The 72,089-nt window shown below is 42.9% G+C and overlaps 3 protein-coding genes across 3 annotated transcripts in view; 2 read left to right on the top strand and 1 right to left on the bottom strand.

Annotated features, from left to right (window-relative positions):
• The window catches only part of LOC115332269 (cytochrome P450 4V2), a 19,633-nt gene extending 5,613 nt beyond the window's left edge, over positions 1-14,020 (top strand). The window contains exons 3-8 of the mRNA XM_029994688.4: positions 2,383-2,509; positions 3,512-3,664; positions 4,421-4,594; positions 4,705-4,771; positions 5,870-6,043; positions 13,851-14,020. Coding sequence (XP_029850548.4) covers positions 2,383-2,509; positions 3,512-3,664; positions 4,421-4,594; positions 4,705-4,771; positions 5,870-6,043; positions 13,851-14,020 — 865 coding nt within the window. The remainder of the gene's footprint in view (positions 1-2,382; positions 2,510-3,511; positions 3,665-4,420; positions 4,595-4,704; positions 4,772-5,869; positions 6,044-13,850) is intronic.
• A 24,982-nt stretch (positions 14,021-39,002) lies between these two features.
• LOC115332271 (cytochrome P450 4V2-like) lies at positions 39,003-70,060 on the top strand. The gene is made up of 11 exons (XM_029994690.4): positions 39,003-39,207; positions 41,340-41,452; positions 42,255-42,340; positions 43,319-43,515; positions 43,833-43,902; positions 49,708-49,834; positions 59,792-59,944; positions 66,261-66,434; positions 68,804-68,870; positions 69,045-69,218; positions 69,891-70,060. Exons 1-11 carry the CDS (start codon positions 39,003-39,005, stop codon positions 70,058-70,060), a joined length of 1,536 nt encoding a protein of 511 aa, XP_029850550.4.
• On the bottom strand, positions 53,495-54,894 carry LOC115325615. The gene has a single exon (XM_029986328.4). The coding sequence runs from the start codon at positions 54,798-54,800 to the stop codon at positions 53,595-53,597; it is 1,206 nt and encodes a 401-aa protein (XP_029842188.2). The 5' UTR covers positions 54,801-54,894; the 3' UTR covers positions 53,495-53,594.
• Positions 70,061-72,089: the final 2,029 nt, after the last annotated feature.

Below are 72,089 nucleotides of genomic sequence, written 5' to 3'. Positions count from 1 at the left end.
ACATGCGAAAAATTCCGAGATTACATCGTGGGAACGCTCTTTGTACTGGAAACCGACCACAAACCTCTCATTGCCCTGCTCGGATCAAAGTCATTGGACGACCTAACTCCACGTCTTCAGAGACTGCGCATACGTCTAATACGCTACTCATTCAAAGTTGTCCACGTTTCGGGAAAGGAACTCCAATCAGCTGACTCGTTGTCAAGAAGCCCTCTTCCACAGCGGCAAGAAAAAAAGAATCAAGAAGAAATCGATTGCTTCATTCGACACACAGAGACGTCCCTATCCGCAACGCAAACGACTCTCCAATGGCTAGCGGAAAAACAGAAAAATGACCATGTTTGCCAAAGACTCGCCAGCTACAGCCATAAAGGTTGGCCAAATCGTCGAGATCTCAGAAGAGACCTCAAAGAGTACTACGAGTACCGCCATCACATTGCCGTGCAAAAGAGCCTTCTCATGAATAGTTCTAGATTAGTAGAACCAGTATCCTGCCGTCCACATACCCTGCAACAACTTCATGAAGGGCACATGGGAATAGAAAAATGCAAGGCACGGGCAAATGCATCGGTGTGGTGGCCGAGGATAAACGATCATATCAAGCGACTGGTCAAGAACTGCGAAAAGTGCATTAAAACCGGCCAGAACCGAAAGTTTCCCCTCATCCCGTCAGAGCTTCTTAGTCGACCGTGGGAGAGAGTGGCGATGGACCCTTCTTCATTCACGAAAAATGGTGGCTGGTGGTCGTCGACTACTACTCTCGCTACCCCGAAATCGCCCGACTGGAAAGCCTCACAGCAGCGTGCGTAATAATGCACTGCAAATCGATATTTGCGAGGCATGGCATCCCAGAAGTTGTGCTGTCTGATAATGGTCCTCAGTTTGCGGGAACCACAGGTTCAGCATTCACATAGTTCTTACAGACCTATGGATATAAGCACATCACATGAAGCCTTGCCGACGCACAAAGCGATAGCATGGCGGAAGCTGCGGTGAAGGTCATAAAGAGATCACTCAGCAAAACGAAAGATCTGTACGAGACACTCATGATCTACCGTTCAACGCCTCTGCCCAACGGATACAGCCCGACAGAAATTCTCATGGCGAGAAGGATGCATACAACCGTACCGATCACAACTCAGCTCCTTGAACCAAAGCTACCCAACCAAAAAGACCGGCGACACGGAGTGCGTCAACTAGGGGAGGCACCCACTTGATCGAATTACGTTTTAGCGAACGCCCACGTTTCATCGAACGACACTTCAGCGAATAGTCGGACGCCGCGAAGCGGCGTTTTCGGGTGGGCCAAGTGAGTTCATATTTTTGTAATGAGTTGCCGTAGACTGTCGCCGCGAAGCGGCGTAAAGCGCAGCGCGACAGATGGGTTAACGCGCGCCCCCGTTATTTGCTAAAACGGCCATTCGCTCAAATGTCGCCGTTCGCTAAAATGTCATTCGCTCTTGTGATATGGACCCCGTCAACTAGATCCACTCGACTCTGGAGAGCGAGTTTAGGTCATCGACCTAAAGCGAACCGGAGTTGTTCAGAACAAGGTCCATACGCCACGATGTTACTGGATAACGTCCGAGGGTCAAGGGATTCGAAGAAATCGTACGCATTTAATCCCTTTCCCCTATCAAGAAGATAAACGATGCATCGAAGAGTTCCCTGAAACAACCACGAGGTCCGAGGAAACGTGTGCCGACACCTCCCATAAACATACTTGGAGCGGCCGATATGTAAAAGAGTCAGGCTGTTTCGGCACTTCTTCAAAGCTCCCTCAAGAAACGTAAAACTAAACAATTTGCGGCTTGTGCAGACGTATTTACTCGAGTAATAGCCGCACTGTTTATGAAGGAAACCTAGTGGTTCGCTTTTTCGCGGAGCACGCAGAATGCCAATAACTGCGATCGACAGCATGATTCCAGCTGTTTACAGGACAGAGATAACGTCTTCGTGCAAAGATACCATCTGTGAAGTTTGCATTTGTATGGAGAATAGTGTTCTAGTCCTGGTTATTCGCTATGTTATTTATGGGCAACACAATGATTCGCTGTATATGTGTTCTGTGGGAAAGTCGAAGCAAGGGCCTTGTTCATTATTAGTAAGGTTGCTACTCGACTAAATACAATATATAAATATGTTTAACAGAAATAAATGATTCGCTGCCTTTTTTGGTCCCCTCCTTATACGATCGGCGTTGAATACCAAGAAATTTATCAACGGGATATTTACTATCCTAGCAATTTATGATAGTTACTATCATGAATTTAAAAAAAAAACTAATATTTTAGTGTGAACGTAACTCGTAATGATTATAAAATAACGACGCCTATAGATATTGTCAGAAATGACCACGTGACAAGGCGTTTCATTTTCCAGAATCTGCGACGGATTTATTTCACGGATTTGCAATGTCGTTTACTGGTGGGACATCCTCTACGAATTCAGCCGCGAGGGCAAGAACTACCACAATATATCGCAGATACTGAGAAACTATTGCCGCCAGGTAGGTATTGTATTTTCAGGAAACTCTTTCCATTCTTTTACTGCTAACGATTTAAAAAAATGCTATATCGTGCACACTTCGACAGATTGCTGATAGCTAAGACGACTGTTGTAAAATTAATTTAAAAATGGCACAATAAAAACAAACATGATTTTTTTTCCTTGGGGGCTTTGTCGAATTTTAGCGAATATCCATTCAAGCAATTTTGTATTTGAATAATCTTACGTCCACTGATAAATATATATATATATATATGTTTAAATATTTTTAGACCTTGGTAATTCAAAGAAACTGCATCCGTTCCATCACTGTAACTAACACTCTAAAAAATGCCTACACGTCTTCTTACCCACTGAACACTCAAAGAACCAAACTCTGAGATCTACGAAATAAGCTTGGCGAATGATAAGGCGGAACATTCGTTTAGACCTAAAAATGAAGTCTGCGCTGTGACATTGCGCAAAGCAAAGCGTCATGCTTGCATTGCGTAATACCACAGCGCACACTTAATTTTGAGGTCTGAGCAGATGTTTTACCGCCTATTCTGCTGAGCCGATTTCGTAGATCACAGAGATTGGTTCTTCGAGTGTTTTGCGGGTAAGTAGACGCGCAGCGATTTTTAAGAGAGCAGGATACAAATTAGGCTCGGCGGTGTCTTCTTAACAAGACCTATACTTAAATATATTCAAGTAATATCTCGTATTTCCAGGTGCAGCGTCAATATGCGCCTTTGGCGTAACTGTACCACCTGCAGCGGTGTGCATTATTTAATTTTGTTTTCAATTGAATAATCTCTAACACATATATTGCATATATGTGGACTATTTTACACCTGGTTCATAGTTCTCGCAAATGTAAATACCAATGGAAGTTGGAATGTAATTCGCCGTGTCAAATATTAAATCTGAATTGTCTTTGACGAGGTAACATTAATGAAATCCTATAAATATATAAAAAATAAGTGTTTACTTTTACTTTTTTTATTTTTGCGTTGAATCCCAGATAATTACGGCGCGCAAAGAAGAACTGATGGACAAGGGCTACGAGAGGAACTCCACGAGGTCGTTTATGGACATTCTTCTTCAAATGCACATGCAAGACGGAACACTTACTGAGGGTGACATTTTAGACGAAAGCGTCACAATAATGGGGGCTGTGAGTCATTAATTTGATATATAAACAATATCTATGCTTGGTTAGAGCGAGCGCTATTTAATTTTGTTATAGTTGTTGTCACATCCCTTGTTAACTGATTCCCACCTGATATATATATAACCTGCCTCTGTTGGGTTAAGAATTAAGAGGTGTTAAGGATAATGAAATGTCGGGTTAAGGGAAAAAAATGTTGGGTTAAAGGTAAAAAAATACATACTCGTGTACTTTGAGTTAAATAATTTGCTTCTCGGTTTACCTGTAAATTTTGACTTTCTGGGGTGAGTGTAAAGAATATGATTTTTTTTTAAGCACAGCAATTAAGATATCAAAATTAAAGTTTTCTTTAAAGAAAATACCACAGCTCGGTCATTCAGTGTTTAAAAATATTTCCAGTGGCCTATGAATGGCCATATCAGTGAGACCCTGTTCTATTCAAAGGCTGACTTCGAAACCCTGCTACAGATTTCTTTCTTGATAGGCATTATAGCTGTAATGAAAAGTTATAACCAAATAAAAAGATCAAATCAGGTGAGTTTAAAGGGAACAAAAAACACATTAGTTTTAATATCATCGCTGAAATATCGTATAACGAAAAATGTATGCATCTCTCGTAATTATTTTGCCGAAACATATTCTTTGCAAGCCGAGTCTATTGACGCATTCGCACCAGAAACTGAACATTGGTAGAACGTTTTGCTTTATACCTTCTTCAAATAGATTACTGACTACTCCACAATGTTTTGCTCATCACCGCAGGGATTCGATACAACCGCCACGGCGGCAGCGTTTTGCCTGTACCTTCTGGGAAATCACCTGGAGGTTCAAGAAAAGCTGCACGAAGAACTTGATAGGGTTTTTGCAGACGATTTTGACCGCCCAGTAACTTTGGATGACCTCAGGGACCTGCCGTACTTGGACTGCGTGATTAAGGTAATAAATAGAAAAAAAAACTTCAAACATCCCGACAAGCTATATACTTATGCACATTGGGAAGTTTTACTGCCGCCTAATTAATAACTGTTTTTGTGCATATTTTGCAGGAAACATTGCGGCTGTATCCTTCAGTCCCGCTGGTGGCACGTAACATTGAAGAGGACATGAAAATTGGCAAGTGTTAAAGGAGCTGTGCAACGATTTTAACTTTAAAAATATTTGCATCTCCTTCTTTTGACATTGTTTTTCTTGTTACGAAGGATAGAAAACATATCTCCTTCCTTAGAGATGTTGCGATTCCGCCGCGTAATCGCGAGGAAAAACTTAGAATATTTCCCGACCCGCAGCCGCGAGCGTCGGCCATGAGAACCACGCGGCACGACGTGAATGGGGGGCTTTTAGAAAGATAGGAAGTTGTGCAAATATAAAAGGTAATTTTTTTATAAATCTCGTTTTTCCAACATAAATATAAACTCGTCAAAAACTTGGTATCATCAACGATTGTTTTATTATACGGAGTTTTAGTGGCGCCATCTATCCAACGTCAACAAAACCGTCAGCTCTATCTGCTACCGCCAACAGCCGCCAGAAGTCGGAGGGGGACGGGGGCAGAGCCGGACATGGATGGCCGAACCCCGACGAGACTTTCCTCCTCTCGCCTTGTTGATTGCGCTGCGCAAGCACATGGTCTCGTGGTCGCGAGCGGGTGAGTTCTCGCGGCTCACTGATGGCTCTGGAGAGATAGCTACCCCGGAACCCCGAGCGTCCTCCATTCACGTCACAGTGCACGTCCCTCGGAAGATGGTAAATGAATTGAGAGGGGCCGAAAACCTCCATCTTTGTCAACGTTTAAAATAAAAAGTAGGGCATGCTGGAAGAAGCTTTTTTTTTTTACTCCAGAAATGTTGAGACACCAACTCCCAAATTATTTAAGCAAAGCACTGAAATTGTTGAACAGCTCTTTTAAGTGAATGTAAAGCCTACATTCACTGGAAGCTTTATATAGCCGCTTTGGGCGAGAACCAAGTGCCGTATTATAATCCCTTAACCAATAGGACTACGGCGTAAGCCGATGAGATTGTGCAAAAATAAATCACGAAGCGCAAACGTAATAAGTCACTCCCTGATAAGCTGCCAGTGACAACAGACACCAGTGGAACTAATTGTTTAGAATCTAGTACCTTCTGTCTTGGTATGTGTGATCACACATATGTGTTAGCAGGATACTTCAGAAATCAATATGCATAATATGATTTCTTCTCGTATTACCAGGCGAACAGCTAATCCCCAGAGGAACAATAGTAATCACGCTGATCTACTTCCTGCAAAGACACCGGAACTTCTACAAAGACCCGAACAACTTCGTTCCTGAAAGATTCCAGGAAAACAACGGAAGACATCATTACGCCTACATTCCTTTCTTTGGAGGGCCGAGGAATTGTATCGGTGAGTTATGGCGCCGCTATCTATCGGTATTTCCATTTTTTAACTCATAAATTTTTAGATTAAAACCAGGCGGGTTAGGACATCTATATCTGAAATCGCATTCACGCGTGTCACCTGTCATCAGATTTTCTGCTGAATGTTGTACCTAGCAGTTCCTTAATGTTGTCTTCAGGTTTGCTCACTTTTAGGTACGAGTAACTGCCAATATGCAACAACACTTAACGTAACGCCATGAAAGTTCGTTTATCTGTAAAATGAAGGGACGGCCAATCACCGCGAACAATAGAATGATCGCAGTAAATGTTGAATCTCTGAATATGATTGGAAAACGAGCATGATGATTCACTTGCTGATAGATAGTCCATGCGCACATCGTATTTTCAAAGGTAACCTTATTATGATCGTCATTTGTCATTCGTTCGATTCTTCTACCATTCCATGTGATTAGCTATAGATACGTGTGTACTATAAGGCTCAAATCTAGATAGCTTTTGTTTTATAGTAACTAAGAGACTCAGTTACTCAGTTACTGAGTAACTGAGAGTAACAGATCTGACTCGTAACTTCTAAACACAAAACGTTACTCTTCGTTAGATACTTCCCTGAATATTGTAAATGACAAAGGACACTATCCAAACGAAGCTACCCTAGATGTTGAAATCGTACGACTACACCATGCGGATAAATAAAATGATAAAACAACGAGGACGTGGATGAAAACTGAACTTCTTCCATTGAGCAACAACATAGAATGCCACAAAATAAGTATAGAAAAGAGAAATATTAAACGACACAGGTGTCCCTTTCCTCCAACACTTTTCTCCTTTCCTTCTAGACAAGTTTGAACTTTGGAGGGAGGGGGGGGGGGGGGGTCAGTTTTATTTTGTGTCGTTCTATGCTTTCGATTATTGAAAAAAGTTTTGTTTCCGCCCCCGTCCTCGATGTTTTATCCTTTCATGTATCTATACACCGTCACGCTCGTTATAAACTATTTCAAATGCAGTCTGGACATTTTCTAACGAGCGGTCCAAAGTGGGAAATCACAATAAAAATGTTTTTGGAATGGAATGTCTGAAATGAAGCGCCTCTAAGTGCTGAGCGGACCAAGGAGAGGTTAGGAGCGAGCTACCCCTCTCAGAAGATTATTTACAAAATATGCATTTAAAAGTATTTTCTCTGATATACATGTGTAGGTTTTGAGATTGAATTAAAATGATATACGGTGTATGTTTGGTGTTTTAGTCTTTAAATTATTAAAAGATGATGGTATCCCACTTTGTCTTGTGGTTTTCAATATGCTACATTGCTTGCACGTCCTATAGAATTGCGCGCGTGTTCATCTTGGTAGCGTTAGCTTTCTTGACCTTCGTTTCTCGGGATTTGGATGGTACTGCAAGTGGTTGAAATGCGACAACCGTCGTGGTCTTCCAACCACCCATCACCCAGCGTGAAAGAACGAATAGGCTTTCTCAGCTTTGTCGTTTGCTTAACTTGGGCGGAGAAATGCTAGAGAACAAGTAACTGAACAAGATGATAACCATAAAAATAAACAATTAAGGGTATCTGTAACGAATAAATATCTTTACAGTTTGACCGAAAAAAAAACACGTTCTACGCCAAGGTCAATCATTATGCCTAACACTCATAAATATTTTGCGTTTTTTAACTATAGTAATTAAATTGTTTCTTAAGCTGCATTAAGATAAAAGTACATTAGCGTCAAAAGACAAAACCGGACAGTGAAACTAATTTATTCACTGAATCTATTTACGCTGTTCTATATTTTAAAGATTTTAATGGTGTCAGTATGATTCCTTAAAGGGATACTTCAACGAAATTTGAAATATAACCGTCGTGTTCAGAAATAGGCCGAATATGATCCACAATATACATAAATAATTGTCGCACGTTTGTATTTTGAGCCTGATGGCTGCATTTTTTGTTATAAACGGCCCACCCTGGCAAGCGCTCGGAGAGCAGCCAGCGGAGAGCACGTCACATCCGGTGCAATCGTGACGTAGTCTGTCTCGGGATGAGCAAAGCTGCGGCGATGCTAACGTCGGAAGGATGCCCTAGCCGTTCCAGCCACTGAAGCGGTCGAAGCCATACATGGGTAAATTACTTTCAAAATGTAATTTAATTACAATTACAATTACTTAGCTCCAAAAGTAGTTTAACTACAATTACAATTACTACTACGCGAAAGTAGTTCATTGCAATTACAAATTACTTTTTAAAAGTAATGCAATTACTTTACAATTACTTATTTCTGAGAGTTACCCCCCACATTGGGCCATATAACTGTAAACGAGTTATATGGCCGCTGTATAAATGTCACGGATTGTGCTTTCCTTTTGTGAAATTTGTTAAATGGATTATAGAACTTAATAGTTTGGAGTAATGAACTCCTGCGTTCATATATTCTCAAAACGTAAAAAATGGCGACAAAATTCACAGGTGCGAGGTGAATCTCCTTAGAGCTTATGCAAATGGTATCCAAGTCAAACCAAGAAAAAATTAACTTAAAAATAATACAAGGAAACAAATATGCGACAGTACTGGTATCATAAAACTCACGTAAAAATGGCTAATAAGAGAAACTTGTAAACGACGCCAAACATTTAAAGGATACGACAACTTACGAAAACGTTTCAGCCTCGATGATTCGCTGCCTCTCCCTGTCTGTGGACTTGTAACATGCCGGATGTGGGTAACCGTAGCACACAAACTGTGGTCGCTTCCACAAAACTATTGTCACAATAGCAGCAACTCTATTGCCAGGGATTCTGGGTTAATTCAGTGCACGGTAACACCCAAAAAGCTCCTGAGATAAATAATAAATTTAGGATCGTCATGTAGCTAATCATTAGGATAGCAATGTTTGTATCGATGTTATGCGTCTCATAAAGAAGACCGATTTGAATTTAGCATGGCAAGAACAACCTCGAAAAATTCATGATACACTGCAAACGACTTTATTTTCGCGAATTTCGCGAAAATAATTTCGCAACCGCACCGCGTCGCGAAAATTAGAATCCGCGAATTATTCCAAAACTGCGGCCTCTTGGACGCCTCGATTTCACGATTTACTTGAGCGTGTTTCAGCTGGAAGATATAGACAAGCTATTATTATTATTTTTTTTTAACTGTAAGTATTATTCAAAGTAACAAGGAAGTTGCCTACCTGCAAGTGTTTCCGCGAATTGGAGGTCGCCTTTCGGTTTATTGAATTTGTTTTCAGATACGGTGCGCAGAGTTTGCTCCTCACGATTATAGTTTTTTACATTGGTGCTAATCTGTTTAGAGAATTTTTCGCAACAAGGCCCCGGCAGCCTTTCCTTTTCCATTGTAGATAAGACTGTTGCAGCTTCTCAATGCAAAGCAGCACTGCGCGCCTCGGGACGGTTCCACAGGCCAAGACGAGAGGACAACGCGTGGAGGGTCACGATAGAGGTGTAAAAACAAAGTGCAAGCCAAGCCCTCTATAAAAAAAGAAGCCTACAACGAACAACAAATGCAAAAACAAGCTCCCTACAGCTAAAGCCGCGGTTTGTAAGTTTTGGAATCTCGTCCAATCAGGCTGACAAACGGTTGAAAGGGTTAGGTAGAGCGAACACTAAATATTGAAGATTTATACAAAAAGGTAGACGAGGACTGGGAGAAGGAAGAGCAGTGTAGCAACAACAGTTGGAAGTAAGGCAGGGTGAGTCGTGTTAATGAGACCTGCTGCTTCTTTGCTTCTTCGCCTCGGTGTTCGAGTAGCACGACTTACTGTTAGTGGTATCAACATACGAGATAGAGGAGAAGGACGTGAAAAACTCATAAAGAAAAGAGAATAATTTCATGAAGAAAAAAGTTCAAAACTTAACTGAAATATGTAAGCGAATATGCTAGCGGCGAAGACGCGTAAGGAGAACCTCGAACCTCCCCGCCTCGACCGGATGATGTGATCGGAGCCAACCAGCTCGACTTCGACCTCCGATGCCCCCGTGTGGGAATGAGAAATAAGAAAGACCCCTAGAAACAGGAGCAACAGGAAGCAAACGAGACGAAGATTCAGATTCAACTATGACAGGAACGAAAACGGACGCGAATGTAGCCCTCATTTATCAAATTATTTTTCAAATTCTTCATTAAATCGTTTTACAGTCTACAAAATCCTTCATTCCGTTCTATCCCAGCCTCTCTTTCCCATCCCTCTTTTCCATTTTTTTAGCAGGTTGGGAGACACTCTCTCCCCTGTCGCTTTGGCTGTGCTGTCGTCTCCGTGGTCAGGGGGGAAAAGCGCCGCCGCCACAAAATCTTGCAAAAGTAATTGTAATTGTGCCTGAAATTTAGCAATTACTGACGCTAGAAAGTAATTAAATTACAATTACAATTCTTTTTAGCAAAAAGTAATTATTACAATTACAAATTACCAGGAAAAGTAATTAAATCACAGTAATTTAATTACTGTAATTGAATCACTACCCAAGTATGGTCGAAGCACGCCAGCGATCGGGCCACCGCAACTAACCAGAAAGCTGCTTTTGTGTGAATTTTGAGTGACGGGTTAATCCTCTGTAATCTTGTAGAGAATAGCGACGACTGGGACACACAAAACAGGGTCTCGTTGAGTGGGGAGTTCCTCCCTCCCCTCTTCTCTTGTGCTGGCCGTAGAGCAGTCGGGGTGACGTCAGCATCAAAGCATGTATAGCTCTAGGCGATACAGTTATCGCCACTACCTGTCAAGGTTCCTAGGCGGGTATTACAAACGAGGCTTCAGCAACATCCACCTGGTGCTATTTGCGAATCGTTTAATTTTTTTTTTTAAATTCCCTTTCGTGCCTCTTTGAACTAGATATTGGTAAGTCCGATGTAATACTGCCCCGTTGAAAACGTATAGACCAAAAGATAAACGCCTAAAATGTGTTGTAGTCTCCATTTAAAGGGCCAATTCCGGTCCATATTTTCGTATTCGGGATTATGACCGTTTTCAGCTCAGTCAGTGTCCCTGAGTTACGAGGTATATGTTTTTTTTCCTGTTTTTTAATGTGTGTTGTTTTATAAATATTGCGGTTCAACGTTTGGTTTTGGGCGTCTACGTAAAAATTCGGAACTATCTGCGTGAGAGGGACGGCAACACTGACATCAGCTGTACGGCCGCGACAGGACGTCAGGGAAGTGCTGCAATACGCATCACCCAGTGTTGATGGACTCAAGACTAACCAGCTTGATCTGCTAAAAAGCAGCTGGCCTCATGTTTAAAATCGGTTTTGGTGCAGCACGCGGCTTCACTTCGGCGTAATGTTTCGAGTATGATCATATTTCATACCACCTGCCACTTATTTTGGTTTCGTTTTCGACCGGAGTTCCCCTTAAACAGTAGGCTCCTTGCACCTTACGTCACTTCGGGTTAGACTCGAAATTGAAAACAACATTGTCGTCTGCTACCAGTGCCTCGGTGCCATGTTGGAGGCACTCGGCCTCTTTTTGAGGCAGCAGTATAGTGCCGTATAGAGTCATAAAGCCGTCTTTGTATAACCATATTTCAGAACCGTTTCTTGCGGAAGGCAGTGGCAAAGAGGTTTTTCACCTGACATGAAGTACAGTCCAGAAACCCTTAGTTGCGATACGATGCTTTTCTGTCGAGATAATAGAGTTAGTATAATACTTTAGAATGAAAAGTCCCATGCCTTTGGCCACTTCGGAACGGCAGGGCAGAGACGCGGATATCGGTGGTTCCAGTTTGCGGCTCCGATGAGGACATATCGCTAGCGACGCCTTAGTATGCACAAAAAAGCAGCATAACATTACTGGTAAAGTCTGTACCTTGTTAATTTATCTTACTTTGGCGGAAAAACACCGAAATCGCTCTTTGACAAAATTAAATAAAGTTGACAGCCGATCGGGCAACTTCAACATAGTGCAGCAAAACGAACAGGCCTAACCCTTCGTCTGCTTTCTTTTTCTGCTCTTTTGTCACGTTCTCTCTCGTGCTTTTTCTCGGGCCCAGAAATATTAGCTTCTATGATGACCTGCGTTCCGCTCCCGTCTGTTCGAGATGTGTCGGCGTCGGCGTATCCGTCGGGGCCTTTCATGACGCCGGCGAACCGATAGTTTGAGCATCGCCTTGTCCTGGTTCCCAATGATTGCCAGAATTCTAGAAGAGCCAATACTGCTGGCCGTAGCACCATTTTGTCGCCGAATGTTACGGCTGGAACAATTCATTTAAGCGCAACTGGCCAGTTTAAACCTCGAGCAGCGAACAAACTACAATATGAACGCGCCCCCAAAACATACAAAACATAGTATAACCGCGACGAATTCCTCCAACATGAATTCTGGCGGGGTCCGGTGAGATTTACGAACCGGTAGTAGCCTTGCATCATGGTCTCATGTAAGAACCCCATTCTTCGTTTACAATTCATAGTAACTGACAGTTTAAGAACCGCAGGGCGTGGCTTTCTAAGTACGCACTTTTTGTTTCGTGCAGCAAGGTGGTAAGTCGGACTCGTTAATAATCATTGGAGACGATAAAAAAACAGTGCTTCAAAAGACAGGACAAAAGGAAGGAATCACAGGGCAAACATGCGCTGACTCGAAACTAAAATATATTAAATAAGGAAAAAAGAAAACCCACGCAGCGAAGTAAAATGATACGAACATAATATGCACTGCGAAGCATTGCAAAGCAATGTACAAACCTTCCAGACCGCCAGTTAAACTGCATGTGATGTATCCTACGCTTTTCCTTTTTTTTCCTCGATTTTGATTTCAATATTTTGGTCTGTACATTTTTTACATAACTTCGCAGTGCCTTCTACGTTTATATTGCATGGTTCCTCTTCTTTCTCTTTGTTTAATATATTTCAGTTTGGGAGTCAAAGAGCCCTTTGTTTTGTTCCTTTGAGAGCCTTTTGTTTATTATCTTCTTTGTTATAAATCGTTTTTCAGTGTTCATATTGGCTCATGCCTCAATATCAGTGGTTTGTAAGCAATAATAGCATGCTTGGGTGTCACCACGCCCTTCATTTCTAAAGCAGTTAATGAAAATAGCCAGATGCTAAACAACAAGATGCTAAACAAGATCTCATATGGAACTTAATATCAAAAATTGGAAACTCAAGAGAAAGCTAAAGAGTTCGGCATTTTGTTCTTCAAAACTTTTTTTTATACGTAACAATAACAAAAAACTATTCCAGTAATTCCTACAAAACTTCAGTAAATAAGAATAGAGATTCGAGACGAACTGAAAGGTATGTCATTCCAAAAATATACACACTGTATGGAAATAAATATAGAAATCATTACGTTCCTTCTTTATTTAACGACCTTTCAGAGCTCCTTATGAATGTAACATCCACTGGGGTATTGCAAAGAAAACTAAAAAATTGGTGTCAAACATCTGAGTTGTAGATATCACAGCCTGACCGTTGTAAAAATGTCGTACTTTTGTTTCAATGTTGCACGAGTACACTTGGCTATGATTGCCTATGTTTCATGCGCTAATGTGCTCGTTTTTTTTTTTTTTCGTGCTAATTTTGTGCTTTTTTCATTGTTACGCAGTATTCTCTTTCCTTTTTTTCTTTCGTGCCGCGGATTGTTTTTTTGTTAACAACATGGTATTTCATTTGGTCGCAGGGCCCCACATACAAGCAGAATGTTGCTTTTGTGAGCCAGGTCTTTATTTTGATTGACCTGTTTGAAATAAAAATTGAATTGAATTGAATTGAATCAAAGAGCTATTTGAGTATGCATTCACAGATTTATCATTATGCTTTACAATGTTTAAATAAAGCTTGCGCACATTTGGTTTTATTTACAGGTCAGCGGTTCGCGGTGCTCAAAGCCAAGGTGCTGGTCGCTCAGGTAATGAGGCGCTTTAAGATTAAATCGAAACACCCAGAGAGCGAACTTCAGCTGGAGATGGGAATTGTTCTGAGGTCATCTCAAGATCTGGACGTGATACTCGAACGAAGGAAGCGAACTCTGTGAAGAGAAGACGGAGACCACAGCAAGGTGTTGGTCGAACGCGTGAGCTTCACAGTCTCCCAGTTCGTCAAACGAGAATATCAAGATGACAATGCTTTTTTTTTTTTGTTCTGATTTCTACAATTCGTGTTTGTAACGCAAAGAACAAAAAAAAATATATATATTTTTTTTTTTTTACGTGATAAAACTTTGCGAGCGTAAAACAACTGTAGCTGCGTCGTTCCAACAGCGAGGACTTCCTTCCGACGATTTCGACGATTTCGTCGATATGTGGGCGTGAGTTATTGAGTAAACAGCTAATCGCGATTTATGTAAATAAGAATGAAATAAATATTCCAATATACGTTGACATATTTGTAAGTTCTTCTTTTGGCACGATTGTGTCTTTATCAGCTGTGCTAAGCTGCGTCTATAGTTAATCGTTCATCTCAGTTTAAAAAATTGCGTTACTATTTTTACAGCATAAAGGTCCGTTTACACACGTGCAGCCGAGTACGACCGAGAGAGGCAAGACCAATTTTTAAGCTTCTTGCGACGGCGTAGGACCAGATACGCTGCTGTGGAGACGGTCCTAAGCCGTCGCAAAAGGCTTAAAAACCGTTCTTGACTCTCTCGGTCTTACTCGGTTGCAAGAGTGTGAACGGCGCTTAAGGTCCGTCAGCCTCTGAAATATGCCGGCACTGGTTTACGCTGAGGGTGAGATATTTAGCTGGTGCGGTACGACTGAATGCTGAATGCGTACGTCAAGCAGTAGTAACATACGACCGCACGCCGGTACGATGCTCATCCAGATCAAAACGAGCTGCATGAAGCGAGAATTGAACTTAGGATCACCGGGTTTTGCAACTCAATTTTCCGTTCCACGTGCTCCGAGATGCAGGGCATTCACACACTCGACCACCGATCACTTTGAGCGAATTGAACGGGAGATAGTGACGCGGAGGCTAAACAGGATTTGTTTGAAGATTGATTATGTTAATTTTCTAAAGGATGATTCATTGGAAAGTTTTCTCGAAAGAGTGCGAGACTCCCTACACACACAAAAAAAAAAGTTAATTCCTCCCTGCGGTGATAGGCAGAGAAAGATTTATAAGGCAGTGTAGAAGGTGCGTTCATTTTATTTTATCTTATTTTAATAAAAAAATTCATACTTTTTATGGACGGTTACGTTTAATGCGAAATTGTGCGAGGTGTCGACTTACAGTCCCCAAAAACACCGGACATATATTCCACACTCTTTTTTTAGAGCGCAGCTCTTAGGCACCCGTTTCGGGCTTGAGCGGCGTGGGCGTCGCCGTCGGCCGGTAACCGCGCGGTGCATTACAGGTAAATTTTCCCGAAGAAACCCGAGGTCCTCCCGAAGGACCTCGGGTACCTTCTGGAGGACCTCGGGTTCCTTCGAAAGGACCTCGGAGGACCTCGGGAGGACCTCGGGTTCCATCGGGAGGACCTCGGGAGAACCTCGGGAGGACCTCAGGTTCCTTCGGGAGGACCTCGGCAAGACCTCGGGTTCCTTCCTTAGGACCTCGGGAGGACCTCGGGTACCTTCGGTGACTTCGGGAGGACCTCGGGGGTAGGGGTCACATGACCCCCGAGGTCACGTGACTCCCCGAGGTTCCGCGAGGTCACGTGACCCCTACACCTAAAAAAAAAGTGCAACTTACCTTCTGTTTTGAAACTCCACGTGTGACTGAGCCGGCCGTTTCAGTGCGTCAGCCTAGGAGCGCTGCTCGACATCCACGTCATGCCGTCGACGCGCAGCTGATCATCAGTAAGAGCGCAATATCTTGTTTCTAGAAGTCTACATTTTGTGTTTCGAATAAAATATGGCTGCGTCGTTTATTGCTTCCACTGCGTAAGTAAAGGCCACATGTACTGTTTTTTCTTCTTTTGATGACAAATCTAATAATAAAATATAAAGTAATCAAAATTTAGTTTCAGCCTCTTCCGTGGGGTTTATATAGTGCCATCTTATTTTTAGAGCGCAGCACCTAGGCGCCCGTTTCCGGCTTGAGCGGCGTCGCCGTCGCCGTCGGCGTAACCGCGCGGTGCATTATGGGTAAATTTCCCCGCTAAATCTAGCCAAACAATTTCCCCGCTAAATCTAGTAGAAAAAGTTTCCCGCTAAATCTAGCGGAAAAATTTCCCCGCTAAATTAAGCAAACAAATTTCCCCGCTAAGTATAACGGAAAAATTTTCCCGCTAAGTTTAGCGGAAAAATATCCCCGCAAAATCTAGCGGAAAATGTTTCCCGGTGAATCTAGTGGAAAAAATTTCCCCGTTAAATCTAGCGGAAAAAATTTCCCCGCTAAATCTGGTGGAAAAATTTCCCCGCTAAATCTAGCGGAAAACTTTCCCCACTAAATTTAACGGAAAAAGTTTCCCGCCAAATCTGGCGGAAAAGTTTCACTGCTACATCCAGCAGAAAAATGTCTCTGGGGGTCACGTGACCTGGGGGGTCACGTGTGTCGGGTTCTCGTCCGATTCCCCGGGCCCCTGTCTCCGGATGAACGGGACGCAGCAAACACATAGCTCTCGGCAGAAGGCGTTTATGCCCCTCACATTCTGCTGGGGGATTTCGGGATCGGGATAGGTGATCGAGGAAGCCTGGAGGGGGTGCGCCGCCACTGTATGCTGCATGCCGATCGTCCGTGCGGTGCTCGTTTACACCGCATCCTGTGGACGTCGCCGTCGAGGGTCGAATCCGGGGTCTAAATCCGGACCATGTCACCGGGCCGTCGCCCGAGCCGGCGTCGCGGTCGCCACCACCGCGAACGTCCGTCGTGGCCCGTTCTCCGCCTCGCGCGCCGACGTCCGGTTGTCAGTCAGAGGGGGCTGACGAGAACCCACACGTGACACCCCCAGGTCACGTGACCCCCCCCCCCCCCCCCCCGAGGTCACGTCACCCCCACGTGATTTTGGGAGGGGTTTCCGTGACTTTGGGGGTGACGTGACCCCACCAAGGTCACGTGACCTCAGGGGGGGTCACGTGACTTTTGTGGCCTTGGCTCCTCCTCCTCAAGAGCTGCGCTCTAATTCGGCGTTACAGGGAATTGTAGATGGCTTTCATTTTTTTTCTTCCTGTATATTTGCTTTTATTTTCTTTTGTTAAAGTTGGGTGCATGTTGTTTTTCCTGTTTTTTTTTTGCTTCGTCTAATGCTGTTAGAAGCTGAATGTATGCGATTTTTTGTTTACTTTGTTAATTCACTTTTTAAAAATAAAAACCTAGATGGAACGCTTCAACAGCAAAGAAGACGCCTGATGTGACAGTGCCCCTTAACTGATCAAGTTCTGCTCAGTGGGAGTTACTAAGCAGCGTATCGATCTAAAAATTTTAATTTTATATTTATTTCAAAGTAACTATATGTAGTTATGAGACGGCATATTTAGTCCTATCCCAATATGTGACACCAAGATAAGAGAGTCTCTTTATTTAGTAGAACATTTTTAATTGAAAAAAGGCGGGGGTGGGGGGGGGGGGGGGGGGGGGCGGGGTGCTTCTCGTAGCACGTCAATGCGCTGTCAGGAACTCCGGAGTACTATACAGCAGTGTGCGTGTCTCCACTCAAGCTTGATACCGTGGACCTTTCGGAGGTCCGTCCTCGTACGAAACGTTTCGCAACGTTTGTAATATGCAGGCTGTAATCTTCTTCAGCAACAAAGTATGTGATGATCACGACTCTTTAACATCAATTTTTATGTGATCGGTATGTTTTATCTAGAAGTGTGTTAATGAGTATAAAAATTGTGCGCACGTTTTTTTAGTTTCTTTTTTACGTTAATTCAATCATGATTTCGTTATCATAATGGCTGACCGGCAACATTTTGGAGAAGTAAACATTTACGGTTAATACATTTTGTCTTATAGCATAGAAAAAATGTTTATTAAATAGCCTAATTGCGTAAAATATTTTAGTATGTTAGTCGATTTTCCCTTTCATTATACGTCAAAACTGCATGGACTGCAACATCAGAAGAAGAGCTCCAATAAAAGATATCCACTAAGTGATGCCAGTGCATCGTTGATCGGCGAAATGGAATACGTTTGAACCCGGTGGCTACAAGAGAAATGTGCATATGAAAATGTGTTACCATAAAGGTCAAATAATTTACACATTCGATATAATTGTTAACACTCGGACATACTCATGATCTTTACGGAAAAGGAAAGACGTTGAAATTCGATATGCTAAACAAGGAAAATGTTAGTTCGGTTCGCACAAAGAATGTAAGAAATCAAAATAAAGATGTTCATTCACGGATTAGGCTGTTTATGTAGGATAATTTGGCAACAGGATCTCTCTGGCCCTGAACTGATTGAGGTCTCGAAACCTGGTGGAACGAAGCCGCGGCACGTGGCCGCCAAGAGGAAAAGTGAGGAATAAACCTCGGTGCTGCGTGCAAAACATTTTTTTTCTCTAACCAATGCGTATTGACACCCGGGTGTTTCAATTAAGGTCTTTTTCAGGATGGCACCTTGAGACCCCATTTTTTAAGACTTTATGTCAGAGACACTGCGATGTAGCGCTTTCCTTGCATGACCTCCATAGCATTACGTTGTGAACTGGTGAACGGGTTCGTTGAGGTAAGATAATAAAAGCACGAAAAATAATACAAAAATAAGAAACGTCTGGTGAAGCCGAGCGGGTTGAACATGAATACCTAAAATTGAAAGAATAAAACACAAAGAAAGTGGTTGTCCTGTGCTTGTCCTCTGTGTTTTATTCTTTCTATGTTATGTAAGAAACGTCACAACCACATTTTTTTTATTTTATTTTTCCTTAGGTGTGCTTGTGTCATGCATTGACAACGCGTTTATTCCTTCTGTTACCTCGCATCACTTTCACCATTCGTACATAAAAAAACAACATGAAAGCACCCTTTGGTTACCCAACTCCGCTAGAAAATAATCAACGCGTTAAAAACTATTGAGCCCTGCCGGGCTCCTAGCCACACTGCAATAGGTGGAAATGAAGATGCTGCCCGACCCGCAAGTACCTACGTAAAGAGGGTGATCGACGTCAACAACATTTTCGATCACCAATTGCAGAACAAGTTAATAAAATGATTATACGAATTACACCGACTTGAGATAACACAAATAACAATTTAATCAGATGTTTCGTCTCTCATACGGGAGGTATTATCAGGGAAGCAGAGAGCAGCAATGCTGCCTCTTGACTTGCAGTTGTTCCTAAATTACATCGTATTTTGAGGAGGGAGGGGGCGTTTCATTGTTCTTCATTTAGTGAAAAAGGTCTCTGCTGTTTGAAGATGCTATTGAATATAGGTCACTTATAGTCGGTGACAGGTAAAAAGATCAGGGGAAGCTTCTATCATCTCTTTCCACTTATGCAGAGCGAACGCTGAAGAGGAAGTCACCTCCTCTCCAACTTTCGCTCCGCTAAAGTGGAAAGACGTGGGAGGAGCTTCCCCTGAACACTCAACTTGAAACTGACTATACACCAACTCATGTTTACAAACAAACCGGAGCGTTCCTAGCGGACGCCATTGGCGCCGCGCGTGCGCGGTGGACAGCGGGCAAGATGCTCGCCGTCGCCCATAAACCATTGATTTGCGTTGTTTTCGGCGTCGGTGTGAGTCCCCGTGCTCTGCGAGCTGGTGAAGAACTTCCATCGTCAGGTAGGAGTGGTATACGACATTCCGTTGCGGTGTGGATTGTCTTATGTAGGACAAACTGGTCGCGGTTTGAATGAAACGTTGCTTGAACATAAAAGGGCGGTAAAAGACAAGGCGCAGCATTCAGAAATAGCTAATGTTGTAGACTGCAATCACTGTCAGCCGGAGTGGGGGGATACCCAGGTTTTGCATAAAGAGAAAGAAAATGGTAGGAGAGTTGTGAGGGAGACTTTGTGTATTTTGGCGCGTGGCAATTGTGTCAGCACACCGTCCTTGGGTTTTGGTAGCGAACTGAAGCGCTTTTTATCTCTCTAAATTTTTTTTTTCTTGAGGGGTGGGGGGGGGGGGGTTGTGCTTGAATGTTAACACCGTGTCGGTTGGAGATGCCTGTTATCGGCTGTGGCTGGTCGTTTCCGGAAAAAAATAACATGTGTCTTTCTATTTTTTTTTTTTTTTTGGGGGGGGGGGGGTGGGGTGCATTTTCAACGTTAGCAGGGTTTGTTGTTTGGGTGCCTGTTATCATGGACTTGAAAGGAGCTTGTCTGGGTCAGTTTTTGGTTGGTATGAAAGGAAGGGAGGTAGGATGTGTCATTGGTTCAGTTTGAGATGTCGTTGATGGAGTGGAGAGGAGGTGTTTCGACCTTAGAGAGGAGGGTTGTGGTGCATATATAGACCCTTCCTTCCAGGGCGCCGCCATCTTGAACTGTCGTCACTTCCAGTATGGGCGAAAACATTGTTTTGCCGTCGCCACGCCAGTAGAAGACACTTAGGATATAAGCGTAACCGTGACACTTTATCATTTTGCCTCCCACTTATTTTTTTACTAGTTGCAGGTTGAATCGTTTTAGTATTTTTTCGTCGCCCATACCGGATACGACTATTAGGTGACTGGGGACGAGGGTACACAGAAAAGGTCGATAAGAGCGGAGGTGTTCAAATAAACTAGAAGCTGTGTTTGAGACTTGTTGTTTTGTCCGGTTTTTTTTGGTTTTTGTTTCGTGTCTCCGGTTTACGATGGAAGCACTGAACCCACGGGTGGTCCGGACAACCTGGCGGTTTTCTCTCGTTCATGTTGGAACACAACAACTACATGTGGCGCGCACAGAGTGTTGCCCGCACAAGCAATCGTAGTTCGACAGCGTCTGGTTTTCCCTTGTCACGGCTACTATCCGCATTCTCGGAAGACGGAGAGGCCAGAAACACATGAAAACTGACTTCAAGCCTTTCCAGACTCTCTTCGTACAGCTCCCGTGGCAGCATTTCGACAAGAAGGCAGGTTTTTTGTCTGGTTTCTCCCAAAGGAACGCAGAAATTTATGTCTCGCACCGCGACTTCTGCCCATCACACCAGACCGGAAGTGCGCCCGACGCGCCACCACCGCGGCGTGGCGTAGGAGAGTTGAGTTCGAGTATAGGGGTTTTCTGGTCGGCGTATTCCAGTATCGTCGTGTTTTCTCCAAATGTTTTTTTTAGATTATTTCGCTATTAATTGTGGAAGAAATTGTCTCGATGGCATAGCCATTCTGAGAAAGGGTTGCAGAACTTAGATGAGTGTGTCTACCAGCATCAAGGTTTAGCTATCAAGAGGTAAATCGATTATTGTACCCACAAAGAGTGTATATGCGAAGAGGTCGGTGACGTCAGCATCAGGTGTATATAAGAAACGAGAAAAATAAACTAAATTAGCTGCGTTTGAGACGGTCCACTACGGTTGTCTTTGCCTTCGAGCTGAAAGTCTTTTAATTTTTTTGCACGAACGTTTCGGATGTTACACAATGTTTATTTGTTTTGAGCATCAAGAAGGCAGAGGTGTTCCTACTCTGAAGCGTAGCTTATTCATAGTAGCTCTGGCTGGCATAGATTGCCACCATGTGATTGCACCTGGACCAGTTCCTTCTGATGAAGTTCAGGGAACGTTTTTGCATATGCATATTTATTTCGTGTACGCTCTATAGCCCGTTTTTGCATACGTCCGAACGTAGCCAAAGCAGCGGGACGGTCCACAATTTTAAAAAAGGCTCTGCAATGCCTCACAAAATAGTTCGCAAAAGTACAACCACTGACATATATTGATTGTGTGCATAGAAATGCACATGACTCCTATTATGTCTTGCAATAAAGTAAGTAACAAAAAAGTTAAAAAATAACTGACAGCACAGCGTGATAATAATACTTATCATTAGTAGGGCTCAACGAAACATGATTAGCTGCTGGCAAGACTGCTGCTTCTGTTCGGGTTGCTGCATTTTTTGTTAGTTTTAATGTGGTTTTGCGTCTTCAATGGCCGAATCATGCACTCCGATCTTTTCTTCACTTTCCTCGCCCAGATGCTTCAGAACATTTTTGGCAAAGGCTCGTTCGGGCTTCAGGCGCGAACGATCGTGTTGAATGTTTACTTCGAACTTCGTCAGGAATCTCCAACCGCGTCGTACAGCGCTGTTGTTCAAAGAACATCCGAACTGACAGGTGTCGGGAAGTCAACGATCTTCTTGTGGAAGCAGCTCGCCATGTAGACACCCGCGAAACCTAATGGTTCTTTGGCGTTGCCATCTCCGAGGCGATCGAGAAACAGAACGACTCCGGCAACTCTGGAAGCTTTGGGCTCCTTCCATCTGCAAGCGCTCAGAGGCATCGCTCACAGCTACTTACATAAGAATGAGTGCCCTACCCTGCTGAAAGTAAGAAGCCATTCTCGCTCAGTATTTCAAAAGTTGCCGTGCGTCCTTCAGGGTCAGTGACTGTGTACTTTGAATACCGAAGATTGCAGGAACAACGCGCATCCTCTCTCTGCTGTAGGGTTTAACATTGCTGATGAAAATTATCTAAATCAGTGTACCGAAAAGAAAATAAACATTTGTGCAGCAAGTAGGATTCTCAACAAATCAATGTAATGAAGAGATTATTTTAGGGGTGAGGGAGGAGGGTTTCCGAGCGAAATGTTTGTAACGGAAAACAAATCCGCGGTAGTGTTTGCTTATCAGGGTAGCGTTGAATCTTGTATCATGGCCAGCTGGACAGTGGTTTACCTCGCATTAGTTAACACCATTCCGGTTTCTGGATATGGCTTTCTTGGATACAAATATCAGATCTTATAATCTGCTCAGTGCTGAACTGTGTTTGTATAAATGGGTGCTTGCCTTTTGACCATCGAAAAGTCTCTTATGTAGTGTATAACACCACATGCAGATACATGTTTCATCTCTATATGTTATGTTATATGCTCAACCAACTAAAGTATTGTCCCAAAAGTGCATACAATTAAGTTGGCTTTCCTAAATCCTTGCACAGCTTCTGAAGGCTGTCAACAGTTATGATTCTTTCCCCAAGTCCAGCCGATTAATCCTGTGGAGAGCGCTAAAGAAGCTAGGCCTCGGCTTCTCCAAGCGTAGTTGGGAGTCCACCTTGCTGGATAGATCGGACCTAATTCTGTGGCGCGCACAGTACCTGCGAGTTATCAAGGCATACAGAGCAGAAGGCCGGCTTATTTACTACCTCGATTAAACGGGGGTGAATGCCGGACACACTCACTTCGAAGACTGGAAAGACGTGACTTTGAAGGGATCAAGATGAGCATTCGATAGCGGGCTCAGTCTGGGACTGAAGAACCCACCGGGGCAGGGGTGTCCGCATCACCATTCTGCAAGCTGTAAGCGAGGAGGGCTTCGTGCAAGGTGCAGCTGAGGTGTTTCAGGCAAAGGATGGCACTGGGGTCTATTTTCAATGAATGAACGGCAAGCAATTTGAAAGGTGGTTCGCAGAGAAGTTGTTGCCGAACACTAAGGCCAGGAGCGTGATAGTAATGGCAAATGCTTCATATCACTGTCAAACTTTATGCCACTCCAGACAGCAACTCGCTGAAGAAGGATGTAGAGGAACGTCTAAAAACGCTTGGAATTGCTTGGGGCCTGACAATGCTAAAAGCCGAGCTGTTGAATCTTGTAAGCATTGATATAGACGAAAGACCTGAACTCGAGAAACGCAGAGTCGACGCATAGCACCATGAATATATGGTTCTTTGTGTGACACCGTACCACTGCAAACTGAATCCTATCAATCTGGTGTGGTGCCAGGTAAAAGGCTCCATTGCGTGCCAGGATATCAGCTTCAAGCTTGCAGATGTGGAAGCGCTGAACCCAGCCGCTCTCCAACAAGTTATTCCCGAAAACTGGTCGAGCTATGCACACCGGGCTGTCAAAGTGGAATAGCGAATGTGGGCAGATGGTGGAATGGCTGATATCACCATGGACAAATTCATTATTGAGACTGTGGAAGACTGAAGCGCAGACGACTCAGATGACAAGGACATGGGTTGTAAAGCACTCGTCAAGTGGTGGCTCAACCACGGCGTGAGTCAGCACTCAACGATATGCTGCCGTCACGTTCTGCGCCAACTCTCCCTCATTTGATGAAGTACCTAACACTCGAGCAACAGAAACAATGATATGCTGCCATCGTCTTTTTGTGTCTACCATCCGTCGTTTTCTAAAGGACCTGCGACTCAAGAAACGTAAAGGACAAAGTGCTGCCGTTGCACTGCCTGTCTACTCTCCCTTATCTGCTGAAGAACCTGCGGCTCAGGCAAAAAACCGACAACATGCTGCAGTCACGTTCTGTGTCTACTTTCTGCCGTTTGGTGAAGGACCTGCGACTCAAGAAACAAAAACGGCTAGGTGCTTCCGTCGCACTCTGTGTCTACTCTCCCTCATCTGCTGAAGGACTTGCGACTCCAGAAACAAAAGCGACAGCATGCTGCCGTCTCATTTTGTGTCTACTCTCAGTCGCCTGCGGAAAGACCTGCAACTCAAAAAACGCAATCGATGTCATGGTACCGTCTGCTGAAGGACCTGACACTCGAGAAAAAGACACAATGACATGCCGCCATCCCGTTATGTATCTACTCTCTGCCATCTGCTGATTGACCTGTGACTCAGGAAATGAAAACAACAACGTGCTGCCCTTGCACTCCGTGTCTACTCTCCCTCGTCTGCTGAAGTATCTACGACTTGAGAAACAGAAAGGACGACATACTGCTGTCCCGTTCTTTGTCTACTCACCCTCGTCTGCTGAATTACCGCCGACTCAAGAAACAAACCTTTCCGTCTGCTGAAGGACCTGAGACTCGAGAAATAGAAACCCTGACATGCTGTCGTCCCGTTCTGTCCACTCTCTGTCTTCAGCTGAAAGAACTCTTCCTCAAGGAACGGAAACGACAAAGTTCTGTCGTCCCACTGCGTGTCTACTCTCCCTCATTTTCTGAAGGACCTGCGACTCAAGCAGATTGGAATAAAGTTTCATATTATAAAGGCCTATAAATATTCTACTTTTCGATAAAGTGAGTATATTTAAACAAACCAGGCTTACCACAAGTCAGTACCACTTGTTTTCCATCAAACAGTAGCAATGAAGCGAAGCGGTCTGTAAATGTGTGTCTCAACTGGACCTGGGAAGGTTATGCACATTTCTGTGAGCAGAAATGCAAGTCACGAGAAGTACCATTATTATGCTTTCAAAGTTTCAGTAGAGACAATAATACTTAAAGATAACACAATGTAAACACTTTTAACCCATTTCATTTTGTCAAACCAAGAATTCAATCAGTTTGCAAGGTGTTTGCCTTCGTCGATGGGTTTAAATCCCGACTGTTTTTTTTTTATCGTGGAACATAGTTTGGGACGTTTTTCAGTTGTAAGCGTGTAACCCAATTACTCCTTTGGACAAAGCTGACTATAATCAAAACACAACATATCTAACTTTTGTCTAACATAATTATAAGGCAGCTTGCGAAGCCATAGACAAATGCTTATATATTGATATATATGCTGTCATATGAGCAAATCTAGCAACAAAAACAGCAGAGGCAATTTTGATTAGCATATCCATCCTAAAGGATGGAAAATAGATACCTTCCTTGAAAATGCCCCACTGGGCTATACCCACGCCACTTAGGCAAAACGCAAATTTTTCGCGTGAGGACAACATGACCGAGAACCGGCAAAGTTTACACAGAGGGCATGACATAAAGCACTAGAACGTTTGAGGAGGGGCTAGAAAACTACTGTCATTTGAGAAATAACACCGATATTCTGGAATCCACGCCAAAGAAAGAAGTGTTCGCCCCCGCGAGTGAAATTTCTTACCTTACGTCGGGGAGGTGAAGAACACTCCGGTATGCTGCACGCTTCCACAGGTACAATGTAAAATAGAAAGGCGTTCAGGCCAGTAGATTGGCCGAACGCGCAGTAAAACAGCGGCACTCCCCGTTTGTAGAACACGGTGGACACCGTGTTCTACTCGGAAATTGTTTCCAGGACCTACCGCGGTCGTATCAGATAGCCGTGCACCCGAACGAGTGCGTAGTGAAAATGTTCACCGCTCGCACAGTGCGTGAACGCTGCGATCTGCTCAACGCTAAGCCTCTTCGCGTAGGTCATCACCGACGGACGAACGATTCTTGAAGAAATCGCCGAAGGTGTCGCTATGCACTGGACATAAGTTGGTCATAGATTTCTTCCCGTAATAGCATTGATAACACGTGTCAATTCACCGGGACGATTGATGGAGGCTCTGCGATCATATCTGGCTACGAACTCATACTCCTAGCCTCCGTACCCCACAGAAAAGCACGCTCGACCAGGCAGCTGCGGCTTGGTTTAATTTGAAATAAAGTTATTGGAAAAGTTTTCATTTTTAATATTTCTTTTGAGGAGCATGGTGGCGCTATAAGCACGCAGAATTCTACGGCCCTGGCAAATGGAATCAACAAGATAATGCGAGATGTTCTCTCGGCAACGTAACGCTCAACTAAAATCGGTTCGGCAAGTCGTTCTTAGAGTACGCTATACTGTTGCGTATTGCGTACGTAAGAGCCAGCAACGCTATACTAAAACTGTCAATTGAATTTGTGAACACGATACTTCCTCACCACCTCACTGTCCTTGCGACGTCATGCATGGCGTTGGCCAACGGACGCAAGGACAGACACCGGTGGGGTATCGCGAACACGAGCGTTCTAACGCTAACCAATTGCGAACTCACGCACGTGCAAGGTCAAAATCGGTTCTAACTAAACGCTGCTATAATATAAAAAAAAAATAGTGGGTATTGAACTTTCTCTTCGTAAACATTCACAGCAGCAATTCCGCTATTGCATGCGCGGGGAGGATATTTTTGCGCCGGGAAATCCCCGCGGGAATCCTCTCTTTGAGGAAGTTAACATATGCTTGACGATGCGCGATGTGCCCCGGGGAAAATACCTCAAAGTTTTCTCGGTGGGTCACTGAACGGATAAAATCTTGCAACGAATGAAGTCGTCGTTATTATACCAGTATTTGGTTGCCATTGCTGTCCTTGGCAAATTGAATAACAAACTCGCTCTTCCGCGAAGTGGATTTCCTTGGTTGGCAGATAACAAAAAATAGAAAATGTTCTATTGTCCGACTGATTCGTGTATAGTTCCTTCGAGCAGTTATAGACACAATTATGAAAGTGAAACAAAACGAAAGGAATACTTCTTTGAAAGTTTAAGCGTTAACTTACGAATAATACTTACTTAGTTGGCCACGTTATGATCAAAGCCAAATTGCTACGTCAGAATCAAGCTGCAGTTTCACCAAAACCAAAATTAAAAAAAAAAAGTTGATTTTCGTCATTTCTTACAGACATTTAAAGGCATAGCACCTGAAACTGCTTTCCTAACGTCTGGCGAAAATGACAGTCTGCCGAAAATGACAGTCCGCACCGAACGGATTTTCCGTGAACTGGCGATCGAACTGCACGTCCGCCTCTCTAGAATGACAAGCGGTTTCCTGTCGCTGCTGGGCACGGCGCTCTCCTTTTCCACGCTGGTACCTTGTTCCTCCTTCTTAACCGTGAGTCAAATAATTACTGAAGCTAAATTGCCTAATGTTCCAATCAGTATCAGTCATTTATGAGTTTTTGAACTTTTGTCTTCAGTCAACCGTTCTGGAATACGGGAGAAGAACAAAGTCACCAACGAAAAAAAAAAGCCGAAAGTTTACATTCGACACAACGCAACAGACTGTTTTTAAAACCATTGAGAAACATGAGCTTTGGCCGTTTATTTGACTTATGACATCAACCTATTTTCAGACAAATTACGCAACTACACCGCCCTTCAGTTTCCTGCACCATGTTTGCCACCTACTTCTGCGGCGGTGCAGGCTAGTGCACGTCAATCGAACAAGTAGACTGTCGGTAGCCAATATTCACTTAGCTTAAAGATCATGCATGAAGGAAAACTAAAAGGTATTCAATCACAATCGGTTTGGTCAATGCCGCGATTTGCAGCAAGTGTTTTGTAAGGTTAGCTGCCCTGTGGGGGGTTCAAAAACAAGCCAATGACGGTGATAGCTTGCGCACATAAGCATTCCGAAAGTCCTACGTGGTCAGGGAAAATGAAAAAGAACATTCCTGCGTCAATTCAGGGTACAGTTCACAGCGATAGCTGCAACAGGTCACGGCCAAGTCGTTGGCTCAGTTGGCTACGTTCTCATGAGCATGCAACTCAGTTCCCTCTGCGACGAACGGCGAGACGCGTCAGCGTCGCCAACATCGGGTTTTTCAGCGTCTTACAACAAGCGCGACGCTAGCAGACGGTGACGCCAAGGTACCTGCGTCTGCCGCTTTGAGCGCGTACTTTGGTCGAGTTTCATCGCGTTTGCCGCTTGGTGCTACTCAAGGATCTAGGAACTACGACGTAATGCGCACAACCTTCTCGGTGGTTTTGGGTGGATAGACACGGCTGAACCCTTTTAAGCAGGCGGCGGCCTGGTCTACCGAGACGAAGCTTTGAATTTCAAGAATTAAATCCGAATAAGTATTGAAATAATTAAGAATAACGAAAAATTTTTTTATCGCGACGTCACAGCAATTGTGGCCGTCCAGCGGGTACTACTCGAGACTCATACTTGCGTTTGCTCCGACAAAGCAAAACAAAACAAAAACGTATAATAAAGCGGATAGTGAATGCATAAAACGCAACGGCCCACTGTTCATTTCCAGAGGGCGGCAGACGATCTTTTTCCAAGCAGTTGGAAATGGCGCGACGGACGCCGTAAGCCTTATACGCCAACTAGAACATCAACATCTACTTCAATGAGAGCGGACGTCATTTCCTGTGGTGGGAAAAGCAGTATCGAAATAAAAAAGATAAAAACAAATTTTGTTGTTGTGCTAAGTCGCTTCGGTGGATCCGCCCGACGACCGACGAACGCGAAGTGCTCCGTGTTTTGAGAACACCCAGTTCTTGACACGTGTTCCTAACATTACTCTTATGGCTACCCTTTTATGCTAATAACCAACGAATGTGGTAAAAAAGTGAAATGTCAGTGCCTAGATTTTGCGTTGCACGGGCGTTCGAAACTGAAGCGCATTGTATGAAACCCGATCATAGCGTTCCTTGGTTTATTTTTTATTTTACCACTTGTCGCCTCTATGCAAACGTAAATTGACAAAGACGAGTACACGAGAACGCATTGGGAACGCCAGGACGTCAGGCTCCAAGTGGATTGATTTGAGGGTAAAGGCATAGCCTTCTATATACTGACAAAGCCTAACACATCGCCACGAGAAGCGGCCGCCGAAATGGAAAAGGTGGAGCGGCAGACAACGGATGACACAAGAGCCACGTGACTGGCGCCCCGTTGCGGTGAAACGCCGAAACACACCTCTTCCGAGCGAACAATATTTCGGGTCCTCCCCGCTGCAAAAGCTGCGTGCTGACGTCCAGGTTCCCCGAGAAATGGCTCTTTGATGCTCTGTGCTACCAGATCCTCGAGGTTCAAATCTGCGACCGCGCACTCTATGGCTCCGTCGTCGAACTGCCAGGCTTCGTGAATATAGAGGAGGTTATGCTAAAGGCGAAGCTAGCTTCCTTTGTCTCCACTGCACTGTTGGAATGCGTTCGAACACAATCAAACGCGAATGAACGCAAACACCAAACGCCGGACGCCGGCGTTGCGGGTACGGAATCGTACGATAAGTGTAGTGGAGACAAGGTCAGATTGCTTTCCCTTTTCCCCCCCTTCAATCAAGTAAGAGCTCGGAGTTCTCACAAGAACGCTTCTATGCCCGCATTGTTTGCGAGAAAAATAATTTAACTGGCCATTTAGGATTGGTTGAATTATAACATAAGTTCCACCGTGGACGCCGTGTCATTGTAGTTGACACTGGGCGTTTCACGCCTCAACAAAAAGAATAATAAAAATAAATCAGGAACAACGGCACATCGTCCAGGTGCTGTGCATGCACATTATTTTATTTCGTCAGCTTGCCTCTGTTTTTACTGCATTAACCTTACGTAGCGTTTGTTGTTTTGATTTGATAGTAGCAAAGAGAAACTGTTTCCGGTGCGTAAGTTATATCATCCGATGACATATACGAGAATGCACGCTAATGCTTCCAACCCATCGTGGACAGCCCTCCAAAATCGGTTTCTCAACGCATCACGGTGTGAGTTACTACAAACGAGCGGATAGGGGAGGTAAAAGAGGAGGCGTGAAGTGAAAATATCAATGAATGAACTTACCGCGTTCAAAAGGAGAGAAAAAATAAGAACCTGTTTCAGGCAACCTACGACAGCATTCACAGACGCTGCGTGCCGTCTGCGCGATGCTGCCGATAGATGTCGGACGTGCCGAGGACGCCCCGCCCCGGCACCGATTTTAGAAGACTTTACGTGTGCCATCTGTCGGCGTCACTTGCAAGTCGACAAGTACCGTTGTAGCGCCACCTGCGAATACCGCCTTTGATTTCCCCAAAACTTTTGTTATATATATTATTTTACGAGAAAAGTTGATTTGTTTATTTTTCACTCGAAGCTGCCACCATCTAGCCGCACCTCAGTAGTAAATCACAGAGCGATACCTTGGTAAACCAAATTTTGCGGAATTTCTAAGTGGCTTCAGAGTGTTAGTGTACATGCTGTATCCTTGCGTTTGGTAATTGTTCATTCTAATTTACTCTATCTTAGATCCGTTTTCGAGTTGCAAGCTGTCGTTTCCGGCACTCCGTGCAAGCGCGCTTGGCCGTTGATACTATGAAGTGTCTGTAAAATTAAACGTGTCTTTGGAGAGCGCTCCACGCATGTGCTTGTTCAATAGAGCGCATGGATTTTAGCAAAACGCGGTGACGGTTGATGAGATGCTTACCTATATACTAACCTTGAAACACTAGAGGAACAATAAGAGTTACTAGTAAACCACACGTCACCGAGCAATAACGTCAGATAGAAATGCCCCAGTATAGCAAATGCCAAGGTTTAACAACCTTTCACCTTATAAACATTCACAACTTCAATTCAGGCCAAGGTAAGCAGGGATAAAGGGATTGCTTGTGGGGTGCGGGGAATTTTTTTGAGGAAGGTGTGGTGCTCGGTGATACGCGGTTAATTTATGTGGCAATAAAACACACCTTAACGGTTTCTTTAACGGTCCGCTTAAAAATGTAAAATTCGATAAATAAAAATCTGTCACAGCTAACCTTGAATCAGCTTCCATGGTTGTCGTTAACAGATCGGGAGTATAGGCTCGCTGTTTTGCAAATAAGCGCAAAGTCTAGTGTCTTCGAAGAAAATATAAGGAAAGTCGGCATTCTGACTGACATTTCCGTAGTTTATGTGCACCGCAATAATAGCAAGTGTCCTGAGCGCGTAACGGAAATAAACGGCCACTACACTTAAAGTTCTCACACAATCTTATGACGAATGTTGCTCTAGTGATACGGCTATAATCAAAACCAAAGTAGTATATAAAAATGACGCTGGAATTTCTATGGAGACCGAAAAAATGCGAGCTTTATTCGGTAACTGTTTTAGAGCGCAGCTCTTAGGCGCCCATTTCCGGCTTGAGTGGCGTCGCCGTCGGCGTAACCGTAAGGTCACGTGACCCCCCCCCCCCCCACGTCAGGTGACCCTCCCCAGGTCACGTGACCCCCCAGGTCACGTGACACCCCCAGAACACGCGACCCCCCCCCCCTCCCCAGTTCACGTGACCCCCCAGGTCAGGGGGTCACGTGACCTGGGGGAAGGGAGGGGCTCACGTGACCCCCGGGAGGATGAGGAGGTGAAGGAGGAGGATGAGTAGCAGGCAGGATCACGAGGGAGGAGGAGGGAGGAGGGGTCTACCCTCCCCTCAGTACCCTTCCCTCCTCCTCCTCAAGAGCTGCGCTTCAATCCGGCGTTACAGGGAGTTTTAAACGGCTTTTATTTTTTTTAAGAACCGCTTAATACCTTAGTGAGCAGCCAGCGGCTCACATGCAACTTAAACCACACCGAACAGAGGTCAATTATTTTTTCGCTGGTATTGCTTTTCCACTTCCGCCTCAAGCAGGCGACTATAGAGCTGCATCTTGGATGTGCGCCTGCAGAACAATCGAGGGGTCGTGGTTCCTGTGTTTCTGCCAGTTCTGCGCAACCTGACACAAAATTACTGGCACCGCTGTCGTCATGTAGGATTGTTAGGGCTATCACCTCCCACTAAATCTTTAGTGTTCGTTTTGTTTTAAATATTCGAAACAAAAGTATGCAGGTCGATGTCTACAAAAGAGTAAAAATCAATACCTTGCAAATATAAGGACGGTAACAGCCCTCAGAGCAGTCACAACGCCGAGACGTACAGTGTAACTATGTTGCTCAGTTGAAAGTCGGTCTTTAGAATAACTAGAAGACGGATGTGACCCTGCAATCTCCACGTATTCGCAAAAAGGTATCTTCAAGTCTGATATTTTTGTCACAACTTCGGGAGGTAGTATTTTACAGAATTCAAAGGAATCGATTCCTCTTCAGTGCTAACTACAACTATTAATGGAGAACACAAAATGAAGGCAAAAACTGAAACATCTTTGTCCCCTTTCTGTAGTTTGAATGGCTTTGTTTCTGGACTAAAAGACCAAACATTGCTATTCGAAATAATTGTACTCCAATACGTTTTTTGTTAAGTGTGTGAAGGGTAGACACAACTTTAAAAATAGAGTTTTGAGAATTAATTTGTCAAAAAACAATCTATTACCAATTAAAAAGATTAATTAACAATTAACAAAATCAATTAACAATTAACAAAAATATTACTCAAGTAGTAATTACATGAATTATACTTCCAATTTCGGTTGACGGAGCAAAAAGGTGGGCATAATCACCTGACAAAGCTCTCACATCCAACAACAAAAATACGTGACTGATAACTGGCGGACACACTCTTGAGTCTGTCCACCAGAAACGTGAAATTGGACCACATATACGCCAGGTCACCTTCGAGAGTCTCCTCGCACAGTACATCTTGAGCCTTTCTGACTGAGACACTATCGTCTGCTGGAAACCCGTTAAGGACCATCTTCACACCAGTAACGTTAGTACTGTAATACTCTAGAACATTAAAGGGCAGCTCCTTCCATTTCTAGGAATTTTGAGGTTATGAACTGTCTAGTAAATGTCGGTGACCCTGATTCACGATATATGATTTATTTTTCGGCAGTGTGTATAGTTTTGTAGAAATGGCGTATTCAAGTTTCGTTCCGGCTGCAAGGCGAAACCTAAACTACCGGCTCAAGCAGCTTTGCAACACTGATGATCAGCTGCGCGTCGACGGCATGACGTGGATGTCGTCCCGCGCTCCTAAGCCGACGCACTGATATGGCCGGCTCAGCCGCACGTGGAGTTTCTAAACAGAAGGTAAGTTGCATTTTTTTTTAGAGCACAGTTCTTAGGCGTCCGTTTCCGGTTTGTGCGGCGTCGGGGTCACCGTCGCCGTCGACGTAACCGTCAGGTCACGTGAACCCCGTGAGGGCACGTTACTCTCGTGAGGTCATGTGACCCCGGTGACGTCACGTGACTCCCGTGAAGTCACGTGACCCCGTGAGGTCACGAGGGTCACGCGATGTCACGAGGGTCACTTGACCTCACGATTACGTCGACGTTGACGCCGCTCGGAGGGGGGAGTAGCAGGTACGATCAGGAGGGGACCAGGAGGGAGGAGCGGTATACCCTCGCCTCGGTACCCTTCCCTCCTCGTCCTCAAGAGCTGCGCTCTAATCTGGTGTTACAGGGAGTTGTAAACGGCTTTAATTTTTTTACCTCTGCACTTTGTAAATAGGCACCAGATGTAGTAAGGTTTAGTGTGTATTCATAAATATGCCGACCGGAAAGCGAATCCCACTGCTATAAATAAGTTGACGCGGTCAGTGCCGCGCAGCGTTACTGTATTAGTTTCTTGCTCGCGGACCAAGAGAAAAAGAAATAATGGAAGACAGATGAACTAAAGGTATCCAGAAGCGGTCTAAGCTATTAAAGATAAGGTACCTTTATGTGTACGCTAATTAGAGCTACTGCGACCTGCTGCGACCGGCGGCTTGTGCTGGAGAAACCGGTTGACGGTGCGCTAACAGCGACGTCACCGCATCGTTCTTCAAAGACGCGTATTTCGTGGAGAAACCCGCAGCAGTCAGCAGCCGGACGTCCGTGTGTAGGTTTCTGGAGTAAAGTGCTGGAGCAGAGCTTCGCGTTGGAGCTCCGAGTTTACGGTCTTCCGAAGTCTACGCGGCGAACGGCACCGACCCACACCTTGTGCCCCTTCCGGCCTCCTGGGAACTGGTGGAACCGCAGCTCCGGGTTGCGCACCGGATTGTTGGTGCAACCCACAACACTACAAGTGGTGCTCGGCATTGCCCAACGCGAGTCTGGCGAGTCTCTCCGGCCCCACGACACGCGCGTGAGCGAGTGCCACCGCTTCGCTCTCTTCCGCGCGGTCGCGGAACCTATGCTGGAGGTAAATGAACTGCCAGGATCCAACTAAAATAGGAAAACACAGGGTAACCAGGTAAGCACCTTTTGCCGTCAGCAGATTCCCAGAATGTGACGGAAACCGAAGCGTCCGCAGGGTCTGTACGAGAGCATAGGACGAAACCTGCGTCATTGCCCAGTGTTGCCTCATTAGCTCATCCGGTCCCAACATTGCTCACCCGCAGTCGGGCCGCAAGCTCAGCTGGCAGAACATTTTTAATACAAGTTTTAATCGGGCACGCGGCGTCGGTTTGATGTGACATTTCGGGTATGACCTATTTTGACCACCTAAAGTGATAACAGCCATTTCTATAGAGTAAACATTTTGAGTGAAGTTGCCCTTTAAGCCACGTTCCTCATCGAGGCACGATGGGTTCTGGAGGAAGAGGCACCGCCGGTATCTCTTCCTTAAATGCACAAACACGAACACGGCCTTCACAGCAGCAACAACATAGTGTTTTTTTAGCTTTTCGTAAATGCTGTGAATGCCGTGGGCGAGGCAGATGACGTGCAACGTCCTCGGGTAGAAAGCCTTCAGGAGGAGGGCAGCTTTGTGCATATAAGCCGGTGCATCTGTAAAGGAGCAACACCCTGCTGTCTTCCAGTTCACTTTATTATAGCGCCTTCAAGGACGCGTTGACAAGGTACGCCACGGTCTCCCCATTTGTTCTCTCTGGCGTGTTGGAGCACAAAAGAAAAAGGGTTGTTTTCTCGTCTGCTACAAGCTTCTTCAACTACGAGGTGCGCGACGAAGCGTTTAGTCGCATCTGTCGTTTCGTCTACGCAGACCCAAATGTGCACGAGTCCCCATGTTCATCTCTGATTTTTTTAGTGTTCCCTCGTACATGGGCCGCAGGAAGTTCTGGCGCAGAGTCGACTCCGACGGTACGGTATGACTAAAGTATTTCCGTACCAATTTTATGAAAAGTGGGTTTTCTACTTTCGCACAAGGAATATTAGCGGCGAATACCGCTTCGCACAAGTCTGCGAAGAATGCATTCTTCTTCCATCCGTTACGTTTTCTCTAGAAAATGACTGCCTAGACGTTAAGGGCATGTAGCTTTCTGCGTTGGCTTGATGTCCTTCTGTTCCTTTCGTGTTGTGCCAGGTGGCACTTCTTCTTGCATAGAATCTGTGAAAAAAAAACAAAAAAACATTACGATATGTTGAAAAGGTTACTGCGCCGTCCTGAGCGGGGATGGCTTTAGGCGATGTCTTCCTAATTCCTCTAAATATAACGACGCTCAAAATATTTAAGTGTTTTACACTGGTGAAAAGCCTACTCATTGTGCAAGCTTGTTCAGGTTTTAGTTTAGCATCAGAGCAAAGAACTGCCATACCCTCCGCTGCCAAATCTCACTCTTGCGAGACTATCTGCCGCGTAGGTAACATGGGCACAGGGCTGTTGGGTGAACTACAACACGTGCCTACATTGGGTGTGTGCTGTTTATGGGGGCATCACGAGATATTGCACACTATTCATCTCTCTAGAGTTGGTTTGCCGTTTATGTCGCGCAAGGTAAGAAGTATTTCAGTTGCCTCGCCCCCAACGGGGGTTTAACTGTAGACGACCAACCAAAGCATGACAGAAGTCAACAAGCGCGTACTGGAGATCAGTAATCCAATAGAAAGACACTCTGTGCATTTTGTCTTCTTAATGAGTATAGTGAATTTATTAATTTAAATTTTAATTAGCGTCAAGAAGTTTGTGTGACTTTTTTTGGTGGTACCTCTCCGGTACGTCAAGGAGATTATTTTTTCTTGAGTGACCTTGCGAACTGTCCGCTAATGGCTGATGTTAACTTCGAATATTCTTTCTGCTTGGTCTTTGAATGCCGTGCGTACATCGCATCCACTAATCTCTATTTAGCGTGAAACGAAGAACAGCAGAATTCAGATCCAGGCTTCAAGCTCGCCTGCAAGCGGATCCAGGCTCCCCGCTGTCCAGTCATGTAAAGACAACAAACCCGCTTCTGTTGAGCGAGGCGAGAAGGGGAAAAAGCAAAGGCGCTGCTAGAAATAGGAAAAAGGACGATGCGTGGGGAAGGGCGGGAAGGGCCTTCTACTAGAAAGAAGGCGCCGTTCGCGCCTTGGCTTACAGGCGTGAAGAAAACAAAAAACAATGATGTTTGTGGGGAATCTCGGGACACAGATTTAAGCAGCCTGTTGCCATGCATCGCAGCAAGATGAAAAATGGTTCGGTTCGCTTGAAAGTGAAACTAAACAGAACAAGTTGTTTTGGGGTACCGAAGCAAAAAAAAAGTAGAAAATAGGCATTTATAGGTGGGGAACGGTAATTTAGGCTCAAACAACAATATAGGCATTTATAGGCTCTATAAAACCGCTCTTAAAACGCTCCTTGACTCATGATTCGTGCTCATATATAGAAAAGGCACGATAGAGACGAAAGGAAAGAAATAGGCATTTGCCTAAAGATCCGGCCTTTAATAATAATACATAAATATCAAAAGTGACGCAGCTAAGTCTCATAACCAGCAGATTACATATCTTGCGTAATTTACGATTCATATTTTTTAATAATCTTAGTGTCTCATTAATCAAAAATTTATTTCACTGCGTTACACTTTGCTTTCAGATAACTACAACGTGTACAATAACGACACAAACCCATCTGAGACGGTTTGCAAAAATCGTTTTTCAAACGTATTGCGCTGCGATTTACAACATACTTGCGGGTAAGTGGCGCGAGCTTGCAAGAAAAAAAATATCAACGGATGAATTTACTTTGTTCAAAAGTGAAGCAAGAAGAAGAACCTGTCTCGGGCAGTCTATGACGGCATGCGCCGACGTCGTCTGCGCAATGCTATCGGCAGGCACGTAGCCAGGATATTGTTTCGGAGGGGGGGGGGGGGGGGGGGGGGCGCGGCGCCCATGGCAAAATGCTGTATGAGGGGAATGGGGGAGAGGAGGTCCCAGCAAAATAAAAAATTTTGGAGGGAGGGGCAGTCCCCATGCCCGCCCCCCCCCCCCCCCTTCCCCCTGGCTACGTGCCTGGCTATCCGCATATGTCCAAAGCGTCGAGGACGCCCCGGCGCCGAGCTTAGCAGACGATTTTCCGAAATTTGACACTACTCTTCCCCAGCGCGAGGCACATATAACTGTAAAATACAATTTTCAAGGCGCGATACTCCTTTTAGTAAATAAAATGCGAAACGAGGTACTCACCATTGCTTGCGCAGAGATGATCGAACAAAGCGTCTCACCCCCTCGTTCTTCACGGTGCACAATCCCTGTGCACCATTTAAAACTCAGCGAGCACGGTTAAGCCACCATCGGCGAATGCAGCCGTAGGTTGCCCGAAAAAGGTTATTTTATTGTAACGTGGCAATTTCAGCCGGTGAAATTTTTACTCTAAACTTCCGGCACTGAGCAGCGCCTCTGTAGTAACTTAGAGCCCAATGCGTTGAGAAACATTTTTTTTTTTTTTTTGCGGAGAGTTTAAAGTGTTTGCAAGCGCTAGTGCACATGATGTAGACAAAGGCATCGAGAAATAGTCTCCGAGAGCTTAAGACAGGCAAGGTATGGTGAGCCAGAAACGTGTCGTTATCACTTTGCAGCCAATGATATTCGGGTGTTAGTCAATAAGAAGGCCCAAGAATCAGTCACAAAGCAGGAAAGGAGAACGTATAAGGCCACTCTCTGTGTCCCTTTACCTGTAAATCACTATATACGAGCCATGTTGAATTAACGTGAGACTGGGGTAGAGAAAAACATCAAAACGTATATGGGACAGAAAATAGACAGGACGACGTCTCAAGGACGTTTTGAGATGTCGTCCTGTCTATTTTCTGTCCCTTCTACGTTTTGATGTTTCTTCTCTACCCCAGTCTCAGGTTAATTCAACATGGTTAATATTTACCAGCTCGCCTGCACCCTTACAGTTTCTTTTTTTTTTTTTGTATACGAACGTTTAGACCGAAGGTATGGGCAGCCAGAGTAAACTTCACAACAGTGCGCGCCCTGTCATCACTCCTTCGGATATAACGCGGAAAACACTGCTCTCCTCTTAAACCTCGCCTGTTATTCAGAAGTGCAAGGTGATGGCCATGAAACTGCGGGGAGGAGGACGGCGCGTGCCTTGGGGAAATAGTACCCTCCTCCTTCTAGACGCGTCGTTATGGCTTTACAACTTGTGTTTCCAGCGGTATGGAGCAAACGACGAAGGAAAGGAGGGGGATACTATTCCAACTAACCACGGCCATCACCTTGCCTAATAGGAACAAAAAGAAACGAAAAACCTGACTGATAAAATAAGAAAGGACTCCTCTCCTCTTAGACAGGCTCCAGTCTCTTAGTTAGATCAAGTTTCCTTTCCTTGGATTGGCTTATTACGACCGTAAAGCTCTCCGGGTAACCAAATCGAATGCGCAGATACGACTGCAACCTTTCACAGCCCACGCCGATCGCTCCCAGTGGTGCAAAAGTGTTTGTACCTAAGCAGCGGCACGCTCCATGTCGCATTGTTGTTGCAGGTTTTGAACGGGAATCATGTCGACGTCAATTTTTAGTAGCAGGATACTGGACGGCTGGGGCATGACTGGCATCAAAACTTCGTTTCTTTTCACGTTTGTGTCGACGTTGCTCGCCGTAGCTTGCTCGAGGCTGGTCATCAAGTGGCTTCGCATGTGCTGGATTCTGCGCAACGCCCCCAGACCACCCCAGAGAGGGCCATTTTCGCTTCTCCTAGACATACCCTTGGCCTTTGCACGAATGGATCCTCAGTTGCACATCACTGCAAGTACGACTGCTCTTTGTGTTTGATTTTTTTTTTTTTTTGGGGGGGGGGGGGGGGGGGGGGGCAGTTCCCGGACGCAGATGTCACGCACGAGGAAGGTGTAACTTACCCTGCCGCATCTTTCCAAAAATGCATCAGTATTATAGGAAAGCTTGATCGTATTTGTTTCTGTACTAAAAGCGGCGTTTTGAAAAGGGAGAGGCGTACAAGATGCCACGAACTTGATGTATCTTGTAATACTTTGTACCGCTATTTCGAGTGTGCTTTATCTTAAAGCGTTTAATTGGTGTTTTCCGTAGATTTTTTTACGTAGATTTTAATTATCTTACATAGCAATTCAATAGGAGTTTACCTTTCGTTAATTTATCGAAGCTTTACCAATTATACCGAGACCAGCGAACGTGATCATGTACATTTCCGCGGTACTTTAGCATTGCTCGCCTCAAGAATTCAAACAATTGTTGCGAAACATATTAGCTACGCTTAACCTCCAGCTAAAACAGAGAATCGGCAGTCTTGTTATATACCTAATCTCATTGGTTATAAATTAGTTACCAGTATAAATACCGCTGGCTGGAGGCCTCCACAGCAAACTGCTAAAACTTGATTTATAATATTTGGATATTTTTGTTCCGCAGGCGTTACAGATGAAACATCAAGGTGTAAGGTGCGAACTATATATACAAATAAAGTTATGTTCTTTGTTTTCACACGATAAAGCTATTCTGATTTTTATTATATTCTAAAAAAGACAAAAATATTTCGTCGCGCCTCTTTTTTTTTGTGCCTTTACGTTTTTAATAAATGATACGTTTGCTAAATAGATTATCCAAAGCTTGTGCTATATTTGCCATTTCGAACCATGCGACAGAACACAAGATCGGACTTATGTACGGACGAGGAACACTTTTGGCGATAGTCACTATCAGTTTAGAAACATGTTTTGATAGCCGAGTTCCAAGCAGCTTATTTTTGTTTCGCAAGAAGCGGGAACCTGCTATCCCCCACCCCCAGCTTTTTTTCTTATGCTGTCAGGAGTGACTACGAAACTCCCTATTTTCAACAAGAGCCCCGTTTCATCCTCAAGACTGGTCACTTATACTGCTATCATCAAACTAAGAGTAAATATATATATAAAGCCACAGAAAACGCAATAAACGCCCGGTTTATTTTGTCCGCGTTTGTCGCCTCGTGATTCGCGCTCTTTAAAAGTCTGATTAGCAGCGGAGAAATATTATGGGATGCTCATCGCTCGTCACACACTAAATTTCTTAAACTTTGTGTGTCTACATACGGCGAGAAGGTATTCTAAAATGCTTCTTCGGCGCTTCGGAACACGCGCACGTGGTAGCATTTAAGTGGGGGAGGGACTCGTAAGAAGAGCAAAGAGAAGACAACCTTGTACGTCGTACACTTTGTAAAAATCACACTGTGTCTAACCTTCCGCAAGGCACTTGTAAGAGCCAATCACCGCAATGTACGAAAAGAAAAAGGATAATGGGGATAGTTGGAACATGGAAAGAAGAATAGGTGCCGCAAGGACAGAGACGGAGAACAGGAGGAACCGGAGCGCTGTAACACTTGGTGTTACAAAGGGGCGTGAAACGAAGAATGGCAAAAACTTGGACGAGTTGGGTATGCATCTTCAAACACTAAGAATAACGCAAAAACGAGACGAAGGACCAGGGAAGACTCAAAAAAGATAATGCCTTTCACCAAGTTATTAACCGCCCATTGACTGAAAATTGTATAATCAATGACCTGGTGAAAAAGATACCGGACTTTTTTTTCACTTCATTGTGTGTGATTTCCCAATAAACTCAGTAGAAATTCAGTGCTCTGCCTTTCATTTTGCTTACCCTGACACGTGAAACGTCATGTCCAGTGAGACAGCGTATTGAATTTCTCTTCTTTCTTAGGTGCAAACATATTTTCAGCCGCGACATTCACCGAGCTTTCTCCGTAGATAGCAGCGATCGACTCCCCCCGTGCTTTGCGAGACATTGACAACCCAAATATCGTAGAGTGCACGGCAAAAAAAAAAAAAAGTATATATATATATATATATAAAACTGAAGTCAAATATTTTTATACATTATTTTAGTGTATACATTGCGCCACGTTTATTTCTGCAGAAATCTACAATTACACGAAGGAGATGTTTCCAAAGATCATCGACCAGGACGTCACGGTTGCGTTCTATGGCCCGCAACCGTTCCTTGTGGGTGCCACACCGATGGCCATGGAGGTGCGTAGATGACTCTAGAGATGTAAAGAGAAGAGAAAAAAAATGTTATTCGTAATGTTTATGTTTAAACTCGCTGAGAACTGTTTCCTTGTTTGAAACGCATCCTGAAATAGATGGTTTCCCTTCACTTTGCTTTAATTGTACGGTGCATACGCGCTCATGTCTATAGTCACATGTCCATGTAAACATGTGACTTTCATGTCTATACAGACATAAAAGAACTGTCCTCTCTGTGTGTGTCCGTCCCGATGTGTTTTATTCTTTCGTATTTCAAGTCCATAGTCACAGCTAACCAAACACGGGGAGTGGTTTATTATGCTTGTGTTCGTTGCCTCGTCATTTGTTGTTAGGTGTTTTTTATGAGTTAGCGCCGCAATCTTATTAGCTCCGGAACGATAATAAGGGGCTCCAACTTCAACACTCTTTGCGGTTCTGAAACTGTCAGTGACTATATTAAATAAAATTTGCTGCATTTTACCTAATTTTGTTCCACGATAAACTACGTCCAAACCACCAGCTGCCAGATCTAATCACGAGCCAGTTTGAAACCACGTTAAATATTATTCCGCCGTGCCTATCAGTGCGCGCTCCTGGACAGAGTAAATCGCACGTCAGAGCAATACATACCACATGGCTTTTTATTGGTTTCATAATGAACCTGGCGTTTTATTGCTTCGGCTGTCTATTGTAGATCGAGGCGAATGATAATTTTTGCTGTTTTCTGTATCGCTGGTTTAATACATCTTGGTAACCGTAGTTTTTACATATTTCCAATAAAAAACCGCAATTTTCTTTATTGCAGGCCATCTTGAAAAGTACCTCAAACTTGAACAAATCCTTCATCTACCAGATGATGAGACCCTGGGTTGGCAATGGAATTTTGATAAGGTATGTTCATGGAAAAACTCGTTCAATTTTAACTTAATAATTTGCGTTTTCTTTCTCGCGATCTAACAATTTGAGCGATAGGCTTCTTGCTGGAGTTTATACTTGCTTTAAAAATGTAATGATCACATAGAATAGATCACATAGAAAACCATTCCAGAGGAATTAATATATACTTAAAAATATTTCATTCTAAGAAAACAGATCTTCGATTTTGAAATGGCATGAAAGCCATGAATCGCTGGAACCCTTCCATAAAATGAGCAGCCGGAAGTAGTACGTTGCACGCTTCATCAAACAGGCCAAGGTGGTGGGGAGGGATCGATACACAAGAACTGATAGGAATTCGTGTTTTTGCTCATCTTCACTGCACAGAATGTCTGCCCATGGTCCGTCGCATACTTCATTTGTCATTTTGTTCATTGATTGTAATATTATTAGCGGCTGACAAGATTATGTAAGGTAAGAATCATTCTAGCGATTGAGTGTTTAAGGAATGCAAGGCATAACTCGTTATGCTCCCGTTTTTGAGCGCAGCTCTTAGGCACTAAATTTAGCGGGAAAATTTACATCAAGTGACCTTAATTTTTTTCCCTAAATTTAGTGGGGAAAATGACGTCACATGACTTGGTGTCATGTCACGAATCAGCAAATTCAGTTTCTCCGCTAGATTTACAGGGAAAATTACCGGGAGTAGGAGGAGGACGGGAAGGCACAGAGAAGAAGGAGGAGGGGACGAGGAGGAGGAAAAGAGGTGGAGGAGTCGGGGAGAGGAATATTAGTGTGTTTTTTTTTTTTGCATTCAGTAAGCGTAGAAATGTAACGGTCAGCTATTTAAAATAAGCGAGATGTATCCTGTTGTGACCACGTATGTTGCTTTCAGTTAGTATCTTTAACGGGTTGAGGACCCATTGTAAGCATACATATGATGAGTGAGAGGTATTATTCAGAGTTCAGAATAATCCCTTCTTCTTCCTTCAGCGACAAAGGTGTCTGGAAACCGAGAAGAAAAATGATGACACCGGCGTTCCACTTCAGGACGTTAGAAGACTACATTCCCATTATGAATCGCAGAGCAGAAGAAATGGTACATGACATCGCGACAACGATCGAACTGGAGAAGACCTTCTTTGATGTCCGACCGATAGTACGAAGGGCCGCTTTCGCGATCTTGTTCGGTGAGTGCGTGACCTGGACAGAACAGCTGTTGTTGACCGTTATACGCGACTAAGCGTCCTGAAACATAATTTACTTTGCTCGTGTTAATTTATTGATTCGACGTTGTACGTAAATAAAATGACACGCCGCGATCCATTGCAGCGGTTGTTTCTTTAATCTTTTCCATCCATCTCCTTCAGACGTATTCCTCTTGCCTGTTGCCTCAGAGTGATTTTTTACACTGAAATATTACGTACAGATGTGGCAGTCAGTTATTAAACTGAATAATGTCTTTTTTTCATGTTGCCTGTTTTTTTAAAAACAAATTATTGTGCAGAAACATCGATGGGAGTTCAAATTGACAAGGAAGAAGTGGAAAGAATGCGACTTCTTGAGATCACGGAAGAGTAAGTCGATTGGTTGCAAGCTCACGTGCGCGCGCGTAGTGCACAATAAACGAATACAAAGTAGAAGGGCGTAGACAGGAAAAGCGCTTACTCCCAACTGATGTTTTTGTTGGAAAGAAACTCCGAAGTAAAGACAAGTATTCCACACCATCATGGCAAATTCAGCAGGTGTCAAGATAACTTATCTCTATGCTATGTAGAATGACCAATGTTGGGCTTACACATCGCCCAGTCGTTTTTGTATCGTGTAGGCCTCTAAAATTTCCCTAGTCATCTGATCTCCACCCTTCCAACAATTGTGATGTGATGGACGTCGAGCTAACATCCACAATCTGCGCAATGAAGTGGCAAGTTAACCCCCCCCCCCCCCCCCCCTCCCCGCTGTCAACCGCAGAGGCCAACATGCTCACGCAGTCTTTCATTTATACATCGGCCCGTTTCACCAATATATGCCTTGCCGCACGTCAGCAGAATCCTATGCACGACGCCCATCGTACATTTCGCATGTTTGTTCCTATGTTTGACTGAGCAAATGCGTTTGAATTCAATTTTGTTGGCAACTCTTGCGCACAATTGAGCGAGTTCGTGAGGTGCAGAAAAAAACCATAGGCACGTCGTATCTCTGCGCCACAATTTTGAGATTGTGGGATATTTGATGAAGGTAGGGAAAGACTATCGGTTTCTCGCTTGGCCTATCAATTTTTCTCTGTGGCCCTCCCCTCACTTTCTTAAGCAGCGACTCTGAAACTGGTACCAACAACGATGTGTGGAACTTGACCGGAACCATTCGCTCCACCTGCCGGCCAAAAAATGGCATGCATTACATGGTGGCAGGATTTCTCTAAAGCCGCATGTAGCCAAGGTGAAGATAAGGTTTCTCTTCATCTTGCCTACATGCGGCTTTGGAAAAATTGTGCCACCGTGTAATACATGCCAGTTTCGGCCGGCAGGTGGAGTGACTGGTTGCGGCCGGATTCCACACATCGTTGTTGGTACCTGTCTCAGAGTCGCTGCTTAAGAAAGTGAGGGGAAGGCCACAGAGTGAAATAGATAGGCCAAGCAAGAGACCGATAGTCATTCCCTACCTTTATCAAATATCCCACAATCTCAAAAATGTGGCGCAGAGATACGACGTGCCTATCTTTTTTTTTTTTTTTTTTGCGCCCAACAATGTCGCTTACTTGTGCCCAAGAGTTGCCAAGAAAAGTGGATCCAAGCGCATTTGCTCAATCAAACATAAGAACAAATAAGTGGAATGTACGATGGGCGTCGTGCATAGGATTCTGCTGACGTGCGGGAAGGTGCGCGTTGGCCAAACGGGCAGATGTATGAATTAAAGACTGCGTGAGCATAATTGGTCTCTGCGGTCGACAGCGGGGGGGGGGGGGGGGGGGGGGGTGCACTTGCCGCTTCATTGCGCAGATTAAGGATGCCAGCCCGACTTCCATCACGTCACAATTGTTGGAAGTTGTTGTTAAAATGTTGCTGTTAAAATTCCCCTAGTCACAATCAGATGACTAGGGGAATTTTATAGGCCTGCGCGATAAAAGATAAGGGACAGGGCAATGTATACGCCAAACATCGGTCTTTCTACATAGCAAAACGATATGTTATCTTGACACGTGCTGAATTTGCCATGATGGTGTGGAATGCTGTTGTCTGCTTCAAAGTTTCTTTAAAAAAACAAAGAAAAACTTCAGTTGAGAGTAAGCGTTTGTGCTGTCTTCACCCTTCTACTTTGTCTTCGTTTCTTGTGCGCCGTATCGAATCCACTAACCAATAATAGAGCTGGATAGTCGGCTTAAGGGAAACAAAGTTATTTCAAGTTGAGCAGAATAAAAACAAGCTTTGTAAACAGCCGTAAAGACGACAACAAAAAAATTAGTCAACTGACGTAGCAGCCTGTTTTTGTTGCAACTAAAGATTAGAAAACGTAATTTAAATTTGTATTCTCATCTACAATGTCGAAACATTCAAATACTTCTCTCCTCTCTTTTGGTCAAAGCAGCGCTTTAAACAGTGTACGACTTTATGGCACCCCCTATTTTCTGATGTCTTTCAAATTTCACCGCCCAATTTTCGTCGAGAACAGGTCTCGATATAAATGATTGAATTAATGACGACCAAATAAAAGTTCTCAGCAGTGAAATAAAGTAGCTTCAGGCGTTGCTGTTTTCATTTCAATTTAAAATTGCCGTTTTGTTTTTTGGGCATGCGGAATAATTTAACATTTCTGATATTTGTGTGCGTTCTTCGGAAGGAGACGATTGAGTACATATATGTCGGTGCTAGGGTATAGGACTACCCTTCACTCTAAAAAAAAGGGAGGAGAAAGGGAGGAAAACAACGATGTTCCTCCCTGTCGCCAACGGAAGGGAGGAAATTGCCCTTGTTCCTCCCTTTCACCGATCCACATGCAGCGCTACCTAGTGGCGCTTGAAAAAGGGACGAAAATTCCTCCTCTATATTCGTGGCGGCAGCGGCGGTCGAACCGCCGCTGCCACCGCAGACATGTTTAATGGCGGTGACGGCAACTTGAGCGCTTGGTAGCTTGGTTGCCGTCACCTCCGCGAGAAACGTATACTCTTGAAATAAAGCGTACGAACCATACAGCGAAAGGTAATCCGTGAGGCGTCTATTTCAGTTCTGTATAAAACAGAACAGCATACGAGCACTGCGTTGCGGCGAGCGACTCCGTCCGACACACGCTGTAGTCCGTCCACATCGGAAAAACGACCGGCTTGCGGGAACACGCGTTCTTCAAAGACCATATCCCCGCACAAGAAACGACACTGCAATGACGATTCGGGGAAGGGACGAGGCAACGGATCCGGAAAGCAAGGTCAACTATGCTTTCGGGAAGAGTCCACTTGGAAGAAAGGGTAGTACAGACATTCCATTCTCGTTACGGGGCAAAGTGGGGGCGGAGGGCAGATCCGCGGGCTTGAAGAAACGCATGATTCGACAGAGCCCACTGTTCACCGCTGCTTCTTTTTAGTTTGCGCTGCGCCCCCATCTCCTGCTACATGTCAAAACTCGCACTAAAAAAAAAAAAAGAAAAGAAAAACTCTGTTTTTTACGTTTTTTTAATTTTATTTGGCTGACTTAGTCTATTATCACGCGATCCCTTTTGTGTCGCAAAACGAGCGCAGCTAACCCGGCGTCAACAACCTGGATCTTAAACTCGTCGCAAACGTACTGGACGTACTTATAAAGGAAGCAAACATGAACATAAGCACTCGATAATAAATTTAAATACTATTTAGCTAGAGACATGAATAGAAGATTACTAACAATTGCTTTACAAACCACTATTTTAGCTTTAGTGTCCGAAAGAGTTCCGTTGCGTTATACCGAAATGAGTTGCTGGGCGAGTTGGATAGACATCTTGACTTAAACAGCGCAAATAAGTTACGTAAGGAAGAGACAACAGGAAGGAAAGAGCGTTGCGTTAGCTTTCGGAACGCTATATTCTGCACCGGGCTGCAAACGCTCTACTAGAACACGAAAACGCGGCTCCGCTACGGTATATATAGCGGAAGCCATAACGGATTGCGTATGGAGTTGCGGGAGTGACTAAACGATCTATTAAAACTCTCAACACGGGCTTTTTAACTTTCTGACTCGGGCAATGTGATGTTTTCAAGCGGTTGCATTATATCCGCAAAGACAGTCTTATTTTAGTTGTCTGCTCAGGATACCAAAGTCATGGTTCGTGGGCCTTTATCACGCCCAGCACTTACTTTTTATAGGAAAAACGCTCCAGATTAGTAAATTAAAACAATTCTAAATTTCTGTAACACCGGTGACAAAGCATGAACCAAGATGTCTTCTCTGCTGTTTCAAGAAGTCTTGTTAAAATCATTAATCTTGTTTGTTTGAAAATCCGTTGAACTTGTGCAACATTTAAAATGATTAATTACCCCACCAAAACTGAAAATAATTACACTGGCACTGAACACCGCAATCAAGCAATAGCTTGATTGCGATGTTTAGCACAGTGTACTGTATTTCAGCACTGCATTGTCAAGATAATTCATCAAACTTATTGAGAAGAAAATTATTAAATTTTAGTTAATTAGCCTAATGATCTACATTTGCTTTGCTCGGGGTGTTGAATTAAGAGATGGGGGCTATTCCACAAGACAATTCATAAAATGTATTAAGTAAGAGTAATATTTACTCCACCTTTCCGCGTTTATGTGCCAAATGATAGCAGTCACCGAAAAAGTCGGATTCAAAAATAAGACTGCCATATATAGAGCTAGTGCGAACTTGGCGTACGTAGAGAGACGAGGGGGCCCGGTGCTGCTGCGTTGTTGCTGTTGTGTGCGTGGTTGATCTATGTGTGTCCGTGTATTCTGTATGTTCAGTAATGTATGTGCATCTCTACCATGTAGCGTTCGAAAGTCTAAAAAAAGCCTAAAAAAAGAAAAAGAAAAAAAAAAAACGCCTCTCCGACTTTTTTTTTGCCGTTTTGAGCGCCATCTGTTGAAAGCTATATCACTTACACGAGGGGAGGAAGTTTCCTCCATTGAGAGAAAAAAAGGTGGCAATTTTCATCCCTTTTTAAGGGAGCAAATTTCCTCCCCGTTTTGTAGGAGGAAATTTCCTCCCTTTATAGAGCAATATAAGGGACACGCGAGTTCCTCCTTTAAGGGAGGAAGTACTACTCCCTTTTTTTTTAGAGTGTTGGAAATGAATTTTCAGTAGGCAGAAGAAAATTTATATTGATTTCAAAAATTAAACAAAATGGTGGTAAATAAGTTAAAATACCCTCGAGCTTCTTCTAGTGATTGTTCAGTTACTTACCTAAATGATTTATTACCAGACTTTGTGAAGAGAACAGCGCATGATTATATTCAAAAGTTCCCCCTTTGTTCAACCCCCTCCCCCCCCCCCCTTTTTGATAAAGCAATAATAACAGAGCAATAAAGAACTACAATAAATGGAAAGTACCCTGCTAATAAATAGATGCAGTCAAAACCTTAAAAACACGCTGACTAGCCTCGCCTTGCGGTTTACAATGTTTCCTGCTTCTCTTGTTTTTCATCGAGCGTGGGTCATGAGATGTTGCTATATCACAAACAGATTAAAAAAAGCAGCCTGTGGCAAGACCCGATTATCGTATTATCATTCGGCAGCTAGTGAGGTTAAGGCATTAGCTAATCAAAACACCAAAAACCCAATTCCGAAAAAAAAATAAAGCTGGAGAATCGTAAGCCACAAGGATAAATGGAAAGCGACATGTCCTGTGTTCGTTCTATATGATCGCTTTTCTTTGATCCCTCTAACTTACCAGCGCGCTCCAATTTGTCAAAAATAGTAAGCCATGTCCTGTGTTTCTTCAGATTTCAGTGACTATTTGGGCAGTAATTAAGTAAACCTTTATGCAATTGTATCCCAAACCGTTGAAGAAGGTCTAGCTTTCTTATGCCGGGCTGCGATGTTCATGTCTTCGGAAAGCCTTACACTGTAGATTTAGGTAAATATATGCAAGTACATGTCTTACAACAACCAGGGTCTACTTATTCTATTACACTACTCGGTATAGCTACCAATTACGATAATAAGCCTACTCCAGTCTCCAGGACATTTTTTGATACAATTAGATGTCCTCTTAAAACATAACGTGAACCTATAACGGAAGGAGTAATTCAAATAATTACTTTCTTCACGAGACGTTAAATAGTGTAATCGGTTAAGTGTCAAGCAGTGCACTCAATCATTAAACCTGAATCCTCTGCCGAGCAAAGAGGTCAGTTTATAATTAATATTTTACGTTCTACGTACAACTGATTTCAGACTTTCCGCGAGCATCGTCGCGCGCGCAGCCAACATCCTGCACTGGCCAGACTTTATCTACAACCTGACCAAAGAAAACCATGAGTTCCTCGCCAACATAAAACATGTGCAGACATACAACAATCAGGTGAGTGCATCACAAGAGTTACCGGCGTGTCTCCTATAGTCATCGACCGTTTAAGAAAAGGTCGCGCCTCTTGCTCAGTGATTCGCTCCTCAATGCGATTTGCGCAATGTGCGATTGAAATGTGCAGCTCATCCTCCCTGTGCATGTTTCATCTTTTGGTAGAGTACTAATATGAATTTCTACCATTCTGGGGTATCCTGGTGTTGCTTGCCGTGATTTGTTGTGTCGGGTTCTGCAAAAATGACAACTCTAAAACACTTTTTTTCTTTTTTTCTAGCGTGTAGGCCAGCAGCCGCATATGTGTCACACTCTGAGGATTAGTAGGATGATATTTTCTGGTTTTCCAGCGTAGTAATGTTAATAAGTCTTGTTAATAAGGTAACCAACTTTGAACAGGTATTAGTTGAGCGTGATCCAGACTTTGTGGCCGTAACGAAAACCCGACTGCATACTGCTGTAAGAGACAGCGAAATTTTACCTCCTGGTTCTAATATTGTACGTTGCGATCACGAGTCGCGGTCAGGAAGCGTTGATCTAGTCACAAAAAGCAGCTTCAGGAGTTTTAGTCGTCTAGTATAAAAGATAAAGTTTCAAAAGTTTATTACTCAAAAATCAGCGGCGGCGAAAAAGTAAGGCGCCAACTAAAACAAGTGTTGCCATCTGTGATCAGCGCCGCAAACTACTCGGACGAGCCTAGCTCGTTCGTGGTATTGAAGGCTACCGCAAAATCCGCTGTACGAGCTCGTCTATTGCATTTTTATTATTTTATTTATTTATACTACCGGCCGCCGTGGGGCGGCCAAGGTAGGAGGGATACATGGATCAAGTCTTACGAAAAAAGCAAGCACAAAATGTGGCAGCGCAGCAAAACAAAAACAAAAAAAAAAAAAAAAAAAATTACATATATGATCACGAACACACAAAGAGCAGAAAAATATTCGTTTGAGGGGTATCAAGGCCTGAAACCTCAAAACTCTGGTAATTCGTTTATCAATGTTAGAAACAACGTTAGACAATTTGAAGAGACGATTTGTTCGGGTAACGCATTCCAGGCATGGATAGTACGAGGAAAATAAGAGTATTTGTAACAGTCGGTCCTGCACTTTATTTCAGTGATTGATTTACTGTGTTTATTTCTTGTAAACCTAGCTGTGTTGAAGTGAAAGTAATCTAGATAATCCAAGTTGTAGTTCCCATTTATTAGATTAAAAATAAATTTCAGTCGATTGATCTTTCTACGTTTTTCTAAAAGCGGAAGGCCGGCCTGTACATAAAGCTCCGAAACCGAGGTGTTTCTGCCATACTTGTTAAATATAAATCTTAATGCCTTCTTCTGAATTCTTTCTAATTTGTTAATATTACATTTTGTGTAAGGATCCCACACAACGTCGGCATACTCGAGTATAGATCTTACAAACGTTTTGTACGCCATTAGTTTCGTTTTGCTCGAGCAGTCCTTCAGTTTCCTTTTTAATGCCCATAATTTATTCATTGCTTTTCGGGAGATAAAGTCAATATGTGAGTTCCAACGCAGATCTGAAGTTATGATTAATCCTAGGTATTTGTATTCACATACGGTATTTAAAGCGGTTCCTTGAAGAGTATAATTAAAAGTCATTGGTTTTTTTTTCCTAGTTATCGTCATATGTGCACATTTTTGTTTATTTAGAGACATTTGCCAATCATCACACCATTCTGAGATCATTTCTAAACTCTTGTTTAAGACTACTTGGTCATTTGAGCATTTGACTTGCTTATAAATTATACAATCATCGGCAAATAAGCGAATCTGAACAGATCTGTCCACTGTAATGTCATTTATAAAAATTAGAAAAAGTAGGGGTGCCAGAACTGATCCCTGAGGAACTCCGGATTCTACTTTTGATGTGGATGAGCGGGAATCCTGTATTTGTACAAACTGTTTTCTGTTATTTAAATATGCTTCTAACCATTTTAATATCTGTTCATTGTTTAATAAGGATCTCAGTTTGAAGAGTAGTTTTCCGTGAGGCACGCGGTCAAACGCTTTTGCAAAATCTATAAAAATTACGTCCGTCTGATATCCGGAGTCAATTGACTTTGCGAAATCATTCACAGTGAGCACTAGTTGCGTAACTGTAGATAAATTACGTCTAAAACCGTGTTGATCTTTATTGAAAAAGTTATTCTCTTCAAGAAAAGAGACAATATGTTTAAACAAAATATGCTCAATCAATTTTGCACAGCTGCTCAAAATTGATATTGGGCGGTAGTTATTAACATGATGGGAATCTCCTGCTTTGAATATTGGAACTATTTTAGCAGTTTTCCAATCGTCGGGGATTTGCCCTAATTCAATTGACTTATTAAAAATTACAAGCAAGAAATTTGAGCAGGATTCCGCATACCGTCTTAAAAAAATGTTTGGGATCATGTCTGGTCCTACAGATTTTTTAGTATCAAGATTAAGCAATGCTGCAAAAATGCCTTCTTTAGATATGGTAACACTCGGAATGCTTTTCGGTGAGAATTCTATGGTTGGATTCTGGTTATTATCCGTGGTATACACGGATGCGAAGTATTCGTTGAATGAGTTGGCAATTTCGAATGGATCATCAATTTCTGTTCCGTTCTGTGTTATGGTATTAATTGGCTGTTTTGATTTGATCATATATCGCCAAAATTTAATAGGATCGGTTACCAAAAATTTATCTAAGGTCACATTATGGAAATATCGTTTTGACTCCTGAATCATTGACCTTAATTGCTTTCGAAGTTGTGTTATACTAGGTTTGTCTGTTCTTTGGTTTTTAATTCTAATTCTGTTTATTTTACGTTTGAGATGCAAAACCTCCCGAGTAATCCAAGGATTATTTTTTCGTGTTCGTTTGCAACGTGTCGGTATAAACCTTTCTATACAGTACAGAACGGAATTCTTAAATGACAGCCATATATCGTTAATATCTAATGCACGTTCACTTTGTTCACAAAAACTGTCAAATGATAATTCAAGGTGATCTAAAATGCTTTCGTCTAGCGCTCTAGTGTAATCAGGCACTTTGATCAATCGGTCTGCTTTTTTAGTATGAAGTTCTCCGGCACATTTACACCAAACCAAATGGTGGTCAGATATTCCTTCTCTAACTTGGCAAGTGAATTCTTTACCCATTAACTCCTGAGATATAAATACGAGATCAAGGATATTATTGGTTGTACTTGAAATTCTCGTGGGACATGCAACAATTTGCGTCAAATCATTATCAAATGCCATATTAACCAAAAGCTCCGAGTGCTTGCAATTAAAGTTTAAAGGTGTTAAATTTTCCCAGTTGATGTTGGGAAGGTTAAAATCACCTGCGATTACAATGTTTGAAAAACGTCGTCTTTGCAGATTTACAAAGTCGTATAGTTTTTCTAATACGCTTTCAGAAGCATTTGGCGGTCGGTAGATCGCCCCGAGAAGAATCGGACTATTATGAACACGCAGCTTGACCCAGATCGATTCGATGTTTAAGGTATCGTGAATTAATGTTGCATCGATATTATTTTTAAGAACTATTGCCACTCCTCCCCCTCTCGTATCCCGGTCTTTTCGGAAAATTTGATGTGTTGGTGGAATGATTTCATTATCGGTAATATTATCGTGCAACCATGTTTCTGTTAATACAACTATATCAGGATCATCGGACAATAACATGTGTTCTAGTTCAGCAGTTTTATTTACTACACTTCTGGCGTTTACATTGATAAGAGTGAACGAACGAGATCTCGAGCACTGATGTCATTCGTTGTTAGATTGCGCGTTTCTGTCGTCTCGTTGCCTTGAGTTAATCAGAATACGGGCGTTTTTCACGGGATCCCACTGATAGCAAGAATTGCCAACTATCAACTTATCGAATCTTAGCACGACTTTCTCGCCTTTGTCACGGTCTTCTTTAGCACTGTTCCAGAGAAGCTTCCTTTTTTGTCTGATATGAATCGAAAAGTCTTCAGATATTGATATTTTGGTTCCCTTAAGTTTCCGCGCATTTCTCAGGATGTTTTCTTTTACATTATAGTCAAAGAGTTTCAATATTACAGGCCTTGATTTCTCCTTATTCGGTCTTCCAATCCTATGAATCCTCTCCACCCCAACATTTTCAATGCCTAGTTTGTCTTCAAGAATCTCAGAGATGATAAGTTTTTCTAGATCCCGCTTGGTTTCGTTGAGATTTTCAGGAATTCCAAAAAAGATTAAATTGTTTCTGCGCATTCGGTTTTCTAGGTCGTCTACTTTGTTCTCGAGTGAAGAAACTGTTTGTTTTAATGTGAGCACAGTACTCGAAAAAATGTCAAAATTTTTTGAGACGCTCTTGAATGATTCAACGGTTTCTTCAATAGCACCTATTCTTTCTTCGACCTTCCTTTGAGTGAATTTTATTTCCTTAATCGCCTCGAATATCTTATTTTGACCTACCAAAAGTTTTTGTAAGGTTTCTTCCGTATCTGGGCCCGGATTACTTTCAATATCCCCAGAGAGTAAGAGGAGATTACACAAATCAAAGCACTCAGCGAAAATACACAGTAGCCGTTGTGGGTGCGGCAGCACAATGAGAAACAAATTGTTACTTCTCAATCCATAATGGCGTTTGCCACTAACCTGTACGATGAAAAGTGGTTTCAGCATGTTGTCGCGTAGGCTGCCACACCCACTGAACTGCTCCGGTTTCGGCGCCGTTGATATAGGCTTCTCGAAGGACGTTGCTGCTGTTGGCCGGTTGGCGACGCCCTGGTCGGTGAGTACAGTTTCGCTGGTGACTTGTGGAAACGGCGGCAATGGCTGGTGGACTGACGTTGCAGAAAACGCCCCGCCATGAAAGCGTGAGCCATCAGCCCAGTCTGCGGTGATCGAGGCGTCCGTCCATCCGATGTCTGTCCCTTTACGCTGGCTGGGTGGCCGTGTCCCGATCAGCAGAGCAATCTGTACGATGAAAAGTGGTTTCAGCATGTTGTCGCGTAGGCTGCCACACCCACTGAACTGCTCCGGTTTCGGCGCCGTTGATATAGGCTTCTCGAAGGACGTTGCTGCTGTTGGCCGGTTGGCGACGCCCTGGTCGGTGAGTACAGTTTCGCTGGTGACTTGTGGAAACGGCGGCAATGGCTGGTGGACTGACGTTGCAGAAAACGCCCCGCCATGAAAGCGTGAGCCATCAGCCCAGTCTGCGGTGATCGAGGCGTCCGTCCATCCGATGTCTGTCCCTTTACGCTGGCTGGGTGGTCGTGTCCCGATCAGCAGAGCAATCTGTACGATGAAAAGTGGTTTCAGCATGTTGTCGCGTAGGCTGCCACACCCACTTGAAGCAGAAAGCGGCCGACGTTAACCGTCCACTGATTATTGGCGTGGTCTAACGCCCACCTAATGCCCCTAGATCCGTCCTAGAGTATGTTAGCGATTATGTCTTGACACTTGCTCAAAACTCCAAATGCTTTATTTAAACTGGCGACTTTAATACGCCTTTAATTGAGCGGGAATCACTTTGTGCATTGAGCAATGCTTGTCCTAATTTAGAGATTTTAATTGATATGGCATTCAATGCAAATCTTCTTCATATTGTACACAACTACACTAAGACACATGGGAATCCTAACCTCTTAATACATCTTGTATTTCTTTCTGATTTTTTTGCAAAACAAGCATGTGATTGTCCTGTTGAAGAAGGCATCTCAGATCATCGCCTCGTAGTTTACGACTTCACAAGACATTTCTATCCTACGCCACATTACAGAAGCATACGTTACGTTTATAACTTCTAAAAGGCGAATGACGTGTCCATCATCGACGAACTTGAACTTTAAACTTATTTTCGACTGTATGCCACGGTCCTAATAGGAATATAGGTCAACTCTTGGAATTTTTTTTCGGCGAAATAAAGGAGTGTCTGAAGAGAATTGTTCAGATCATGGAAACAAATAAGGCAGCGCAACCTTTGGATTAATCGCGACCATACTGCGCCTCCAGAGAAAAATTAGGCGGCTTAAAAATAGAAACTGGTATGGTTTGGGGGTCAGAGCTAGGGGATCAACTTTCTGAAACGATGAGAAACGCGAAAGAAACTTTCCAAAACGCTACACAATATTTTGAAAACTGACCCGTTGAAATTTTGGAGATTCATTGCTCCAGTTAGGAAGTGAGTTCAATTTCTCGTTGTTTCTGATATCGTTTTAGACGATGGCCACGCTATCTCTAACCATTTCAACAACTATTTTATGTCCGTGTTCTCGGTTGGTAATGGTACTACTTCGGATGACATCACAAGCATCAGCTAAGCCTATAACTCATATTATCTTATCTCGGGAAATAATTTTCGAAGCTTTACTTAATTTGAGTGTGAAGAAATGCCCTTGTGCAAGTAATATACCAAACGCTTTTCTGATTAGGTATGCTGAATGGTGTTCCCGTTATTTGCTTTTGCTGTTTGTCAAATTTTTTTTCGAATTCAAGTGTTCCCTCGCGTTGGGAATGTGGCAGGGTTATTCCTATCTATAAGTTGGATCGTACAGATCTGCCTTGAACTTCCGCCCCATTCATTGTTAAGTTCCTACTCAAAAAGCTTGGAGCATATTATCTTTAAACATATTTAGGAGTTCCTTGAGGCTAGATTTTTTTGACCTGAACCACCATGGTTTCCTGCCGGAATTGTCAACAACACCACTTGTAGAAACCACTCATGACTTTTCGCCATCACTTAATAAGAGACATCAGGTGGACGTACTATTTTTGGACTTTACAGAAGCGTTCAACAATGTTCCTTACCGTAAGCTTCTATCCAAACTATCTTCAGTTTTACTAAATGAAAGGTTAATGTTATGGCTTCGTGAACACCTCAGCACCGGATGTCAATATGTTGAAGTAAATGGATGCAAATCATCCCAGTCCAATGAATACTCGAGAGTTCCCCAAGGATATCTGCTCAGTTTTTTACGTGTTTCCATTTTTTATCACCGACATCGCGCATAATATACCTATAGCTATACGCCTTTTGGCTGACGATATTATCATGTGCATCGAAGTAAGATTGATTACGGATCAAGAAGAACTCAGTGTTGGCTTAGATAAAGTGAATAACTGGTGCGAGGAGTGGCAAATGTCCTTAAACTTCAATAAATTTGTATATATGCATATGACGCGGAAAAAAAACGACTTCCCTTTTTAACTACAATGTGCGCGATAACCCCTTTCACTAGTTACCACAGATGTATACCTTGGAGTCATCAGCACAAACCATCTACGACGGAACTCTCACATCACGCATCTCACAGGCCCTGCATTAAATAAACTTTGGCCTGAAATCTGCATCATCCACCGTTAAATTAGCAGCGTATAAAACCTTTGTTAGATCAATTCTTGAGTACGCTGATATAGTACGTATGGGGCCTCTTTACAGCACCTGACATTACTTTAATTCAAAAAAGTTTAAAGAAAACGTTTACGCTTTATTTACAATAAGTACTCTCGCACTGACTCCGTAACAGAACTCTATACGACTGCTAGCCTTTACCCCTGGGAAGTTCGTCGGAAAATCAAAAGGCTAATTTTTTTATTTAATGACCGCTTTAATCTAGATAGCTACATTTGCCGCTGCGTGCTCCACGCTACCCCTCTAGGACGCAGACCGTTATGGCCCTTGTTTAACATACTTGTAAAGGAGACACGTTTAAGTTTTCTTTTCGTTTTTCTAAGGACAATACATGAGTCGAATTATCTTCCTAAAGCACCGTTCACACATATGCAACCGAGTAAAGGCCCGTTCACTCTCTTGCAACCGAGTACGACCGAGAGAGACGAGATCTGTTAAAACTTCTTAAAATTTCTTAGGACGAGAGAACACACTGGCACGCTGGCGCCATCTATGCGGTGACCCTGAAACTGCTGTTCACAAGTGCGAAGGTTTTGCGGGATTTTTGAGGTCAAATAATAATAATAATAATAATAATAATCTTTAATAACTAATTCTTAGAGTCAGGATCAAGTTGCAGGTCTTGTCAAAGCCTCAAGGGCTTGTGGGACTAGACCCAGCAGTTGCACCAAGCTTATTGAAAATGTTCACATTGTCACGTACACACACACACACACGCACAAACATGAATCACACACCGATGACATCTTCTGCTCCAGGCGCAAGTTCACATTTCTGTCGATCTTGAAAAAAAGAGTAGGAAATCACGTAGTCTCATCAGAAAAGAAACGCACACATACGCAAATACAGTAGCCCGAGAATACAATGAAGACCGTAGCCGTATCGGAAGCAGGAGCGAACTGCCGAGGCCAACTTACTTCCTCAAAAAAAAAAAAAAAAAAAAGGACGCGCGCGTTTTTTTGCAGAATTGCTTTTCCTAAGGAAAAAAGAAGCTTTTTATACTTTCCAAAAAGAAAAGAATGAAAGGTATGCGCAGTCACAGTTACTCTTAAAAATTACTTACACGATTACTTTCATAAAAAAAAAGTTTTTCATCTTTTGTTTTTAGCATTTTCATCAAGAAACGAAAAACAAATTCCTAGTAAGGTACAAAATATTTCTACCAATCACGTTTTCAATGATAGCTCAAAACATGTAAACAAAAAAAAAAGTGAACTGAAAAGATTACCTTATAAAACTAAGGTAGAGAAAAAGAAGATGGATGTCACTGTTTCAGCACATCCGAGAACATTCTTCTCAGACGTTTTTTCAACGTTTTGTTTGAGTTAATGGAAAGCAGTGATTCTGGAATACCATTAAAAATTTTCGGGACATAAAATGTGCGCAGACTTTCACCATAGTGAGTTCTCACCCTAGGAGTGACGAAACGTGGAACAGATCTGAGTTCACGAGATGGAGTAGACACGAGTTTGAAATCACTTTCCCAGAAATGCCGCCAAACGACAGTTTGAAAAAAAAGCGAGTAAAAAGACGGAAACTCAAGGGAAGTGAAGAGGTTAGCATGTGCGCAATACCTATAAGAAAGGCACGTTTATAACGATCTCAAAAGTTTTTCGAACCAAGAAAGAAAGCATAATGCGCAAGAGAAATAGAAAATATGCCGGACCGCCAAGTTTACACTGCTACCCAATAGATGGCGCCAGTATGTCCTCTCGTTGTAAGAGGTTTTAATGAACCCAGTTTTAAGAGGTCGCAAGAGTGTGAACGGGCCTTAAGACCGGGAGAGACCAGACCAGTTTTTAAGTCGCTTGCGACGTCTTAATACCATCTCCGCTGCAGCGCATCCGATCATAAGACGTCGCAAAAGGCTTAAAATCGGTCTGGTCTCTCTCAGTCTTACTCGGTTGCATATGTGTGAACGGCGCTTAATGGTGTGTCTTTACAAGCCGAATATGCCTTATTTGTACGCAAGCTTTAAAGTAATTTTTCTTAAATATTTATTATTTTTGCTTGGGTGACTCTGATGTGTAAATCTGATATGTATAGTGACGTTAAGTTTCTTTTTCTATGTACACCTGAACGTGTTGACATTTTGAATGTTGCAATATGCAGTGATGATCCTGTTGATTTTTCTCTCAGTGTATTGTCAGTGCTGATTGTTTACTGCCCACTCCTACAAAACCTCCAATCAGAGTTCTACTGTCAATAAATAAATAAGAAATAAATAGGATGATATTGTCTGTTTTCTTAATTATATTATTTGACAGCTAAAGAACCCCAGAGCGTTCTTCATTATGATTCCCGTGCTTGCTTAGCGATTCGTTCTTTGTGGCTCATGCTTGCGAATACTTCGATTGCACCGACTGCGTAGCTGTAATAAGATGATTGTGACTGGCAACGCGCTGCGTTTCTTTAACGGCAACTCACAGTAGTTTTTTTATGTTAAATTTATCACCGACATGCCGGGTTTGTAATGTCCGGGAAGTTGACTTCGGCTTCCTGCTACATTGAAACATATTTAGAGGCGAGCCCCGCCGAACTAACATTAACGTAAACACTTTTTCTAACTGCACGATTGCAGATTGTGAAACAGCGCAAGGCCGATTACGAGGCTGGCATCGGAGACGAAAAACTGAAGAAATCTTTCCTCGATATCCTGCTACGTCTGCACATCGAGGAAGGGATTCTCACCGAGCAAGAGGTCAGAGACGAAGTGAGCTCTATCTTCATCGGGGTAAGTAAATTTTTTTGTGGACCGTATCAATAAAAAAGGAGGCAGGAAAAGATGTATCATCAAAATAATTTTTAATTATTCTTACATAGTTGCTCAGAAAATTTTAGAGAGATACTTTTTTTTTATAGAGTAACGTCGTAAGAATTAGAGAACGACACAATTTATCTTCACTGCGCTAGTATGAGCGGCATCTTGAAGGAAAAAAAAAATACGGAAAATAAATACCCGTGTTAAATTAGATATTATCTCTAAATTCTCCTTTATCCTACGTTCGAACGCAGCGGACGCTACGAGCCATCCCAGCCAATTAAACACTGTGAATGTATCACGTGACAGTCACAAAGCATTAGATTAGCTTAAAATACTTGAAGGAAGCGTCCTTCGCGGTTTATAGCTGGGTGAAACGGAATATATCAGAACTCCAATCTCTCAAGCATGCAGCGCCGCCTGTCCTCCATCTCGGCAAGCTTCCCGCAAGCCGGTCTTGCGCGTCTTGCGAATTGCGTGGGACGCCAACATTGGTGCACAGTGGCTTAAAGGGGTAGTAGTGTGACCAACCGAAACTAGAGGAGCGTTGGCGCGCTAAAAGGCGGCCGCGTGGCGGCGCTCGTGCGTGCAGCACAACGGTAGCCGCGACGGACTTGGAGCAGCCAACAACGAATTTGTGAGCGTCGTCGCTTCGTGCGCGCGCTTTTCGACTACAGATGGCCGTGTTCTGTTGATCGCCTGTGATCGTGAGTGGAAGCCATGATCATGAACCTTACTTTAACGTATGTTTCTCAGTCTGATATTGGAGCTACCTAAGCCCTTTAACGCGTGCGGACGGTACACCAGATGAGACGGCTCCTTCAGCCTTTTGGTGGGTCCGTGATAGATGACAGGTTTCGCGCCCTTATTCTTCGGGCGTGTCAACAGGCGCTACGTAGGTCATCGTTGTCAATTGGTTCTGGTAATAAACGTAGGTACACCGCTTCTGTAAGCTCGTTCGGTACCGATAACCCTCTTTGTGAAGTCTCCGTGGCGACCGTACGTGCAACAACTACAGCATGCGGCATGCCAACTGTTGTTTTCTTTCGTATGGTCTTGATATTGTACATTTGAACAGTGATTACAGTGTATTAATGCAATTAGTTTATCAGTTGGCTCTGCACATAGCCTATGTTGTTTCGTGCACAGTACTGCGACAAAGAAAAAATGAGATGTAGAAATTGTAAAATTTTAGGAATTGTACGTTATTATTTATTACGTGAATTGTACTTATTAATGTAAAATTACGTTAAACGTACGCATAATTGTTGCTAATTACTGTGACAAGATGATCAAACGAGCTAAAGATGTACACAGACGCTTAACTTCGCCAGATGAAGTGAATGAAGTAAATTAGTAAAATTAAAATACATATTGTAAAGCACGAACTGTTATCTTGAACTAAGATAAAGTTAACATCTCAAATAAAGTACTACGGTAAAGTAAGGGACACGAGCTTGCTAGCTTCTACTTAAAAAAGTACCACCAATAATCTATGCAAAGAAATGAGTTCCTTGAAGCACAGCGAAAACCATTAAATAGCAATTTGTTTTAGTGGCTAGCCATAACGTGAACAATTCTTTTATTTTTATTTGACGATAACCGAAACAATTATCTGGTAGCCGATATATTATAGCGGTACGACAATATCAACATTATGGCAATTATTTCCGATAAGAAATCCCACAGTGTGGGTTTCCGCTATATTTTAATAGTTTTGATAAAATACGTAACTTGTGGACGAACGAACTACAGCGTTTGAGACTGCGGACATGTCTTGCATAAATGACTCGAAATGGATAAAACAATACCAGGATGCTTGACAGTTTGACGTCTATTTTTAGGTTATTTACGGTTTTGTGCGTGTCGTGTCGTTCTCTTCTATCGATCTGCTCTATGAGAGGCTGAAGATGAAAAAAAAAATCGTTACCTATAGGGCTGGGTATCGGACCCTTCAATAAAGATGATGAATATAAGAAACAAAAAGAACTTTCGTACAGTAGCTGTAAACAAAGTTAAGCTCTTTTGCATGAAAGAACAATAACAACGCTAGAAAATTCTAGAAAAAATTCCAGATGGCAACTTTCCACGTTTACATTTTTTTAAAGAAAATTTTTATAGGACTCGAAGGCAAACATTTTTTTCTCTAGTTCCATTACGAATATTGTGACCTACAAATGGAGCGAGCAAGCCCAAAGCCACAGCGATGGGAAGCAGCAGAGACTGGTATCAAGAATTTTACATATCCTATATAAGTTTGGTACTGCATTTCATATCTCTCACCCATCTTCAAACAATTTCTCACTTAGTGTATCAAGTGATAAAGAAAAAAGAGTACAGATATTTCTTTTTGTGTAGGTGATCATAATATAAAATATTGCGTTGCATCACATCCGAATCATTTGAATAGTCGGCGAAAATGAAATTAATCCGATATCCCTCGCACAAGCACGGATATAACAAAAGAATACGCTATCACCAATGCACGTTCAACTCCGCAGTGTAGGAACCACAGTCGAGCGAAAGTAATAGAAAAGTAACGAACAACTGCACTGTGTGAAAAAATGACTAACTGTCTCCTTAAAGCATGCGTAAATTTTTTTTTCGGTGGGTTTAGGATATTTATTTACGATCCATACAAGCCCCATCATCGTCCGTTCACAGGGCCTAAATTATAAAATTAATGAAATATTCTTAAAAAGTCTGAAGTGTTGTTAGCGCGTGCCAAAGCACCCCACAACGTGCTCATGACAGGAGATAAGGAGCGGAGCTCCCCCTACATCATGACGTCACCGTCGTCCAAGCGCCGGCCGCTCCCAATGCACGGCGGAGGTGACGCGGTTGCTGCACTATTCCCTTAAGCCACTGTAGTTGGCGGCTCCAAACCGTTTCCAAAGGTGTCGCGATAGGATACGGGGCGGCGCTGCTTGTTTCCTCGATCGAAATATCGCGCGCGTCGACAACAACCTTCGCTATACGTCTATTTGCTACTTCTCACCTTCCTCAATGCCGTGACGATAAGTTGATTTGGTGAAATCCAGCTTGTAAGGTGCTAATCATTTGGCAAAGAAATAAAAAAATCTGTGGTTAAAATTAATTGCTCTTAACGTGGCTCCCAGTTTGTGCGTCTATTTGTTCCTATCTGTTTCTGCTGCTATCCACTTTTCTTCTGATGGTTGCAATAAATTGAACGAGTTTAAACACGCTAACGACAAAATAATAATAATATTATTATTATTATTAATATGTATTTCCACTTAAAAAGAAATTGTAGAGCAAAAAGGAGAAAGAAATTCACTGGCCCTCAGCCCAATCAACAACCATTAAATAAACAGATTTCATGCAATGAGAACAAAGAACAACCATATACATAAAATTATACACTAGTAAATGGAATAGTAGGGAGAAGACGCAGAGCTTTCAAATTGTAAAAAGATGCTGCGCAACTCTTCAGGTGATATTACTCCTAGATATCTATTTTTTCTTCAAGGCTTTTTAGAAACTTTGGAATTAAACACCGAAGCATTTACTGCGCATAATTTAACTGCCATGTGGGAAACTTTAAATATTCATTATGGCAGGTCAAGCAAACCGTGTAATGTTTGCTAATGCAGCCATCTCGTCTAAAGATAAGGCACTCAGCTAATATTTTTTTTTACAAAATTAAACAATTTTATGCGAATTTCGCAATTAAACGAAAACCGCTAATCCTTTTAAAAACAAAAAATGAATCGCCTCATCTAATTCTTGACATTTCCGGGTTCCGATTTAGTTACCCGTTATCCCACATTTTAATGGTTAATTCCAATAAATTTTAATTATTTAGATACAAAAACCGAAACCTATGTGGTTTTTGTTTTCCCTAAGTTTGTCTATTTTTGTATGCCATCAAATATGACGTCAGGGCGGGAAGCGTGGCGGACGGCTGGCAATAAAGTATGCGCTTGCTTATAGCACCGGGCAAGCCGGTGCGTCCGCGCTATTTGAAGTTAATAATAATATTAATTTGCAACAGTGTAGCTTTGGTCTGCGTGCTGAACTGTGAAAAAAAGAAACAGAAGCAATTAGAACTTCGAGAAAGCCGTTTTTGCAACTCAGTACGCTCAAGCCGCAGCTCGATATTTTTGGATCAAACACGAGTTCATCTCCTTTCTCCTTTTCTTATACGAACGACATTTGGGGAGCAAAACAGGTTAAAGAGCTTTGTTGTAGATATTTTCTCAAATTACCCCAACACCTACGAGAACGCTATTAATGTGGGTACGATTCCTGCACGCGCTCGTCTTATTTGAATAGTGGAAATCGTTTTAGGTTTATCTTTAGGAAAGCGCTCATGGAATGCTATAAGCCGCATTTATGTAAGCCGAGAGTGGCGGTCAAAGTTACCGATAAGAAATGTTGTGATAACTTAAAAATAATAAAGGAACGCCTCAACAACGAAGTGAGGCAACAACGAGGTGCATTGAATTAAGGCCTATAAATCCAGAAAGACTATAAATGTTAAAACAAAATATTTGTTCAAGGGGCACTAGTGAACAATGTACATGATTCAACCTTGAATTTGCAAATCTTAAAAATGAACTCTCTATCTTTCTCTCTCTCTCTCTCTCTCTCTATATATATATATATATGGAAAGAGAGAAAGAGAGAGAGAGGATTTGAAATTATATTTGTTTCTATATATATGTACTGGAGTAATATTCCACGCGTTCTGTCACTGGTCCACGAGAGGCTGACGGGAATCGGAGTCATTTTGAGATTTGTATATGCTTACAAGAAGTTTTTTTTTTTTTTTTGCTGTGGCATTTTATAAAATATATCTTTGGTTATGTACATACTTCATTAGTGACTAATTTACGCGCAACTTTTAAAAATATGGCTATAATATGGCTATAGCCCCTTTAGCATTTATTTGCGAGGAAATTGCATGTCAGTCAATTAAGAAGGATTCCGGGCCGCGGGTGTTTTGCGTATCGGTGTTTAACAACTGACTCCTAAAACTTTGTAATGGCAGACACGAACGGTGTGTGCCAGAAGGCGTCTCTAAAATGAAACTGCAACTAAGGCGATTCACTTCTCGCCTTCGACATGCAGGCAAAAACCGCGTGATTGGAACACGGAGAGTAGCACGAGATGGCTGTGGTGGCTCCCGTCGTTCAAAGGTGATTGGTTGGACTAAAACCATATTGACGTGTTGAATTAAGTTAGAAAGACTTAGTTCCCTTAAAATGTGCAACAGATGAGCGCACGCCAGATGTCGGCAAGTGCTCGGAAACGGGCTATTTTTCCCCCCAATTCTATTAGTCTTCCTTTTCTGACGGGGTCGTCGAGGAACATCACCGGATTTAAGTCTGCAGTGACCGCTCTTGAAGAAAGTTCGAAGCGAACAAGAGCACTCAATTCTCAGCTCACGGCTTTGAAGCATTTCGAGTATAGACATGTATGTTCCATGTGAGGTTATTTTGCCTGTTACACGGTTGGCGATAATACAGTTCTAGGTGTGTTAACGCCTACATGCTGCTGCGAAGCATAATTTTTTGTTGTTTTTCTTTCGAAACTCAAGGGCAAAAAAACATTGCTAAACTTTTTTGCCTTTTTTTTTTGGGGGGGGGGGGGGGCAGTCAATTGCGCAGATTGCCACCCAAACAAAGGTAACTGCAATCTTGAAGATGCGGTAAGCAATCTGCTGGGGTAAACACCACTTTCCCGCTTCCTGTGTCGCCCGTTTGATTTCCCGCCCGTGACGTACAAGGGGAGGGAAAAATAGGAATTTCTCAATGTTTCCATGTTTCCAGGAGAGAGTCGCCTGCTAGCATTTACGAGAAGGGCGTAATATAAGTATGCCTTTACCCACGAAATGTTTTGTTTTTACAAAATATTTTATCTAGCATATAAAAAATAGCTAGTGATTCTGCCTGCCTATTTCCAGCCAAATCGACAACAATCAGAATAGGCGAAGCTCTTTGAAACGACAACCGCCTGCGGAGCACAGTGTGCTATTCTTTATATACGTATTTGCGTTACCGTTTTGTAGGTACCGGAATATTTCAATTATATATTTATCCTTACTAATATAAGAAAAATAGCACGCGCGTTGATCTTATCTTTTTTCGGAGCTATTGAACAATCTAATTATTTTACTGGAGATTAGCAACCATCTTCTCGATTTTAATATGCCTCGGTTAAGGAAGACGAGCAATGTCGCGATGAGTTGTTAACCACATCCAAGAGGAAGAGAGCGGTTCATAACTCCCAGAAATCAATTGGTGTTGCATTAAATTTTCTCCAGGGATTTGACACCACAGCAACTGCTGCGTCATTCTGTCTTTATCTTCTTGGCCATCATCCTGAAGTCCAAGAGAAAGTGCACGAAGAAATGGACGAAGTATTTGGGGATGACTGGGAGAGACCCGTGACTCTTGATGACATCAAGCGTCTGAAGTACACCGAGTGTGTCATCAAGGTAGGAGAAGATTCTTGAAGGAAGAAACGCGCGTTGGGTGTAGGCGTAACGTCGATATTGTATTACCTTATGCTATTTCTCTTAACGTTTAAATCAGACATGAGATGGTCAGGAACTGTTTGAATTCGTCTTAAAAAAGGTTTGTGCGCTGTAAGTAGGATCGCAGCTTAAGATCCAAACTTCCCTTTTTTCATTTTTCTAGCAAGAGGGTTCTTAAGAACGTTTTAATGTCGTTCTCTCTAAACACGCTGGCTTTTTTTGTAGCTGATCGCAGTGTACATATCAAGCATTTAGTCTTGTTTCTTGGCCTCCTTCCTTCTTGTTCTGCTCATGTTTCTTTCATCACGAACAGGGACCAACTATGCTTCGTTTCAGCTTAAATCCAGACTCAAACGATGCCACGAGGTAATGGGACCAATAAAGCAAAGTCAAAAGCACAAGTCACTAGGTTTATTTTGTTTATGATAATTTTAGCTATGATAGAGCACGTACGGACACATGGCGAGCACCATGATGCTGGGCTTTTGACGTCGTCTGTTGGTCCATCAGCTTATAGAGTGGGCTGAGTCGGGCCTTGGGGTGAAACGACGTATAGCTCAAATTTTATATACAAGAGCTTGAAGTTGTAAAAAAGCCGCACTCTCTCTCTGGCTGCTGCCAAAGGAGATGTATTGCGATAGTAATAGACTATATATTTTGGTATGGAGGTCACGTGGTAAGGAGATGGTGGTCACGTGACGTCGCGGTACCAATTGGTGGCACGTAACGTTACGTCACATCACGCGCGTGAAGTGTGACGTCCCAGTGTCACGTGACGCCACGTCATGAGGATCACTGTCGCATTACGACCGAGTGTTACGTGAAAATATGACTAAAAAGTTTTGCGTTGTGGTGCACCTGTTTTCAATGATTTTGAAACCTGAATATGTCGTCACATGTCATAGTCCCGTGGTTGGTGTCGTGGGATGTTATAGTGCCTTGCGGTGGCGTCAGAGATATAAATTGACGCAGCGCAACATAATCAAGTGATATATATGTCACGTGATCATCCTGCTGTAAGAGTCACGTGACCACCGTTAGCTACATATATTGGGGCGGGTCTTGGGGATGTCATGTGACCAATGTTTACTGAAAAAAGCGGGACAGCTCTTTGATACTCATAAAAGTCAATCGACGTGCCCCTTCCCCCGTCAGATGTGCTCTCCCGGGTCTTACGAATGAGCAGTCGTGCTATCGAGCCGCGACCTACCGCTGCACTCAGTCTTACGGTCTGGTGGCCCTATTAAAGGAGTCATGAAACGCTTTTTCAACTTTTTTCTGTTTAGCTTTCCTCCTCAACTCATAAATCGCGCATTGTACCAAACAGTTCAAGAAATCGGAAAGGGGGGAGTCCCCTCTTGCTCGGAATCTCGCCGGACACAGCCATTGTCCCCCTAGAAGATTAGCCCGTCGCTCAAAATTCCGACTAGTTGCTTTCCCCACCCGGTTCACCCCGAAGCTGACAGTGCTGTGGAAGCTACGTGCTCGTTGGGCCAGCCACACGTTTTCCACGTGATCACGCTCTCTCGCGCATACCGACCCGCAGAGAATGAGGTCAGGTGATGGAAGGGAGGCGGCTGATTGGTCCGGCAAGCGCGTAGCTTCCACCGCAATGTCAGCTTAGGGGTAAAGGGATTAAGTGAGGTTCGGTGTCGTGTGACGTGCGCTTGGGTCCTGGTGACGCGCTGCGGGGGCCCGGTTATAGTGGCTAGTAGCCCGGTGACGCGCTGCGGGGTCCGCGGATGTATCACAGTGAAAAGGCGGAGAGTTTACGAAGGGAAGGAGGTACGAAATAGTCCGCTATGTTTTGCAAATTTTCGTAGCGAAAGTCAGGCTTCTGACTTTCTACCTTTGTTCCTTGGGCCCACTGAACGATGCGCTATTAGTAAAATCCCAATATAAATTGATTTACTCCAGCCCAAAATTCGTTTCATGGGTCCTTTAAGACCAGTGAAAGCCTTCACACGTTGTCCATGTATAAAAAAAGACGAATATGGAAGCAAAGAACTGTCAAAAAGAGTGACTAACGCTGCAACTACGTAAGGTTTTGTTGTCGCCACAAGCGTTAAACTTCTTTATTTTTAAGATGTTGACCTATAATCGTGAATATTACACATACACCAATAATTTTGGCTAGTATATAATCCATTTGATAGCGTTTAGAGAAATTTTAGAAATATGCCGTTTCAAATACGCCGAGTAATACTAATAAATAAAACAAGAAAATGTAGTGACAGGCGCGAATCGAAATTACGTTATTCGCCAAACATTTCTCGTTTTTGGGATAATCGTTTTATGCTCATTTCATTGAAGCGAACATTTTATTACAGGAGTCAATGCGCATATATCCTGCTGTACCACTCTTGGCGAGAATGATCGATGAAGATGTCAAGATTGGTAATATTCAAACTGTTTGTTTCTTTTCTTCAGTAAACAATTTAGACAAGTTAAGTTCCAATTCTTTGGCATCTTAGAAAAGAAAAAGTAATAAAGTTTATAAAAATAAAGAAATATTTTTTACTTTCTATTTTACCCTGATTCATGTTCATGTTGATTTAACTTTACTTCCAGGTGAGCAAATAATTCCAAAGGGTACTGTGGCCTTGGCTTTGATCTTTTACATGCATCGGCATCCAAAATACTTCGAAAACCCTGACGTCTTCATACCAGAGCGCTTCTTGGAAACAAAAAACAGGCATCCCTTCCAGTTTGTGCCTTTCTCTGCTGGACCTAGGAATTGCATAGGTAAGACTCTTGGTTAAGAAACATTACCAGCAACGAGGTTGTAGTAGAAAATCAACTTCCTCAGAAAGTTTAGAAACGATTCTCAAACAATAAAACTAATAAACAATACTGGAGGAATACGCTTTTATAGAACATTCGCAGTTGCCAGAAAGTTGGATCAAACTCAAAAGAACAAATTTAGTCATACCTTTATTTCTTCAGCGCGAGTCACTGAATTTCATAGATTGTATTAATAAATAAACGACGTCACTGTAGACATCTAATGAACAAGTAATGTGCTAGTGTTTTCTTTTTGATCCAATAAGTAAGCAATTTATGCTATTATAACTTTAGTGCAGTTATTAAACAACTTACTTAACCAGCAATATATGCCAGTTATTCATTGTTGGGCCACTGAGACCCCAATATATGTGACAAGTATAATAAGGTTATAAAACAATCGCAAAATTGAACAATTCAAAATTTACGGTAATGTTAAATCACTGTTGAAAGTCTTGAGTGTATTTTTTGATTGATAAGCTATTCAAACACTGTTTACATTCAATAGTCATTTTCATATAACGCTACTCTTAAACAACCATTTTATTAAAATATTCCAAACCAATCAATTGAAAAAAAAATCGTTGTCACAATTTTTGTTTAGATGTGATAAAATGTTTTGTCCTCTTTCAGGTCAAAAGTTCGCACAGTTCGAGGAAATTATTCTTCTCACCCAGGTCATGAGGAGGTATAAGGTCGAGTCTAAAATGCCTATGGAGAAACTTCAGCTCGCCTTCGAAATCGTCCTCACTGCTCCCGAGGGGCTAGAGCTCAAGTTCACACCAACAGAACGACCAGCATGACGACGAATTGCCTCCGCTAGTCAACTGTAATACATATTTTTCACTTGAAAAGAAACATTAGAAAATAGTTTCTCTATTTTGTGGTCAACAAAAATATACCTCTGTATAAGTGTTCGAAGATCCTTAGAAAATAAACAAGTTTCAGAACACTCCCCGGCGTCGGCTGGCCCTTTGAATAAATCCTCGGAACACCCCAGCCGGAAAATCCACGCACAAAGGACAACACGTTCCGTGTTTTCTTCCTACAGCGTCGTTTCGAAGGACGTCGGGTTAGTTAGGCGTTTACCTTCCTCCGCAATTCCAACCAGCAAGGTTCGCGTTGCCAGAAACACAATATATTCAAATTGTTCTATTTATTATACCTTTTGTTTTAAACGAGAAAGTACGCTTAACGTACGTTTGTTGTATACTACGATACACTCTCGATATCCGAGTTAAACCTTTTAGATAGTTTTATTGCACGTCATTTTTTAGCTGTGTGCTAATCAAGGATATAAATTTTGCTTCTGCAGTCAACCTAAACTAAATTGCATATAATTAAAGGGGTGTTTTTATATAATACGCGTTAGTAAGCTCGAACCTACTTTAATAATACTGTCTGAAATGTATTCTTGTTCCACAAAAGTGCAGCGTTAGTTTGCATATAGCATATTACTTCTTGTAGGCCACATGTGCTAACTGTGCTTACCTTCTACGGTATGTTGTATCAGGTTCACTTGTAATGAATTATTTAAATGAGAAAATCAATATGCTTCGTTGGTGTATAGCAATATGAATGAAGAACAATGCAGCGCCCGGTGAACCAATCAGATCATCTGACTCCTTCCAGACCCTGCCTATAGGTCGCCGATCACCATTGATCGATGGCTTCCAAGCGCCGTCAAGAAATTAAATTTAGTGCGGATAACTATATCCCAGAACCGTGTGGATATCCGAAGAACGCTAGTTTCAGTTTCAAGGTATGTTTAAACTTTATCACCAAAGTAGTCCTGGGAACGGTGGTTACACTTGTCTAACATGACCAACTGCTTGCCTCGGTCTTCATAACACGGAGGGCATTATTTACATAACTCAACTGTACTGTGGCATATTTTTTAGACATCAAGAACTCTGAGGACACATTAAACTATGTTTAAGGCGTCGCTTAACAGTTATAACAATAATAATAATAATAATAATAATGAGTATTTCCATCGAACGTTGATGGTGGCACTCAAGTAAAAACGCTGTATGGTACAGCTTGACATGTCCTTGGCCGCCTACAAAACACAATAGCAGCAACTAAAAAAAAACAAAAAAATACATTCGCGAATTTTGATTACCGCAATTTAACAAAGCATGTTTCAGACTATATATTTTATCATCGGTTATAACAGAAAAGTGACCCATTTGCAAACAGAAGTTATAAGGCCACAAATGTTTGGTTCATACTCAGATTCATTTGTAGAGAAAATAAGTCTAATTTTTCTAAGGGACAATACACTGAATTCTAATCCTTCATCTAAAGTAAGTTCAGTATTTTTTGGGATAGTATGTTTGAGCATTTGTGTGCCATAGTTGGTTCTTGCAGTGATCACCTCCCAACATTCTGCACGACGAGTAGAATACGCGTGAATATTTTCAGAGAGCTGTCCAAGGTTTATCAAAACGTTTGTACCCCTAATTTGTTCTAGTCTTAGGCTAGTGACAAATCTGTAGCTACAGACAGCGTGTACATTGATAACGCGAAACTTATTAAATAAACTAGTTGTGTGGAACTCAAATAAAACGTCTTCTATAGCCCTTAACGCTTTTTTTTTTTGTGCAACAAGTGTATTTTTTCTTGGTAGTAACTTTTCAGTAAGCATTACTATGATTTCGAAGGCTATCCTGAGCCGGCGTGCACGTTTTGTGTTCGCAAAAAGGCGCACAAAATTTCAAAATATGAGGGAACTGCATTGAAGGCTATGACAAAACTAAAGGTAGAACACAAAAGAAAGCATTCCGCTAGGGATGTGAGGGGTGCTATCTTTGCGTCACCAATAAAAGT

The sequence above is a fragment of the Ixodes scapularis genome, unplaced genomic scaffold (assembly GCF_016920785.2).
Source record: "Ixodes scapularis isolate PalLabHiFi unplaced genomic scaffold, ASM1692078v2 PGA_scaffold3__209_contigs__length_174095766, whole genome shotgun sequence".
Lineage (NCBI taxonomy): Eukaryota > Metazoa > Arthropoda > Arachnida > Ixodida > Ixodidae > Ixodes > Ixodes scapularis.
The sequence above is the reverse complement of the archived record's forward strand: the minus strand, read 5'-3'. Positions and strand labels throughout refer to the sequence as shown.

Bases quoted from the DNA above. Each gene is read 5' to 3' on its own strand.
- LOC115332271 (XM_029994690.4), top strand. From the start codon at position 39,003: ATGACTGGCATCAAAACTTCGTTTCTTTTCACGTTTGTGTCGACGTTG. The intron at 49,835-59,791 runs GTGAGTGCATCA...GCACGATTGCAG, and splicing joins TGCAGACATACAACAATCAG to ATTGTGAAACAGCGCAAGGC. The intron at 69,219-69,890 runs GTAAGACTCTTG...GTCCTCTTTCAG, and splicing joins TGGACCTAGGAATTGCATAG to GTCAAAAGTTCGCACAGTTC.
- LOC115325615 (XM_029986328.4), bottom strand. From the start codon at position 54,800: ATGCTGAAACCACTTTTCATCGTACAGATTGCTCTGCTGATCGGGACA.